Raw genomic sequence first — 72,089 nt, forward strand, 5'->3', positions numbered from 1 at the left:
GCTTTGTGGTTACTGGTCAGACTTCAATAAGTCAGAAGGCCCAGGTGCCACGGGCCATCACTGGAACTAGACTGCAACATGCATGCTCCAGGTGACTCTGACTACTCACCACGGTGCTCCAGAGAAGCCCAATTTTATTCGGGCTCCCTGCACCTGCTGCCTCCTTCACCCCGTGCCTACACCATTCTCTGAAGTCCTAGGCCTCATACACCACATTTACAAATGCATATACGGCCTTGAGAAAACAACCACCATTTACTAATCCTATGTGAAACTATGCTGAGTTACAAAACAATCAACTTCTGGAAAATAGCCTGTCTACTTTAAGTTAGATATTTCTTGCCCTCTGTTCATTATAGGATATATTTACAGCCCATTATCACTTAGTTATTAATTCTAATAAAGTTCTGAACCTCTAAAATCATTTTTCTATGTCTCATTTTCCTTTATTAGCACAATTTCATCATGCTGACCTGACAAAGGTCTTCTTGGTCATCAGTCAAAATCGAAGGCATAGTTTTGATGTTATATCTACATTGAAACACTGAACCTCTCAGTTTAAGGTATATTTATAACTTGGGGTATTCTGAGTTTCCAGGGCAAAATAAATCAGCACCAACTATTTTTGTGCTCCATTACCATCTTAATGACAATGTGGTAGAGAATCATTCATAACCTGCTCATTTCTTTTAGGAATTTAGAATTTAGATCATTAATACTCAGCAAAAAAGATTATGGGCAATACAAATAAAAAGAAATATTAATATTAGCTCAGGAATATAGGCAGCACATATCAACACAATGCCTAGTAGAGCATTTTTTGAAATACAATAATCATTTGGAAATTCTTCATCAGCTTAGAACCATTTTTTTCAACCTAGGAGTGATTATAAAGGGACTGGGTCAATACAGCCTATACTACCATTAAGATCTCATCCTGTTAAGATAATGGATGAAAATATGAACCAAAATTAAGAATATATATTTTTACATCCTGTATAATGTTGCATGCTTTCCTCCCATTCTCAGACCCACTACCCTAAGTTTAGCTTTCTTTGGTAGGTAAAGCTCTGGTACAAACTGTGGGTGAAATGGAGACAGCATGAGACCCACAGGGAATACAAGATTCAGGGCAGAAAAGGTGGCCCATCAACACCACTTAGGTCTTGAGGAGAGCTCCCTTTCCCTTTTCATGATACTAGAAATCTAGGAAGATGGAAAGAAATATAGACAGATGTAAGATAGTTAGACTTGTCCCCTTGCTCAACAATACTGCAAAAGCAGTATTTAGTGAGATAAAGTCCTGTCCAAGGCATCCTGATGATGACTGGCTATTTAGTGAGAAGAAACACTAGGACATGATCCAGATAAAGAAATGGACTTCCTGTTTGCACAGGAAAATTGAGGGTTTCATATCTTCTTCTCTGTGCACTATCTTTTGCTGTAAACCTAAATGGAGTTACTCCCAGCTTAGTGGCATTAGGATTGAGGTAGGTGACAGATACAGCTTCCAATTATTCCCAGGGGTGAAGAAAGTGAACAAGAGTTCCACTACTACTGTGTCTTCCAGGATTATTAAAACGAAAGGACTTGGGATTTAGAATTGATGCTGGGAAAGTATTATCTTTATAAGAGATATAGAAACTACGCAGTAATAAAACAAATTGTAGGCAAAATTTATCACCTCCTTGGATGCCATTCCTTAAATAATACCTACTTGGTTAATATTTAGTACCTTATATCAGTAACAATAGTGGCATATGGATTTTAATATTGCTGCTAAATTCCATACAATTGATAAATGCAAAGATGAATTAGCATTATTTCCTTTTCTCAACAGAACAAAGTTGGTGTGAAGTTGGACCACCCTGTACAACAGAACCAGAAATTTTTCCCTTTCAAGGTCATGGAGAAAGAAACTGAGCAAAGAAATTGAATTTAAATCTGAAAGAGATGGGTCTAATATTTATCAAGCATGTCTACCTAGGCTGAAATATTTAATCCTTTCAAAGCCTTCTGAGGCATGTGTGTGTGTGAGAGTGTGTGTGTGTGTGTGTGTGTGTGTGTGTGTGTATGCACGCTAAGCCACTTCAGTTGTGTCTGACTCTTTGTGACCCTATGGACTGTAGCCCGCCAGGCTCTCTGTCCATGGGATTCTCCAGGTAAGAATACAGGAGTGGGTTGTCATGCCCTCCTCCAGAGGATCTTCCCAATCCAGGGATCAAACCCATGTCTCTTATGTCTCTTGCATTGGCAAACGGGTGCTTTACTATTAGCACCATGTGGGAAGCCCATCTGAGGCATAGGTGTTATTTTATACTTTATAGGTAAAGAAACCAAGGCTTAGGAATTTAAGTAGCTAACTGGAGGTGGCACAGCCAGAGAGTGGCAGGAGCTGGATGCAAACATAGGTATATTTTATACGTACATTTCTTATTCCAAATTCTGGGCTCCTTCCTCAAGCATTTCAGTTAACACTGGAGCTATTTTACAGATAAGAAAACCAATAATTAGCTTTTTCTGTCCTTTGGCAGGTAAGAAAACTGCAGCTCAGAGTAAAGCTTTTTCCCAAAGTTACCTAATTATTTAATGCCACAGAATTCAAACCTACTTTTTCACAACAGATTTGCTGCCAGGACATAAGTATCACAACTAAATCTAAGCCAAAATGGGAAAGAAAAAGACTCATATCAATATTGTTCTCCGTAGACATAGATTATAACAAGTCTACACCACAAGGTCTACAAACATGGTGGTATCAACAAAAGAACCATAGAAAAAATTTGAGAAGGGGGTGACTGATACAGGTTAGGATGTCTTCAAGTATGCCTGGATCTTGGACAAAGTGAAAGCTGCACGTGGGCATGGTATCATCATTGATATTTCCCTGTAGAAATTCAAGGCCAGCCCTGGAACACAGAGACTCTCAAAAGCATGAATACAGGCACACCTTAGGCTAACTGTGCTGTCCTGACTGTTGCTGCTGGTGTTGGTGAAGTTGAAGCAGGTATCTCCAAGAATGGGCAAACCCATGAGGGTGTTCTCTTCTGGCTTATAGACTGAGAGTAAAAGAACTGATTATTGGTATTAAAATGGATTCCACTGAGACACCCGGCAGCCAAAAGAGATATGAGGAAATCGTTAAGAAGTCAGCACCTACATTAAGAAAACTGGCAATAGCTCCAACACAGTATCATTTGCACCAGTTTCTGTTTGGAATAGAGACAGCATGCTGCAGCCAAGTGCAAACACGTTTTGGCTCAAGTAATGGAAAGTCACTCATAAAGACGACAATGCCAGTGGAACCATGCTGCTTGAACCTCTGGATCCTGCCACCAACTCTTCCATCTGACAAACCCTTGCATCCACCCCTCCAGAGTGTCTACAAAATTGGTGGTATTGGTACTTTCCCTGTGGAGACTGGTGTCCTTGAACCCAGCATAATAGTCACATTTACTCTAATCAACATTACAACTGAAGTCAGATCTTTTGAAATGCATTGTAAAGCTTTGAGTGAACCACACAAATTGGGGAAAATTCTTAAAGATATGAGAATACCAGACAACCTTACCTGCCTCCTGAAAAACCTGTATACATGTCAAGAAACAACAGTTAGAATTGGACATAGAACAATGAATGGGTACAAAAGTGGGAAATAAGCACACCAAAGCTGTATATTGTCACCTTGCTTATTTAACTTCTATGCAGAGTACATCATGCAAAATGCCTGGCTGGATGAATCACAAGCTGGAATCAAGACTGCCAGGAGAAATATCAATAATCTCAGATAAGCAGATGAGGCAGATACCACCCTTATGGCAGAAAGTCAAAAAGAACTAAAGAGCCTCTTGATGATGGTAAAAGAGAAGAGTGAAAAAGCTGACTTCAAAATTAACATTCAAAATAAAGATCGTGGCATCCGGTCCCATCACATCATGGCAAATAGATGGAGAAACAGTGGAAATAGTGACAGATTTTTGGGTTCCAAATCACTGCATATGGAGACTGCAGCCTTGAAATTAAAAGACACTTGCTCTTTGAAAGAAAAGCTACGATAAATCCAGACAGCATATTGAAAAGCAGAGACATTACTTTGCCAACAAAGGTCTGTATAGTCAAGCTATGGTTTTCCCAGTAGTCATATATGTATGTGATAGGTGGGCCATAAAGAAGGCTGAGTGCCAAAAATTCATATTTTTGAACTGTGGTGCTGGAGAAGACTCTTGAGAGTCCCTTGAATAGCAAGGAGATCAAATCAGTCAATCTGAAAGGAAGTCAACCCTGAATATTCATTACAAGGACTGATGTTGAAGCTGAGGCTCCAATATTTTGGCCATCTGATGTGAAGAGCCGACTCACTGGAAAAGACCCTGATGCTGGGAAAGATTGAGGGCAGAAGGAGAAGGGGATGACAGAGGATGAGACAGGTAGATGGCATCATTGACTCAATGGACACAAGTCTGAGCAAACTCCAGGAGACAGTGAAGGACAGGAAAGCCTGGAGTGCTGCAGTCTATGATGTCACAAAGAGTCAGACATGACTGAACAACGACAACTGTCTAGGGACAAGATGGGCTTCAATGTCAAGAACATGTCTTTCGAAGATGTTGGTTGTGGCAGTGTGACTGGTGAAAGCATAAATGACCCACCAGTGGAAGCAGCTGGCTTCACAGCTCAGGAAATTATCCTATGGCATATAGTCCAAATCACTGCCGGCTCTGCCCTTGTGCAGGATTGTCACATAGCTCGTGTTGCTTCCAAGTTTGCTGCACTGAAGAAGGTTGTTTATTATTCTGGGAAGAAGCTGGAAAGTGGCTCCAAATTCTGTAAAGCTGGTGACGCTAGCATGGTTCATATGGTTCCTAGAAAGTTCATGCATTTTGAGAGCTTTTCTGACAGTCCTCCTTATGATTTTGCTGCTTGCGACATAAGACAGCTGTCTTGAGTGTCATCAAGCAGTGGATGCGAAGACAGCTGGAGCTGGAAAGTCACTAAGTCAACCCAGAAAGTTCACAAAACTAAGTGAATAATATGCCTAATACCTGCCACCCTAATCTTAATCAGTCCTTAAGTGTGGAAGAATAGTCTCAGAACTGTTTGCTTCTGTTGGCCATTTAAGTTTAAAGGTAAAAGACTGGTTAATGATTATGCATCGTAAAACTTTCAGAAGGAAAGGCAAACGTGTTGTAGATTGCTTCTGTTTTTGTGTGTATGGCAAGTTTAAGTTGTCAGTTTTTTAAATCAGCAATTTTTTTGCCTTTTTTGAAAAATTTTTATTGGAGTATAGTTGATTTACAATTTCTGTTGGTTTCTGATGTACAGTAAATATAATAGCTTTGAAACATATACATTACCATATGTAAAATAGATAGCCAGTACGAGTTTGATGTATGGTGCAAGGAACAAAAAGCCAGTGCACTGTGATAACCTAGAGGGGTGGAATGGGGAGGGAGGTAGGGGGGAGGTTCAAGAAGAAGGGGCCATATGCGTACCTAATGCTGATTCAGATTGATGTATGGCAAAAAAAACCACCATAGTCTTGTAAAGTAATAATCCTCTAATTTAAAAAATACAATATAAAAATAAATAAAATCAGTAATATCTAATGGAAACAAGTTGACCAAAAAGCTGTTATAGAAGTTGCTGCTGCTACTGCTGCTAAGTCACTTCAATCATGTCCGACTCTGTGCGACCCCATAGAGAGCAGCCCACCAGGCTCTGCCATCCCTGGATTCTCCAGGCAAGAATACTGGAGCGGGTTGCCATTTCCTTCTCCAATGCAGGAAAGTGAAAAGTGAAAGTGAAGTCGCTCAGTCGTGTCTGACTCTTAGCGACCCCATGGACTGCAGCCCACCAGGCTCCTCCATCCATGGGCTTTTCCAAACAAGAGTACTGGAGTGGGGTGCCATTGCCTTCTCCGGTTATAGAAGTTGGAGACACATTAAAACAGAGTTTAATGAGAAACCTATATCCTCTTTTGGTCAAGACTGTAAATCTCTATAGTACTGCGGCTGCTAAGTCGCTTCAGTCCTGTCTGACTCTCAGCGGCCCCATGGACTACAGCCCACCAGGCTCCTCCATCCATGGGGTTTAAAAGATTTAAGTAAGAGTTTCCTATAATCTATTTTTGGTGTTTTATCTGCTGAAACCAAAATTTGATAATTCTGGGTTAACATTTTTTTCTAGGTAGGAATTTTGCTATTTTCTCCTTGTCTAAGGGGAAGAATCAGTTATATATTTTAAGGATATAGTGAAAAGCTGTGGGAGGGGGTCTGTTGGTTGCAAATTTTCATAGGTTAGGACAGATAAGCAAAAAAAAAAATTTATAGATAAGAGCTTATAAAAAGACCACATTCATATATCTGGTAAAGATGAATATTCTAACTTGAAAAGATACATGCGCCACCATGTAAATATTTACAATATTTACAGCAGCAAATATTTACAATAACCAAGACATGTAAGCAACCTAAATGCCCATTGACAAATGTGTCAATGGGCATTTAGGTTGCTTCCATATGGTGGAATATTACTCAGGCATGAAAAACAATGAAACATTGCCATTTGTAGCAACATGGATGTACCTAGAAGTTATCATACTAAGTGAGGTCAGTTAGACAAAGACAAATACCATGTGATATCACTTATCTGTGGAATCTTAAAAAAAAAATGATTAAAATGACCTTATTTACAAAACAAAAATAGACTCACACACATAGAAAACAAACTTATGACTACCAAAGGTGAAAGGGGAGGAGGAGGGATAAATTAGGAGTTTGAAATTAACAGACACACACTACAATGTATAAAATAAATAAACAACAAGGATTTACTGTATAGGAGAGCAAAAGCTATATTCAATATTTTGTAATAGCCTATTTACAATGGAAAAGAATCTGAAAAAGTTATACACACACATATCACTGAAGCACTTTTTTGTATGCCTGAAATTAACATTATAAATCAACTATACTTCAATTTTTTTTAAAAAATTCTGCAATATGAAAGTCCACGTGCTGCATACAAAATTTTGTGTAGTTACATTAATATTGAGTAAATTTTTCAGTATTTAGATATGATAGAATGTGAATTCTCATATTTACAAATATTGAACTAATTCAAAGAATCTTAAGTTTAAGGCTTAAATAGTGGTAACTGTTCTGCTAGAGTTCATCGTATCTAGATTCTAGGAAAAGTGAAGATGCTGGGAGTCAAAGAAAAGAAAAAATAAAATAATAAAAAAAAAGAAAAAAGAAAAGAAAAAATTCACACCCAGAACCTCTAATTTCTTCTCCAGGACCCTTTCCATTTTATAGATAATTATAACATTCTACTAAGTCCAATGTTTATCATTTTTTAATGTCATCTGTAACCTTTGTTGAGCATTTACTACTTAATCTACATAATATTCATGGTCATCTTGCCTCCTAAAATCTAGATAAGACTGGTCTCCAACACACCTCGTGTTGAAAGCCTAAATCCCTGTCCAAGATTTCTGTGCATTTCTGGGGGACTTTCATTTTCATGAACACCTTCTGCTTCAGCTGACTTCTTGTTCTCCACTTGGCATTGAGAGGGTACCAGGCAGGAAGGCTAGGGGTCTCCAAATGGAGGAAATAGGCTTCAAGTGTCAGACGTTTTTTATCTCTCTCTTAAGCGGCAGGAGGAAACAAACCACAAGTGTCAGATTTTATTCCCCCTTCTCTATACAAAATTAAAAGGAGGTTTCTCCTAAAATTCTGTGTTGCCAGATGACACCTGGCTCCACCTGAACTTAACTTTTCTCAAACGTTGAGCTAACCAATGTGTTTTTCTTGTGGAAATGTTTTTCTTAAGCTATGTTAATGAACTATCTATTTACCCTGGACTCTGTCTTTCTTCAAGTCAGTTCCCCTTAAGACTCAGAACCAAAAAGATCTCAAGAAACCTGTATGTTTTACTCATACATTTTTCTCCTAATCCATGTTAATGAAACTTGGAAAACCGCCTTTCTTCAAGATTCATGCCAATCGTTTTATGGCCCGGGATGACTCACCTGTTGTCAATGTTATCTCAAAATGCATGTTGTGGATGAGGGACCTTGTGCCACTCTGAGTTTTGAGACATCTCCTTTCTCTAATTAACAGCTTGCTGATAGGTATATAACATACTGCTACAGGCTAGCAGGGGGGCACTCTTTCTGCCCCCTTCAGATGTCTATGTCAGAAGCTTTCTCTGTCTCTTTTATACTTTAATAAAACTTTACTACACAAAAGCTCTGAGTGATCAAGCCTCGTCACTAGCCCCTGCTTGATTTCTTCTCCTCTGGAGGCCAAGAATCCTGGCATCTTTCACAGCTCAGTAACAACCTTTAGCATCTTGCAACTTGTTCTTTATTGGGTGGGTTTTTCAGCTACCTTTCTTAGTTTTACAGACACACACACACAATTATGCACACAAAGCCTCTGTGTAGCAGATTTTACAAAAAGTTTAGAAAAATTAAGTAATAGATGGGGATTGCACTACTGATCCATCACAATTACTATTAATAGTCATTCTGTTCTAGAAAGTCTTTTTGGCTGATTGTCCACATTGCTCAGCCATTCTCTTTCTGTCCCCTCCAATGACTACCAGTTTTGGGGGTTTTTTGGTTGGTTTTCTTAATACAAACTAGTTCTACCCTCCATTTAGTCTGCCCTCACCCTCTGCATTCTATGATGGGCCTATTTTTTAATATCCAATTGCTCCAAGGTATTTTCTTCTTTTAAGACCACTTATTCCCAAAGGAAACTGTACTATCAACTATTAAAAAAACATTAGAATTTTTTAAACCATCCACGATCTATACTACATGATCTAAGGAGCAGACAAGGAAGAAACTCTGCTCTTAACAAGTAGCTAATCTAATAGGAAAATAGATGCATATGACTCAGAGTTCTCTTGGGCCTCACTAGCCAGTGAAAACAATGAGGTAACATAATATTTAACAGCTCTATCTCTACAACATGCCCACCTCCCCCACTGGAATCCCTGGACCCATGTCCTGACTGATATGAGGAAGGCCAATACAATAGAAATTCACCTACTACAACTGTGAAGACTAAATAATTTATGATTAGAGCAGGAAAAGATATCTAAAGGCTGAAGAGAGTTATAAAGATGACCATGGTTGAAATGGCCCACCTGAGGTTTAAATCAGCTATTTCCTTTTCCAAGCTTGAGTCAACAGGGTTCAACGATAACAGCTTCTAAAGGTCTGTTTGTTCAATCTATTTTAGTTTTATTCTCCCCCAACAAAAAAATCTAGGGTTATCTGGGGTTTCCATTTTGACAAAATGGAAAGTATTAACACACAGAAAGCAACCAACAATGGAAATGCATTTAACTTCATGTTACAATGTTTCTGTTATAAGCAATGAGAAAAACCAGTAAAGTCAATGAAAAGGCAGTCTTGCAAAACAATTTTTAAATAATACCACTACCACAGGTCTTCTTGCTCTCTGGGCCTAACTAAAGGTTTTTATTCACAAAGTTCTAGCGAAGTTATTTGGTGGCAAAACTTGAAGTGAACAGACATGAGACTGTTTGCAGTCATTATTCATCCTATTTCTTGGGAGTAGCCCCATGTTTCCTGAAGAAACAGGCAAGTGCTTGATTACAGGATACTGCTTCACCACACTAAGAGAAGTCCATGAGACATGGAATGCAGAATCTACCTTTCCAAAGCCTAAGACGTGCTGAATTTCAGGACACATGCAGCCCCAAGGTTTGCAGATAAAAGCTTGTGTACCTGTACTGGCATCTGCTAGAGGAGATGAGAACATGTGATCTGTCAAAGGCAGCGGGTACTAGATACAGAACTGGTGTAGACATCTAGAGTCGTGCAGAGGCTGGGTGAGTGAGAATATTTGAGAACCCCTACCAGGTTTTTCCAGTGGTCATGTACAGGTGTGAGAATTGGACTGTGAAGAAAGCTGAGCACCGAAGAATTGATGCTTTTGAACTGTGATGTTGGAGAAGACTCTTGAGAGTCCCTTGGACTGCAAGGAGATCCAACCAGTCCATTCTGAAGGAGACTAGTCCTGGGTGTTCATTGGAAGGACTGATGCTGAAGCTGAAACTCCAATACTTTGGCCACCTGATATGAAGAGTTGACTCATTGGAAAAGACTCTGATGCTAGGAGGGATTGGGGGCAAGAGGAGAAGGGGACGATAGAGGATAAGGTGGCTGGATGGCATCACCAACTCGATGGACATGAGTTTGAGTGAACTCTGGGAGTTGGTGATGGACAGGGAAGCCTGGCGTGCTGCAATTCATGGGGTCGCAAAGAGTCGGACACAACTGAGCGACTGAACTGAACTGAACTGAACTGAGCCAGGTTCTCCAGCCAAAGCCAGACTTGCCTATCAGGACCTGTGGCCCAGCTACTTATCACCGTGTACAAGGCAGGCTGTTGAGGACAGAACAGTAAGACAATAAACATTCTACTGGAAGTTTCCAAGTTTCTCCTTTTTATTTTAAGATATCTGCTCATTTAAGTTTGGGGTTGGTTTTATCAATGTTTACTTAATTTTCAGAAAATGGATTCTTTTTAAAAATAAAAAGAGATAGACAATACATAAAGGCTTACTAAAATAGATCTTAAACTTGGACACACATAGGAATCAATTGGGAAGATTTTTAAAACTGATCCCTACACCCATCCCAGACAAACTGATAAGGAGGTCTTAAAGTGCTTCAAAGGCACATGGAGCCTTCAAAGTGACCCAAGGTAAAGTTGATGTATAGGCAAGGTTGAGAATTATTACCTTAGGAATTTTTTTTAATTTTTAAAAAGAAAAAGAGAAAGACTTTCCCCCTATTTTTGTGCAAGGAATGAAAGTGCCAAAGATCCAGAAAAGTCCAAACAGGGTGGTGAGTACACTTTGCAGTTTCTGTTTTAATCACATGTACTAACCACACAAAGGAAGCTTCATTTCTGCAAAGACTATCAGTTTCTCTTTCATACTTATTGTTTGCAATCTGAGATGTAGAAAACAATTTTCAGCCAATGATTTCATCTTCCCCGGACTTGAGGCTTGGATGTACCCTACATTTATGTACCATTAGGGATTAAGGGAATGTCTGCTATATGTCAGAAGGGAAAACATCTTCCCAGAAATTCCCTGGTATGTTGGCTGGAATGTAGCAAGAATCAGTGTCTCAACAGGAACCTAACTTCTTTCCTTCCTTCTGCTGGAGTATCTGCATATTACTCTCCACATTCTTAAGCAATTTGGCTTTTTATTCTTTTTTCCTGAATTACCTCAAAAAAAAAAAAAAAATGTTGCAAGCTAGTCCCTGTCTTATCTGCTTTCTAATATGGCTCCAGAATGCTTTGTCTTTGATCGTATCATGTTTACCCCCATGACTGCTTAGTTTATTTGTGATAGCGGACAATTCTTCCTCTTCATCTGTTGCTTGGCGGAAATGATTAGCCAAACAGGATTCATATTCTTCATGTGTTGTTCAAGCAAACATGTTTTCCGAGCTCTTATTTATTTTTCTCTCTCCATTTGGACTTTTTCTCCCTTCTCCTCCTTCAGATCTCTTCTTCAGAGGTTCTGCCTTTATCCTTGATTCAAACTGGGTTCCTTGTTATCATTTCTCAGAACATCATGTGCTTCACTTTTCTTTTTCCTTTGTTTTCAGTTTTATTTATTTATTTATTTATTTTACTTTACAATATTGTATTGGTTTTGCCATACATTGACATGACTCCGCCACAGGTGTACACGTGTTCCCCATCCTGAACCCCCCCTCCCACCTCCCTCCCCATCCCATCCCTCTGGGTCATCCCAGTGCACCAGCCCCGAGCACCCTGTCTCATGCACCACACTCATCACAACTTAATTAAATGCTTATCTCTGTGCTTATTTATTTAACTTTCCTACAAGAATTGAATATTTGAGGTCAGGAGACAAGTCTGTTTCACAGTTTAGTTTTTTGCTGTTTAGTTGTTTAGTTTGTCATTGTTTGGCTTGGTTTCTGTTTTTATCTTTGTTTCCTGTGTGTGTGTGTGTGTGTGTGCATGCACACACACACATGTGCATGTACTTGGGGATTTTCTTGGTGGTTTTGCTTTGTTTATTTGATTGGTTTTGGGAGGGAAGGGGCCTTTCCTTTTTTTATTACCACGCGTCAAATCAGTGCCTAACAGTAACACAGCGTGGGGGATACATAAATAGTAATTCAATCAACAGATTAAATAGATTCAAGTAAGCTGGGACCGCTGGATATGTTCATCAGAAGAAGGTGACTGGAGACTCTATGAAAAGGTGTCAGTTAAAGTAGAGATAACTGGAAACCCGAAAGCAGTAGACTGCAGATGGGCTGGGTGGCCAGAGAAAGGAGAGGCAGTACACTCACCTTTGCATAGCAGGACTTGCAATTATCACGTAAAAATACGTGTCCAAAATGTAAGACTTCAACCAAGGAGTCACACCTAATATGAACATACATTTCAGAGTTGCACTTTCCACTTCTATATAATTATGATTCAGAACAAATACCTTGATGATGTTTTATTTGCTATGGCAAATGCTTAATTGCACCTTGTTTTATTGGCATTTATTTAAATGTCAGTAAGACTCTCTCCCACCAATATTAAACTCTATAATTAATCATTCATGAAGCCTTCTTTAATCAACTTTTCCTTAAGTATTTCACATTCCTGTCAGACCCATTCATTTCCCCGGTGATGACCTAAGAATTGGTTTTAGGTGATAAATTGACTATGTTCTTCCAGAGCACATTTTTCTTAAGAGTTGAAGACATTCATCTTCACTCATCTGAGTTATCATGCTCAGTATGACAGCCTGAGCTACAATAAACACAACATAATGAGCAGCATCTGTCAACCCAGTGGCAAGTGATGTCAAGCATTTTCAAGTTTCTTGCATTTTTATATAGTCAGTGAGTGAGTCAGTCAACTAACATATGCAACTGCCAACCATGAGTAGTATCCAGAAATAGAATTGTATACACACTATGATATGTAATATGATGTGACATATAAAACTACGCCTTCCCTCATGGAGTTTATAGTCCAAATGGAAAGATAGACATTCAGCAAGCAGTAGAGTTAAGTAGCTATAATGGAGGCAAATATAAGTAATAGAGGAAAAGATTGAAGTTTGGGGTGATAGGGGGATCAGAATAGCTTCCTGACTTAAGCTGTATTTTAAAAACTGAGTAAATAAGGGGATTTTAGTGAAAGGAATAATGGGGGGAAAGAACAGTCCAGATATGAAGAAGTGGTTCAAAGACCCAGGACTGTGAAACAGTATGACCCCTTGGACATGCCAATCATTAGGCATCTTGCAGGTCATTGGGCACAGAGCTAGTGAGAAATGAGATGAGAGAAGCAAGCAGAGTCCAGGTTGTGGGGTATCTTGTACGCTGTATTGAGCACTTTGGATTATCTTCTCTTGCCAATGGCCAATGTGGCAGTTTTGGAGTGTTTCAAGTAGCAAATGACTTGGTGAGACAGGTGTTTTCAGGAGCTCACTCTGGCAGCTGTTTAGAGATTGAATTAGGAAGTTTGATGTCTGGAGACATTTTATTCATTCATTCAAGCATTTTAAAAATATTCTTTTAACTGCCAGATACTGTCTAAGCTCTAGGAATACAAGAATGAACCAAAGAGACAAGATCTCTAGGCTCACAGTGTTTTAGCAGAGGCAAACAGATAATAACCAGACAAGGGAAGAGATAAACAAGAAAAGTAGAAGATAACGTTAAGCACTGTGTAAAAATGAAAAATAGGCTGACATAAGACAGACTGTCTGATGGCTACTTTAAATTGCATAGAAAGAAAGACCTCTCTGAGCAGAATCTGAAAGCCAGTCAGTCAATCTATGATTGGGAGGTAAGCATTTCAAGCTAAGGAAACACTGATGCTAAGAAGACAAAAGTTTAGCCAGTTCAAGAAATGGAAACAAAGTCAGTGAACAGGATCAAGAAGGTGAAGGGTAAGCAATTAAGTTTAAATAGGTAGACCCAAACCAGAATTTAAAGGCCATGTGGCCTGAGGCAACAGATTTGGATTTTATTTTAAGGTCCATAGGAAGTCACGGCATTGCTGTTGCTTAGTCACTAAGTCATGTCCAACTCTTTGTGACCCCATGGACTTGCCTGGAGAATTTCATGAACAGAGGAGTCTGGTGGGCTACAGTACACTGAATTGCAAAGATCTGGACACAACTGAGTCACTGCATGCTTTTAGGCAAACAAGTGACATGGTCTAGCATGTATTTTTATGTGGTCACAGGCTGCTTTGTGGAAAGTAGACCAGAGCAGAAGTAGAAGGAAATTGGAAAGCTATAGTAGTCATCCCCATGGGAGGGATCAGGGTGGACTAGGTTGATGGCAGTAGAGATGGAGAGAAGCAGAGGGAACTGGGACATGCTTGTAGAGTTAAAAAGGTCTTTTAAAAGTGAACGTGAAGTTGCTCAGTCATGTAAGACTCTTTGTGAGCCCCTGGACTGTAGCCTACCAGGCTCCACCATCCATGGGATTTTCCAGGCAAGAGTACTGGCGTGGGCTGCCATTTCCTTCTCCAGAGGATCTTCCCTGACCCAGGGATTGAACCCAGGTCTCCCACATTGCAAGCAGACACTTTACCATCTGAGCCACCAAATGTAAGTTTCCAAAAAAGGTCTTGATGGGTGAACTAAACTGGGGACGGGAGGAAAAGTGTTATCAAAGAACACTGATGAACATTCAGCATGTGCAGTGGATGGATGTTGGAAATGTTTATTGAGAAAGGAGCAGGTCAGAGAGAGAAAACTGGGAATTTCTATGGGACCATGTTAAATGTGAAAGAACCATTACATCCAAGTGGAGATGACAGTTTGGCAAATGTATGTACATGGCTGAAGTTCCAAGGAGAGGTCAGAGCTGTAGATAAAGATTTAAAGTCACCCCCATGCAGTGTTTCTAAAGCTCTGGAACTGGCTGGGAAAACAAGGAGATGGTGTAACTGGAGGAGAGGATGTTACCCAAGAACCAGCTCTAGGTGTTGAGAAGGAGATGCAACTATAGTTTGAAAAAGATATTGTGGCTTCACAGAAGCCAAGAAAAGAATGAATGGTTTTACAATATAATTTTTTTAAGTAAGATATCATTATAATACGTGAAGCTTCTTTTGCAGCAGCAGCAACAACTTGTCCCTGTCTTTTTCAGCTCTGAAAATTTAGTGCTATAAGAGATCCTGATGCAGAGTAACAATAAAATGAGTCTTGCTAAGCCTAAAGCTCAGGCAAGAGGCCAGGGATGGAGGTTTGTACAGATGTGGGAAACTTCAAAATTGAAGTCATTGCAGCGGGTGAGTGAGATTATCCGAAATGGGTGTAGAAAGCCAAGGGCAGAAAGAATGCAACAAATAACATTTAGAGAGTGTTTAGCAATGAAACATTTAGCAACACTTAGCAGTGGTTTAAAGAAGGAACGTTCAGTAGGGCAGGAGTGGAGCCAGGAGAACATTATTATTATGGCAGGCGTGGAGTGTGAAATGCTACCAAAAGGAAGTCCCTTAGCAGACCTCAGAGAAGTAAACAAAAAGGATCTTGGTGGTAATGGGTGGGGAAGAGGTAAGAAAGCCAGGAAAGTAAGTTTGAACTATTCCCTCGGGAAATGAGGAGTTGTTTAATGAGTATAAAATTTCAGTTTTACAAGATGAAGAAAGACTTCTGTGAATATACTTAACACTATAGAGCTGTACGTTCAAAACTAGTCAAGATGGAAGTTTTACATTATATGTATTTTACCACAACGTAAAAAAAATTTTTTTTTTCAAAAAGAGACCTTTCCTCTGAAGCTGGAGAAAAAGAGATGAAACTGATGTTGATGAGGAGTTAGTTGACATCAGCACAGAAACAAAGAGAAAAGCGTACATTGACATGACTTCTCTAAAATATTACGTGTGGTCGTCAATGCTAACAGGAGGGCAGGCAGGAGTGACTCCAACATCAGTTATCTTTGACGTTTGGGAAGTAGCTTAGTAAGATCATTTCACAGAGGAGTCAAACCTTGTTTTTGCCTGTTCCTCTCCTGCTAGACAGTTTTTCCCTGAAGAGTATAACTCATTGTTATAGTCAGTCTGTGAGAATAATACACAGATGAACACAAACTCCTGTATTTGAGTTTTGATTTACATCAAACTTAGTATTCACATTATTTCTTTTGTTCTGATCACACAGAAGAAATAAGATCATGACTTTCGCAGACAAGTAGTTTTGAAGGTGTATTTATTTGTTGACAGCTCACCTTGCAATCTCAGGATGGTCTAAAATTAAATCTAGCGGATTAAGAGAGGAATAGAGGTAATTTTTCTGGAAAATTACCACTGTGGAGAATTCTGAAAGAGATGGGAATACCAGACCACCTGACCTGCCTCTTGAGAAATCTGTATGCAGATCAGGAAGCAAGAGTTAGAACTGTTCATGGAAAAACAGACTGGTTGCAAATACGGAAAGGAGTCAGTCAAGGCTGTATAATGTCACCCTGCTTATTTAACTTATATGCAGAGTACATCATGAGAAACGCTGGGCTGGATGAGGCACAAGCTGGAAGCAGGATTGCCAGGAGAAATATCAACAACCTCAGATATGCAGATGATACCACCCTTATGGCAGAAAGTGAAGAGGAACTAAAAAGCTTCTTGATGAAAGTGAAAGAGGAGAGTAAAAAAGTTGGCTTAAAGCTCAACATTCAGAAAACTAAAATCATGGCATCCAGTCCCATCACTTCATGGCAAATAGATGGGGAAACAGTGGCTGATTTTACTTTTCTGGGCTCCAAAATCACTGCAGATGGTGACTGCGGCCATGAAATTAAAAGACGCTTGCTCCTTGGAAGAAAAGCTATGACCAACCTAGACAGCATATTAAAAAGCAGAGACATTACTTTGTCAACAAAGGTCCATCTAGTCAAGGCTATGGTTTTTCCAGTGGTCATGTATGGATGTGAGAGTTGGACTGTGAAGAAAGCTGAGCGCCGAAGAATTGATGCTTTTGAACTGTGGTATTGGAGAAGACTTTTGAGAGTCCTTTGGACTCCAGGGAGATCCAACCAGTCCATTCTAAAGGAGATCAGTCCTGAATGTTCATTGGAAGGACTGATGCTCAAGCTCCAATACTTTGGCCACCTGTTTCGAAGAACCGACTCATTAGAAAAGACCCTGATGTTGGGAAAGATTGAAGGTAGGAGAAGAAGGGGATGACAGAGAATGAGATGGTTGGATGGTATCACCAACTCAATGGGTATGAGTTTGAGTGAACTCCGGGAGTTGGTGATGGACAGAGAAGCCTGACGTGCTGCAGTCCATGGGGTCGCAAAGAGTCGGATGTGACTGAGTGACTGAACTGAAATGAACTGAGTGGTAATTTTTATTTCAAATATGAATTATAATATCTAAAATTGAATGCATTTATTTCATAATGTCAGAAAAGAAGCACTCATAATATACAAAAAGCACCAAAAATATGTACAGCAAAACATCACAACACAATGTTACTTCTTCCCAGTTAACTATTAGTGCCAGTGAGAGTAGAAACAGAGCAAATGTGTCTGAACTTTGCCTGGCATTTAATTTACCCCAGTGCATATGTGTAGGAATATTTTATTTGCTTGCAAAATTTTATTTGCATCTATATATACAGGCTTGAATTAAAAAAAAAAAGCAGTGTATAGGTACAGCTCTTTATCATGGAAATGTTTATAAACAATTTTTGTTTTATTCATAAATATTTCAATGTGTATCTCTAAAAGCTAGTAACTTATTTTTATGAAACATGGATATACCATTATCACATCTTAAAAAATCAATAACTCCTTAATATCATTGAATGTCCACTCAGCATTTAAACTTTCCAATGTATTTTCTAGTAGTTCAAATGGGGACCCCAATAAACTCCGTATATTACAATTAGTTGACATGTACTCTAAATCTTCTTTCAGTCTGTAGGCTCCCTTTTTGTCTTTCTTTAATTTCCCCCCAGCCTCTTCCTTTTATGCCGAAATTAAACAATAAATGGGCCAGAAACTATGCTAGACACTTTATGGATATTGTCATACTTATTTATCACCAGAAGTCCTCACACATAGATATTATACTACCTAGATACAGGGACTTCCCTGGTGGCTCAGCTGGTAAAGAATCCACCTACTAATGCAGAACATGCGTGAGAGGTGGGTTCCATCCTTCATTCAGGAAGAGCCCTGGAGAGGAAAATGGCAACCAACTCCAGTATTCTTGCCTGGAAAACTCCATGGACAGGGAAGCCTGGTGGACTAGAGTCCATGGGGTCACAAAGAGAGGCAACTGAGTGCACACACACACACACCCCTAGATACAAGATCAGGAAATCAAAGCTTAGACAATGAATACTAACAGTAGCAGAACTGAGTTTATGTTGGCAGACCTCTTTGACGCCAAAGCCCATGTTCTTTCTACTAGTGATGGCCTCCCAAGTCACACTGTACTTGGGTATCCAAAGCTCAAGACTATCTCTGATTCCTTTTAAAATGCTATCCAAGCAAATTTGAGCCCAGGCATCCCATGTACCTGAGTTTCTGTAACAAAAGCAAGGAATATGTGTCAAACCTTCTAACCATTTAGATATTTCCAGTTAATTCTCCCAAAACAACAGAAATTACTGAAATATCAGCTGAATGATCCTCCCACCCCCAGCTCCTGGTATCAGCTTTCAGCCTTCAAGGGGTGAGAAGGAGATGAAAATTTGTTGAGAGTGACCAGAGAGTGCTATAAGGAAACAGATTCAAAATAGTTCTTTGCATACTTGCCTCAGATTTTGCAGAGATGGAAACCCCTGAATGATGACTCTAAACATAATGAAAGTCAGGCAGACTCCTTTTTATAAAAAAACAATAGCAACAACAACAACAAAAAAACCTTGTGACGAAGCAAGAAAGTTTAAATCAGTTGCAGTCTCTCAGACAGATAATACTATGATTAGGGTTTGCATTCTTGATCCAAAAGCCATCTAAAAAAAAAAAAAAACTACTATTTTTGAAATTACATAAAATAACAAATTAATATTTCAAGTGCTATAAATGAGCATAAATTTACCTTGTATGCTGATGTTTAAATCAGTCCCAATTTACTATAATTGCATGTAGAGTTTACAAAATGATATAATCCTATTAAATCTCCATATTTATAACTGTTACACTTATATTCAGTCTCCCAGATTTGGGTCTATCATTTTCATCTTACTTTTTCAGATATATGGTGAATGCCAACTTTATGCCCAAGTAAAAGTTTTTTATTTCTGAAGCCATTCAGTATACACTTAATGAGCCAATCTTAGGTGACAAGTCCAGTGTTGTTCAGTCGGTCAGCCGTGTCTGACTCTTTGTGACCCCATGGACTGCAACACACCAGGCTTCCCTGTCCATCACCATTTCCCAGAGCTTACTCAAACTCACGTCCATCGAGTCGGTGATGCCATCCAACCCTTTCATCCTCTGTCATCCCCTTCTCCTCCTGCCTTCAATATTTCCTAGCATCAGGGTCTTTTCCAATGAGTCAACTCTTCACATCAGGTGGCCAAAGTATTGGAGCTTCAGCTTCAGCATCAGTCCTTCCAATGAATATTCATTGTTGATTTCCTTTAGGATCAACTGGTTTGATCTCCTTGCTGTCCAAGGGACTCTCAAATGTCTTCTCCAGCATCACAGTTCAAAAATATCAATTCTTTGGTGCTCAGCCTTCTTTATGGTCCAGCTCTCACAACCATACATGACTACAGGAAGAACCATAGCTTTGACTATACAGATCTTTGTTGGCAAAGTAATGTCTCTGATTTTTAATATGTTTTCTAGGTTGGTCAATAGCTTTTCTTCCAAGGAGCAAACATCTTTTAATTCCATGGCTGCAGTCACCATCTGCAGTGATTTTGGAGCCCAAGAAAATAAAGTCTGTCACTGTTTCCACTGTTTCCCCATATGTTTGCCATGATGTTATGGGACCGGGTGCCGTGATCTTCATTTTTTGAATGTTGAGTTTGAAGCCAGTTTTTTCACTCTCCTCTTTCACCTTCATCTAGAGGCTCTTCAGTTCCTCTTCACTTTCTGCCATAAAGGTGGTGTTATCTGTATATCTGAGGTTACTGATATTTCTCCCAGTAATCCTGATTCCAGCTTGTGCTTAATCCAGCCCTGCATGTCGCATGGTATACATTGCATATAAGTTAAATGAGCAGAGTGACAATATACAGTCTTGACATACTCTTTCCCCAATTTAGAACCAGTCTGTTGTTCCATGTCCAGTTCTAACTGTTGCTTCTTAATCTGCATATGGGTTTCTCAGGAGGCAGGTCAGGTGGTCTGGTATTCCCATCTCTAAGAATTTTCCAGAGTTTGTTGTGATCCACATAGTCAAAGGTTTTAGTATAGTCAATGAAGCAGAAGTAGATGTTTTTCTGGAATTCTCTTGCTTTTTCTGTGATCCAACAGATGTTGGCAATTTGATCTCTGGCTCCTCTGCCTTTTCTCAATCCAGCTTGAAATCTGGAAGTTCTTGGTTCATATACTGTTGAAGCCTGGCTTGAAGAATTTTGAGCATTGCTTTGCTAGCGTGTGAGATGAATGCGATTGTGTGGTAGTTTGAACATTCTTTGGCATGTTAGATGCTAGATACTAGAGAACTAGTGATTAATAAGACCAAGTTACCATCTATAAGTGGCTCAGCCCCATAGAGAACTGACATGAAAAGGAACAAAGACAATATAATGCAATGAGTGCTGGGTGTATAAAATGCCTAAAGGATACATGAAAGGGAGTATCTAATGCTGCCTAGAGTCAAGGAGGCCTTCACAGAGGACAGCATCCATGAGCTGATGGTTGAAAGATGAGGATGCCAATGATGGTGGCGGTGGTGGTGACAGCAGCTATTTTATCTCTGCCGTGTTTATATAATATCTCACTAAATCTTCACACTAGTCCATCAAGATCAGTTTTACCCACATTTTACAAAACAAATTGTTGAGATCCAGGAAGTTAAGAATTTTATCTAATCATACAAGAAATTGGTGAAATGAAAACTACCTACCAAAAACTAAAAATAAATAAGCCTACCTATGAAAACATCTGATTAAACCAAAATTCTGGTTCCAACAATAGCTTCTTATGCTAACTATTAATAATACTCTCAGCCTCTCTGCCCAGGGCAAGCAGACAGCAAGCACAGGGGACCTGTATGACAGCATCCTAATTTCCCTCCATTGATCCTTGGTTAGTGCTACGTCCCTCAGTGGCTTCAGCCTTATACACAAAATATACTGCGCTTTGAATTTAGAAGCTGCTAAATTAAGAATTAGACCCACAAGGAGATTGAATAATCAGAATAACAGCAGAGAAGAGCCAGTGGGAAATAATTTTTCAGAGTCAATATTCTTTCTTTTTCATAAAGCCTCAGACAATTGCACTATCATGCCACAGTTGGAATATTTCAACTTCATGTCCACCAGGAATCTACTTTTTCATGATATTACAGAAAATACTGAAAAAGAAATGTTTGCTTTGGGAAAAAAAAAGAAAAACAGAATTAGGTTTTGTAATTACTTGTGTTTAAAGATTTCCATTTTTTAATTTTCTTAAGCTAAAAGCTAAGCTGGCAGGGTCTTGATTTCTAAATGGAATAACTAGAGGATTAAACAATTGCTAACAATGTAGTATTTAAAGTAGATAAATAGATAATCTGACAGAAAAAAAAAAAAAAACAGAAAATGCATAAGCATCAAGGGTACTAAAAGGCAGATGCCTACAGTGAAGATCAAGGGACAGCTGGCCAAAGGCTCCATAGTGATGCTTTAAATGGAAGATAGAAACTGTAGTCCCTCCCAGTGAAACATTGGTGCATTTTCAGGGACAAGATAAATGTGTATGAAGGTAGAGGACATGAGCAATGTGCTGTGAGAAATGGAACCAAATATTCTCTAGGTCTTAAAATCCAGTGCTGTCCCCTCCTACCCACTTCCTCATGCCTAGAGTCATGGTAAGTGGCATTCTCAGACTGCATACTGTGAAGTTTCAAGTATAAATGTGTCTGCATTGATGTAAACTTAAGACTAAGAGTGGAGGTTCCTCTGCACAGTGGTTCACAAGGACACATGACTTTTACTAAGATGTGGCAATGAAGATCTAGCAGGGGGAAAACAGAAGCAAAAGAGTGGGGAATTAGAGTGAATCTCTGTGGCTATGAGCTTATGCTTTAATTGACATTTGTAATTAAACTGCCTTTGGCCTATTCAGACACATCACTCTGGGAATGTTCCCTCCTCTGTCCTGTATCATCAATTTTTCCTTGTCTATTGGTTGGATCATTTCCAACACATATACATAGTTTTATCCTTATCATCTTATAAAAATGCCCTCTCTGGACTGTACTTCCCCCTTCAGCTACTGCTCATTTCTCTGTTCTCCTTTTCAGCAAGACTTCTTGAGATACTTGACTATTCACTATTTCTTTGTTTAATTTTGTTACTATACTCTAATTAGGCTTTTGCCACCACCACTCCCCAAACTGCTTTCCAGGCTCATCAATGATCTCCATTTTGCTGAGTCCAATGGTCAGTGCTCAGTCCTCATCCCACTTGGCATATCAGCAACATTTCACAGAGCTGATAACATTCAATTTCTTGGAAATATTTTCTTAACTTAGAATTCATGGCTATGCACTGGTCACCTCTCTTGCTGCTTTATCCTCTTCTCCAAGCCCAATGCTTGGTTCTTGGACCTCTTATTTCTCCACACTCTCTCTTGAGACCTCATGGTGTTATATACCCTCTCTATATTAATGACTACCCGAGTGGTACTTCCATGCTGGATCTCTCCTCTGAAATCTTCTCTCATCCATTAAACCATCTACTCTATTTGACTGTCTAAAAAGCATCTCAGAATTAATATTCCCCAAACAGAACTCATGGTCTCTTTGGCACTATCAGATTTGGATCACCCATAATGTTTCCCATGTCAGTCAGAAACATCCATCCATTTGGGACTTGCTCAAGCCCCCAAATCTCAGATTTTACATCTAATTTCTGTAAAGTAAGAGTTTTTCTTTCTTTTCCTGAGAGGTCTTAGTGAAATGTCATAGATCCCTTTAAGAAAGGACTGAGTGCCCCAAGTACCACAAATCTTCCTTCTAGTCTTCCCCAAAGGGAAGGTGGTAACTTACTTATCAGTGTGACTGTGCACTATGGAAATGGAAATACCCAAACTTTTCTGGGGTTACTGAAGACTGGCTCTAAGGTGAGACCCATTCCTAAGAACCCAAAATGCCACTGTGGTGTACCACACCCCACACTGTGGGGACCCCTGGAAGTCAGGTGATAAATGTAATTTTGGCCTAAATCTTTCATGGACCCAGCAGATGAAGAGATTCACACTGTCATGATTTCCCTAGTGCCTCAAGGTTTACTTGGAATTGACATTCTCAGGAATTGTCACAATTCCCACAAGAAGGGCCAAGTAATGATGGTTAAGATCATAGACTCTGGAGCTTGCTTGTTCAAATCCTAGTATGACACTATCTGTGTGGCCTTGGGCAAATTACTTGAGTTAAGGTCTCTGTGCTTCAGTTTACTAATCTTATAAATGAGATAATTACAGCCCTTAAGGATGGTAAGAGAATTAAATGAGTTAGTATTTGTCAAATGCCTAGGCATAGTAAGTGCTATATAAATGTTATTTAAATAACATCCTTAATCCCTTTCTTTATCTCTCAAATCAATCCAGAAATCTTTTTGGCTTTACCTCCAAATCATATCTAAAATCTGAGTGCTTTATATTACACTCCCCTCCACAACCCCCAGTGCTACCACCACAGAGCCAGCCATCACCAACTCTTATTGGATTATTGTAGTAACCTCAGGCCCTCCATTACCTCTCTAACCTGATCTCTTCATAGGCTCCTCTGTATTCACCCCACTACCACTACACTCCATCCATACCAGCTGCTCCCTAAGTGCTCCAGACTTGCTCTCACTTTAGTGCCTTTGCACTGGCTGTTCCCCTAGGATGCTCTTGCTTCACTTATTCTCCTGCATAAACACTCATTGATGTTCTTCACAAATGTTACCTTCCTAACAAAGTCCACTCTGATCATCTCTATTTAAGTGCACTTATGCCCCCATACGTATTTCTAATATATTCACACATACTCCTTATCCTGCTCTGTTTTAGTAGGCTTTCTAAAATGTATGCAATTTACTATAATTACTAGATCCTGCAGAAGATCATGGAAAAGTACCAAATGATTAAAGGCCTATTAAATAGAAGGTACCTGAATGCCTGAGTCACGGCCTGGAGCAGAGCAGTCCAGGAGAACCTCCGTGAGCAAGGACTGACTGACTGCTTTCCAGGAGGTCCATCGCCAGGTCCATATAACACAGATTACTGCCTTCACCTGGCTTTACCATCTTTCAAGAGCCTCCTCAACTTATTGCTAATATCTCAGGGGTGAATGGAGCCACTCATAGGAGAAAGAAAATAACAGTAGCACCTACAGGACCCAGCAACCAGAGAGAAACAGCAGAATGCCTAAAACTGGCAGCCCCTCATAAACCAGAACTGCTAGAGAATAAGGATGCTTTAATTTCTGAGATTTAAAACAGAACAATAACAATGGTACTCAAAAATTCGGTTCTAATATATGAAGAGAAAAAAAAAGAGACTCTGGAATTCAAAGAGTTGTGTTTTTTTGTTTGTTTGTTTTTGTTTTTTTATAACTTTACAAATCCTACAGAGGAACTAAAGGAGCTATTATTTTCTGCTGGGGACTGAATTCAGGCCTATATGATTAAGCAATACATTTCTCAACATAGAAAGTAAAAACACAAAGAAATGGAAACCATAAGAGAAATTTTTAAAAAGGGCTTGCAGGACAGATGCAGAGACTCAACATGTGAATAATGAAAGTTCCAAGGGAGGGAAAGGGAACAGATGTAGGAGTGCATTAATTAGGGAAATAATAGAAGAAATTTCCCCTTGTTTGAGGAAAGGCTCAAGTCTACAAATTTAAAGTGCTCATTGAGTTCCAGACATAATTAATGAGGAAAAAAAATTTTTTTAAACCCAGCTGGGCATATCCAGGCAGAATTCCTAAATTCAAGCATAAAGAAAATGTATAGGCTGTCACACATAAAAACTGCATCACATACAAAGGAAAGGGCCAACACGAATAGGACTGAGGCACTGGACAGAAGAAAACAGAATTACCCCCATAGAGCACTGAGGGAAGAGGACGCCAACCCCAAAACCTACTCTCCATTGAGACAGCCCCCTGCCAGGGTGAGAGAGGGTGTGGGCAAATATGTGACATCATGTACATCTTCCACTACAGCAATGCTTTAGGAAGGACCCTAAGGCAACGGGACGATCACAACAGAGTTCCCTGTAGGGCACAAGAAGGGGAGGAAATAGCATGAGAATGCATCTCTGTCTCTCTGCAGGTGCATTTGTATACAATTTTCCACTTCAGTTCAGTTCAGTTCAGTCGCTCAGTCATGTCCGACTCTTTGCGACCCCATGAATCACAGCAGGCCAGGCCTCCCTGTCCATCACCAACTCCTGGAGTTCACTCAGACTCATGTCCATCGAGTCAGTGATGCTATCCAGCCATCTCATCCTCTGTCGTCCCCTTCTCCTCCTGCCCCCAATCCCTCCCAGCATCAGAGTCTTTTCCAATGAGTCAGCTCTTCGCATGAGGTGGCCAAAGTACTGGAGTTTCAGCTTTAGCATCATTCCCTCCAAAGAAATCCCAGGGCTGATCGCCTTCAGAATGGACTGGTTGGATCTCCTTGCAGTCCAAGGGACTCTCAAGAGTCTTCTCCAACACCACAGTTCAAAAGCATCAATTCTTCGGCACTCAGCTTTCTTCACAGTCCAAATCTCACATCCATACATGACCACTGGAAAAACCATAGCCTTGACTAGATGGACCTTTGTTGGCAAAGTAATGTCTCAGCTTTTAAATTTTCCACTTAGATATACATATAGTGAAGTGAAAGTCTCTCAGTCATATCTGACTCTTTGTGACCCCATAGACTGTATAGTCCATGGGGATTCTCCAAGCCAGAATACTGGAGAGGCTAGCCGTTCCCTCCTCCAGGGAATCTTCCCAACCCAGGGATCTAACCCAGGTCTCCCGCATTGCATGTGGATTCTTTACCAGCTGAGCCACCAGGGAATCCCAAGAATACTGGAGTGGGTAGCCTATCCCTCCTCCAAGGGATCTTCCCAACCCAGGAATTGAACTGGGGTCTCCTGCATCACAGGTGGATTCTTTACCAGCTGAGCCACCAGGGAAGCAGACATACATATACTTAAATATAAATTGAAAATGATAGAATGCCAGGGAATCTGTAACATTAGTGCCAAACAATGATCATATAAAGAGAACATCCTACAGGGGAAAACCTAAAAATGTCTAAGAATACTAAATGATCTCAAGTCCTCGGAAAGGGAGGAAGGAACAAGTAGAGAAGGGAAGTGGAAGTTTTCTTAAGGTTTCAACTGAGTAGGGAAGTAAAAGTTTTACAAAGGTGAAAGAGGACAGCAAGGAAATGAACATGTCTATGGAGAGATATGGTCGGTATCTTATTTTCATATTGACAGCAGAGAAAGAAGTGGTTCAATAGAAGTAAACGAAATGGGAGAGTAATGCCTAGAAGAGTGGGGAAATGTGATAGAAACTCTAAATTCAGTAAGGAAAATGTAGACAACTAATTGTACTTGGATCAACCCACCAAAATTAAGGGCGGGGGGGACAGCATAATATAAATAATATGCATGAGGTAAAATGAAAGAAAGAAAATCAAAGATATCTGTTTTCAATTAAATGTAAATAGATTGGATGCATCTTTCAAAGACAAAGATTGTCAGATTGAATTTTTTTTTTTTTTTTAAGTGGATGTCTCTCAGACGGTAAAGCATCTGCCTACAATGCAGGAGACCCGGGTTCGATCCCTGGGTCGGGAAGATCCTCTGGAGAAGGAAATGGCAACCCACTCCAGTATTCTTGCCTGGACAATCCTACAGATGGAGAAGCCTGGTGGGCTACAGTCCATGGGGTCGCAAAGAGTCGGGCACGACTGAGCGTCTTCACTTCACTTCTCATTTTCTTTCTTTTTTTTTTAATTTTATTTTTAAACTTTACAATATTGTATTGGTTCTGCTATATATTGAAATGAATCCGCCACAGGCATATTTGTTTTAATGTAGGAAATAAATAAATAGGCAAACAGGTATCAGGAAAATACTTTTTTTTTTTTTTTTTAAGAAAAGTTAAGCAGAAAAAGCAGCATACAATTATAACTAGCAAAGCAGCAGTTAAGATTAAAAGCATTAATCAGAGACTTCCCTGGTGGTCTAGTGGTTAAGAAGACACCTGTTAATGCAGGGGACATGGGTTTGATTCCCTGGTCCATCCGGGAAGATTCTACACGCCACACAGCAGCTAAGCCCTAGAACTGCAAGTACTGAAGCCGGCGTTCTAGATCCTGTGCTGCAACGGAAGAGTAACCCCCTCTCACTGCAACTACAGAAAAGCCCATGAGCAGCAACAAAGACCCAGCGCAGCCAAAAATTAATGAATTAACTAAAAGCATTAATCAGGACAAGAGGAAGTTTACCAAACGTAGACTCCATTTACGAAAAGGATAGAACAGTCACGAATCTCTGTGTACCAAATATCTAAAAAGCTAGATATGTGAAACAAACATCATTAGGATGTTTCTTCTTAAGAAACATCTTCTTAAGATCATCTTCTTAAGAAATTATACATAAACCTTAACTCTATAGTGGGTTGTTTTAATGATTACATTTATTATATCACTTTTATATTCATATTGCTGTGTTTAGTGCAGGTGACTTTATAGTTTGAGACCCTGAGGTTCAGTTAATCATAGAAGAAGGGCTGGAGATATTAAATTTACTTATAAAGATTCCAACCAGTCTACTTGTTTTGAAAGCTGGTGGTCCCTTTACCACACTGTGCTGACTCCCTCGGGCCAAAGGGAACCCAGCCAGGACCATCACAGGGCCCACCAGAGAGAGAGCAGAACAGAGTCCCTGGGGCCCCTCCGAGGAAATGCTCTGGCCCTGCTGGTGCAGCACGAACTCAGGCCGTCCTTCCACCCTGGGCCTCCGCCAGGACCCTCTGAGTCTCACACTGCAGCCCCACTCCTAACGCTTGACCCCCGTGGGAACGTCTTAAAGGGAGATGGGGAGTTCTCTCTGTCCTCTGCCAGCCACTCCCTAGATTAACTCCCGGCACTTAGAAAGCATTCACCCCTCTTCAGTTTCCACAACAAACATGTTTTGAGCACACAGATGTACAAGGCCCTGTCCTGGATTTCTTTATTTGGTCGTTTTTCAGTCACTAAGTCATGTCCGACTATTTTTTGTGACCCCATGGACTGCAGCACACCAGGCTCCACTTTCTCCTGGAGTTTGCTCCAATTCATGTCCATTGAGTCGGTGATGCAATCTAATCATCTCATCCTCTGCCGCTCTCTTCTCCTCCTGCCTTCAATCTTTCCCAGCATCAGGATCTTTTCCAATGAGTTGGCTCTTCCCATGAGGTGGCCAAAGTATTGCAGCTTCAACTTCAGCCTCAGTCCTTCTAATGAATATTCAGGGTTGAGTTTCTTTAGGATTGGCTGGTTTGATCTCCTTGTTGTCCAAGGGACTCTCAAGAGTCTTCTCCAGCACCACAGTTTGAAAGCATCAATTCTTTGGTGCTCAGCCTTCTTTATGGTCCAACTCTCACATCCATACATGATTACTGGAGCTTTGACTATAAAGAGATTTATCAACAACGTGATGTTTCTGCTTTTTAATATAATGTCTAGGTTTATCAGAGCTTTTCTTCCAAGGAACAAGCGTCTTCTTAATTAGGGCTCTTTTTCCCCCAATACTCTTCTGAGATCTGGTGAATGTGCCAGAGCTGTAGGACTCACGTGTGGCTTCCAAATGCTCCATATTCAGGGACAATGATCCATAGGCAGTGCTGACCCATGACTTAGTTTCTAGATAGTGAGCTTTAGTAAAGCTAAATCAATTCTATTTAGACAATTGCTCTTTATTCTGAAACTATTTAATATGTCCTTCCTCTTTATAGTTTAGACTTTAACTTATGAAATGATAGCAGATGGCAGAGTTTATCATTAATAATCTTACTTGAAAAATAAATGTTGCCAACCCTATGAACGCCCCCTCAAATAATTTATGATAGATGTAAGATGTATAACTCTGTGAATTCAAATATGTGGGGACCCCTGTTTTCCATGGCTTCCTCCCTACACATTTTCAATGTGTGTGGCCATCGTGTGCCACATGCAGGATCTTAGTTCCCCAACCAGGGATCAAACCCATGCTCCCTGCAGTGGAAGATTAGAGCCTTAATCACTGGACTACCAGGGAGGTCCCCCCTTCTCTGTATTTCTAAGGACTATCCATGCTGCACAGATATATTTCTACCACTACCTCTCAATCTGCAAACACGTCTTGACCAGCAATGGAATGGTCCAGTCATTCAAGGAACCAGATTTCCCCTGGAGGGATGGGGACTACATGGTACAGAGTCCTGTCCTGGAAGACTAGAAGAACACACTGCATTGGCAAGCATTGCTAAGCCTGGTGGATCTGTTCCCACACTGTCAATTGATGTCACAAGCTTGGTCTCCCACATATGCTGCTGGGGAAACATCACAATCCAGTGTCACTCTAAAAGAAAAATTCTCAGATACTGGCGTTGTCGCTGTTCAGTCGTCAAGTCATGTCCAACTTTTCATGACCCCATGGACTACAACACACCAGGCCTCCCTATCCCTCACCATCTCCCAGAGTTTGCCCAAGATCATGTCCATCGAGTCGGCAATGCCATCCAACCACCTCATCTTCTGTCATCCCCTTCTCCTCCTGACCTCAATCTTTCCCAGTATCAGGGTTTTTTCCAATGAGTCATCTCTTCACATCAGTTGGCCAAAGTATTGGAGCTTCGGCTTCAGCATCAGTCCTTCCAATGAATGTTTAAGGTTGATTTCCTTTAGGACTAACTGGTTTGATCTTGCTGTCCAAGGGACTCTCAAGAATCTTCAACACCACAGTTTAAAAGCACCAATTCTTTGGCCCAGATACATCCATAGTAATCATCACAAATATGGCAAAGTTGCCCTGAATCTACCTTAAAATTTAAAAGAAAAAAGTTAAAATTGAAGATTAAAATTTTAACAATATCAAACCAATGATAGAGAGGTATTGTCTTCATTTACACCATGCTCTTATTTTCCTAAATTTCAAAATGATTTCTGAGGTTCTTTCCCTCATTCAGTGGTTCAAATTTTAAGAAGTTTACTTTTAACCCAGGTTGAGTTTAGAAATTCAGCTCATTTGACATGGTACTTCACTTCTTTCCTCCACTGGAGACAGCCTGCTGTTGGGAAATTTGGTCTGTCTGAGGGCAGTATCTGAGTTTGAATCTTGACTAAAAATTTTTTATGAGCTACATTGTTACTTTCAGCAAGTTTTTAATATCTCTAAGCCAGGGCTTCATCATTTGTAAAATGGGTATCGTAAGACAAACAACACAGTTGTAATGTATCTGGTATAAAGTATCTAAGAAATGCTGGTAGTATTTTTTAATCTAATTAGACTTCAAATTTTACTTTCAAATAAACTTCAAAAAGATATTATTTTTTCTGTTTGTCCTATTTTTTTTAAAAAGCAGTTGGGAGGAAGTGTTTAAATTTACTTCTCAAGTTTGTGCAGAATGACAAGATGAACCTGGAGTGAACAGGATCTCATGCCAAATGCTCTTGCCCACTTGTGATGCCACAGATCCACAAATAAGAACCACACGTAATCCTAGCTTTGATTTTACCCCACTGTCTCTTTAGCCAAGCAGTGTCCTTAGCACGGGGCTTCAGTGCTGAATCATTACTGACTCAGAGGTTTATAAATACCGCTACTTGAATCACTTGGAGTTTTCTTTAGTGGTCCCCTACTTCCCTTTCTTAAGTTTCAATTAAACCTGACCCCATAAAGGGAGTGATATCTGACTTCCCACATTAGCGGGGCTGCTGTCTCTATGACGTACATGATACATTTATAAGAAGGAACATTCTAAAAATAAGCTTAATGTATTCTCATTCAATTCACTAAATAGCTGATGTAACTTGAAGACAGTAAGTCATCCTCATCAGTGTTCTGTAACAGCTTACTAAATGTCAGAAAGAAATAGAAATGTTCTAAGCTAGGACCCCATTCTTAATTCCTTACATAATAAGCTAGAATGCATACATTTTACAGAAAAGAAAATGTTAAAATAATGTAAATATAATAGCATTCAAAATCTAAATCTCATTTGGTAGGAATAGTTAAAAAATAACATTCATAAAGACAGCCAAGGTGCTGTGTTGAAAGCATTGAAATGTGACTGCCAGTACGTGAAACCATTTCAGTAAGGAATGTACTTAAGAAATGGAGGTAGAATTATAGAATAATGCACAAGTAAATCAACATTGTTAGATCCAACTCATCATCTATGCTAGTCATGTACAGCAGCAAAGATAATCCAAAAATTTTTTATATTTGTTCTGTTTTGAGGGCTTCCCTTGTAGCTCAGTTGGTAAAGAATCTGACTGCAATTCAGGAGACCCCAGTTCAATTCCTGGGTCGGGAAGATCCCCTGCAGAAAGGATTGGCAACCCACTCCAGTATTCTTGCCTGGAGAATCCCCATGGACAGAGGAGCCTGGTGGGCTACAGTCCAGGGGGTTGCAAAGAGTCAGACGCAACTGAGTGAGTAAGCACACACACATTATTTGCAGTAGATTTATCTTCCCAATTATATTTAAGATTTGTTTCCCTTTTTGGATATTCATTACCTGATGGATAGGGAAACATACCCAATGGCATTCTCAAGGCCACAGATAAATAAAATTTTTCCAGAGATAATTAACAGAGCAAATTGTGTCTGTCAGTAGGTCATGCAGCCTGGAACCCTGAGAGTGTGGAAAGGAGTGAGATCAAGCACGTTATTGATGGCTCTGCCGTCCATCAGCCACCCTAGGCAGCCCAAGGGAAGCATGATTGCCAGCAAGCCTACTCATTGCAATCCTCCTTTCCTCTAGACATGTACCTCACCTCTTCAGGGCTGTCATGGTTAGAACATCATGGAGGATGGGGCTCATGAGAAAGGACCACCTGGGCTTCTTTGAAACCAAGTATCATCCATGTATGTTTTGAGACATGTTTTAGATGTTTCTTTTAGAAACCCTGCAACTACTCTAAAAATTGATTGTACTTTAGAACAGACTTACAGCCAGTGATGGCAGAGTCTACCTAGAACTCTGCTTCATGACCTGCTGGAAAAAACCTTTCAAGTTGTTGGCTATACTGTTCAGTATGACTGTGTAGCTTATTGTGTTGTTGAACACGTTGATGGTATTGTCATGAGTTCTAGACCATCAGTGGATTCTACAATTCAAAATTCAAATATTAAAATATTTGCAAATTTGCAGAGACTCTTAACATTTTTATGACATCCAAAAAGGTGACATTGTGATTGCAAAAAGCTCAAATGATCCAAAATCAAATATTTGTAAAAGAGTGACTGCTTTGGAAGAAGAGAAGAGAAGCGAAAAGCAAAGGAGAAAAGGAAAGATATAAACATCTGAATGCAGAGTTCCAAAGAATAGCAAGAAGAGATAAGAAAGCCTTCTTCAGCGATCAATGCAAAGAAATAGAGGAAAACAACAGAATGGGAAAGACTAGGGATCTCTTCAAGAAAATCAGAGATACCAAAGGAACATTTCATGCAAAGATGAGCTCGATAAAGGACAGAAATGGTATGGACCTAACAGAAGCAGAAGATATTAAGAAGAGATGGCAAGAATACACAGAAGAACTGTACAAAAAAGATCTTCACAACCCAGATAATGACGATGGTGTGATCACTGACCTAGAGCCAGACATCCTGGAATGTGAAGTCAAGTGGCTCTTAGAAAGCATCACTACGAACAAAGCTAGTGGAGGTGATGGAATGCCAGTTGAGCTATTCCAAATCCTGAAAGATGATGCTGTGAAAGTGCTGCACTCAATATGCCAGCAAATTTGGAAAACTCAGCAGTGGCCACAGGACTGGAAAAGGTCAGTTTTCATTCCAATCCCAAAGAAAGGCAATGCCAAAGAAGGCTCAAACTACCACACAATTGCACTCATCTCACACGCTAGTAAAGTAATGCTTAAAATTCTCCAAGCCAGGCTTCAGCAATATGTGAACCGTGAACTTCCAGATGTTCAAGCTGGTTTTAGAAAAGGCAGAGGAACCAGAGATCAAATTGCCAACATCTGCTGGATCATGGGAAAAGCAAGAGAGTTCCAGAAAACATCTATTTCTGCTTTATTGACTATGCCAAAGCCTTGGACTGTATGGATCACAATAAACTGGAAAATTCTGAAAGAGATGGGAATACCAGAACACCTGATCTGCCTCTTGAGAAATGTGTATGCAGGTCAGGAAGCAACAGTTAGAACTGGACATGGAACAACAGACTGGTTCCAAATAGGAAAAGGAGTTCGTCAAGGCTTTATATTGTCACCCTGTTTATTTAACTTATATGCAGATTACATCATGAGAAATGCTGGACTGGAAGAAACACAAGCTGGAATCAAGATTGCTGGGAGAAATATCAATAACCTCAGATATGCAGATGACATCACCTTTATGGTAGAAAGTGAAGAGGAACTAAAAAGCCTCTTGATGAAAGTGAAAGTGGAGAATGAAAAAGTTGGCTTAAAGCTCAACATTCGGAAAACGAAGATCATGGCATCCGGTCCCACCACTTCATGGGAAATAGATGGGGAAACAGTGAAAACAGTGTCAGACTTTATTTTTCTGGGCTCCAAAATCACTACAGATGGTGACTGCAGCCATGAAATTAAAAGATGCTTACTCCTTGGAAGGAAAGTTATGACCAACCTAGATAGCATATTCAAAAGCAGAGACATTACTTTGCCAACAAAGGTTCGTCTGGTCAAGGCTATGGTTTTTCCTGTGGTCATGTATGGATGTGAGATTTGGACTGTGAAGAAGGCTGAGTGCCAAAGAATTGATGCTTTTGAACTGTGGTGTTGGAGAAGACTCTTGAGAGTCCCTTGGACTGCAAGGAGATCCAACCAGTCCATTCTGAAGGAGATCAGCCCTGGGTGTTCTTTGGAAGGAATGATACTAAAGCTGAAAGTCCTCAGCTTTGGCCACCTCATGGGAAGAGTTGACTCATTGGAAAAGACTCTGATGCTGGGAGGGATTTGGGGCAGGAGGAGAAGGGGACGGTAGAGGATGAGATGGCTGGATGGCATCTCTGACTCGATGGACGTGAGTCAGAGTGAACTCTGGGAGTTGGTGATGGACAGGGAGGCCTGGCATGCTTCGATTCATGGGGTCACAAAGAGTCGGACACGACTGAGCGACTGATCTGATCTGATCTGATCTCACTGCTTTGGAAGGAGACAAAATCCTCAGCAATAATCCATCAGGTTTCTTTCAAAGCTATAGCTGGGGCTTCCCTGGTAGTCCAGTGGTTAAGAATCCACCTTTCAATGCAGGGGACACGGGTTTGATCCCTGATCAGGGACCTAAGATCCCACCTGCCGTAGGGCAACTGAGCTCCTGTGCCACAGCTACTGAGCCTGCTATCTAGAGTCTGTGATCTGTGACAAGAAGCCACTGCAATGCAAAGCCTGCACACCACAACCAGAGAATAGTCCTCACTCACTGCAACTAGAGAAATCTCACTCACAGAATTGAAGAATCCAGCAACAAAGACCCAGCACAGCCATATAAATAAATAAATAATTTTTTAAAGCTATAGTTATGTGCCAATAAATCATATTTGGTCAGAAGGTGAAAATCTACAGAATTCTACAGACTGCAGGTACTGTTGGACCTATTTTATGCAAACTAATATGAGAATGTGTCTTGTTTAAGATTTGACCTCTGAGTGATTTGGATTTCTACGTGAATGTCTTAAAGGCCACAGATTTTACAATGATTAGTAAGCATTTATTCTTTGACTTGCCTATTGTCTCCTGTTCAAGTGAATGTATTGTTGCCACTGAAATCATATACTTACCACTAAAATTGTTACTATTAAAAATAAAATACTTCCAAATTGTGGGGGGTGGGGGGGCAAGTATAAAGAAAGCTAATATAAATCTATTGAAAATGAATGAAACTTTGCTATATTTAAAATGGATAACCAACAAGGACCTACTGTATAGCACATGGAATTCTGCTAAATGTCATGTGGCAGCCTGGATGGGAGAGGAGTTTGGGGGAGAATGGATACATGTATATGTATGGCTGAGTTCCTTTGCTGTCCACCTGAAGCTATTACAACATTGCTAATTGATTATACTTCAATACAAAATTTAAAAAAAAAATTTTTTTAATCTTTTTAAAAAATGAAGAGATCTAGCTATCTCTTTATAGGTTGGCTATCCAGAAAAAAGAAAAAATGAATGAGCTAAGCTACATGCTGAGAAGAATTTGCAAAGAAATCTTTCTGATTCTTAAGGAGATAAACCACAATTTATGCAAAAATTCTTCTTAATCTTTTAAATCCTAGGTAAGGTAACAGTGGAACAACTAGCTTCAAATCTCTTCTCAGACACAGACAAAATCATAAAAGTTATAGGAAACAATTCCTCAGTACTGAAAGTAAGGTATGTTGTCAACAAACAAGGAAGATTATCTGACCTATAAAGTAAGGGATAAACAGGATCAGAAGATGTCACTAAAAATCAATTCAGCTTTCCCACCTGTAAATGCAGGGTTACAGGAAGAGAGTAAAGCAAATCTTGACAAGTTTCACCAGCAATCTCTAATAATGAGTGATGAAGGCAAGAGGAGAGAGTGACAACGGATGGACCACAGATTCAGAGGCTGGGGCAGGCAGGGAAGGCAAGCCCTGAAGACAGAAGAAAATCTGCAGCAACTCAGCTTGCCGCCACCCAGATGCTTCACAGCAGATGTGTTTTGACCTGAAGAAGTACTTTCCGAAATGGGGAAGGAGGCAGGACCCTTGATCCCGCTCTGACAGGGTAGGAAAGACCGTGAGAGAGATGGAGACCACTCCTCGTGGAGGCACGTTTGTGCTGGCCCTCACTCCAGCATCTGTTGAACCAGTGGCCCATGGTACTGGCTCCAAGCTTTCTCTCATCCAAAATTTTATCTCCCTAGCCATTTCCTCCTGATACATCAAAACACATTACCAAATTAGAAGTAATTGGGAACATTGTAGAGGGACAGTCCTGCATGATGACAAGTCACTCTCTCAATTCGGAGGGCAAAATCCCTTAGGAAGATCCCAGAGAAAGTTGTACCCACCCTGTATCCTTGGAGTTAGAAGGATGAACAAAATACCAAATGTAAAAATCTGGCCTCTGGTACAACAATTTCAGCAAAAAAGTGGAAGCATAACTTCAGAGACAAATGTATAGATTTCCCTCATTTCTGATCCACATGTGACTCCCATTCCCTCGCTACCCTATTCAGACTTCTGAATGATTGAACTGAAAACATTATCCAACAAATCCAGCATTCCAGGTTTTCCATAAAAGAATAGGAAAAATTCTTTTAAAAAACAGACTGGAGTCAGATAGCTTCTTTGTAACATTAAAGGCCAAAAGAAGAAGAATCATTACTTTTTTAGGGAAATAGCTATAACTTTGAGTCAAATAATGATAATATGAAATAGAACACAATACTGAGTCCTATAACTCAGTAAAATGTCCTTTTCATATGGGGATAATAGGAAAATCAAATTTGCAGATCTTCAGGAAGTGTACAACCAATATACTCTACTCAGAAAAGACAAGATTGTGTACCAGTGGTCAAAAAGAGATGCAAATAAAGAAGTAACATTCCTTTAGGAGATGGGTCAAAGAGGACCTTGCTGTGATGTATGTTAGAGTGTACACTCCCTATATTTTCCTCTAAGAGCTTTATAGCTTCTGGCCTTCCATTTAAATCGTTAATCCATTTTGAGTTGATTTTTGTGTGTGGTATTAGAAAGTGTTCTAGTTTCATTCTTTTACTTGTAGCTGTCCAGTTTTCCCAGCATCACTTACTAAAGAGGCTGTCTTTTCTCCATTGTATATTCTTGCCCCTTTTGCCAAAAAAGGTGGCCATAGCAAGATCCTCTTTGACCCACCTCCTAGAATAATGGAAATAAAAACAAAAATAAACAAATGGAACTTAATTAAACTTAAATGTTTTTTTCACAGCAAAGGAAAATAATTGCAAATGAAACAACTGACAAAGGATTAAGCTCCAAAATATACAAGCAGCATACCAATAAAAACCTGGGAAATGGAAAGAAATGTCACCGCTGATAAATTCTTCATCTTAAAGATGACAGTCACTAGATGCTTATTTCATATTAATAACTTGAGAAAGTTTGCCTTTAAATATTTAAAATAAATCAGGTCTTCTGCATTGCAGGCAGATTCTTAACCATCTGAGCCACCAAGGAAATCCAGTGAAATTAAATGTTGACTTTAATTCACAACATGGGTTGCCATTGCCTTCTCCAATCATATACTTACTTGTATTTAAAAAATGAAAACAGAAAAACTACATATGCTATATCAAGATAGAATATAAATTAAACCAAGAAAAGGCAGAAAACATGAAATAGGAAAAGTAATAACCATATGTTATAAAAATAAATGTAAAAGAAATAATCTCATCTGTTAAAAGGAAAGATTCTTAATCAGGTCAAAACACAAAATCCAATTATACATTATCATTGAGTTATACTCAAAATGATTCAGAAAAGTTAAAAAAAAAAAACAAAGAACAAAAAAGCACAAGTTGCAGTGTAAACATCAAAGTAGAAATAAAGAGGAAAAAAACATTAAATATAACAGAGTCATTTTTGTTAAGATCTGAAAATTCACAATGAATATCATCTATCAGAAACATATGTGTCAAATAACATACCCTTTTACATACAGCTTAAAAGTTAAAAAGGAAGTGACTATAGACATGAAGAAATTAATATAATTTTGCAATCTTAAAAGATTACATACATCAAAAACAAATAATAAATGATAGCATTATTTTTTGCTTTTGAACTGTGGTGTTGGAGAAGACTCTTGAGAATCCTTGGACTGCAAGGAGATCCAACCAGTCCATCCTACAGGATATCAGTCCTGAATATTCATTGGAAGGACTGATGCTGAAACTGAAACTCGAATACTTTTGGTCACCTGATGTGAAGAACTGACTTATTGGAAAAGACCTTGATGCTGGGAAAGATTGAAGGTGGGAGGAGAAGGGGATGACAAAGGATGAGCTGGTTGGATGGCATCACTGACTTGATGGACATGAGTTTGAGGAAGCTCTGGGAGTTGGTGATAGACAGGAAAACCTGGTGTGCTGCAGTCCATGGAGTCACAGAGTCAGTCACAACTGAGCGACTGAACTGAACATTATTTTAATATGTTTACAAATGCCAAATTTAAAGAAAGTCCACCACCTTTTATGGTTGCCATGGAATTTAATGTAATGGAACATTATGAAATGTTATATGAAATGTTACATGGAACATTATGAAATGTTCCATTATAATGAAACATATGTGAACTTATGGAATATAATTATAAATTTGTTCTGAGAGAAAAACACCCCCACTCTCCTCCCCATCCGCACCAGTCTTTTCTTTTTCTTTCATTTTGGATAGATTTCGCTACATTATCAAGTTCACTAATAGTTCCTTCTGCAGTGTCTTATATGGTGCTAATTTTATTCAATGGAATTTTTATTTTAGATAGTTTATTTTTCATCTCTAGATATTCCATTGGGTTCTTTCTCAAATCGTCCATTTCTCTCCTCATATGTTTATGTTTTCTTTTCACTCTTAAGCATATTGAAATGTTTGTAATAGATGTTTTGGTGTTCTTCCCTGCTAATTTCATCATCCCTGTCACTTCTGAGTATACATCTATTAACTTCTTCTATCCTCGTTGTGAATCACATTTTCCTTGATCCTTCCTATGTTTTTTCTTTACCACTGATCTACCTGGGAAGCCCTGTGTTAAGTTACATGTAAATTAATCAAGGCTTGTTTTTAAAACTCATCAAATAAGAAAGTCTAGAGTAATCTTTCTACTATGATTAATTTTGTCTCACTACAAGGTGCGAACTTTCTGGGATCTCAACTGAATGTCCTGTGTAGTCGTCAGCATCTATTTACTCTGGCTGTTGGGACATTGAAAGATGATTCCTAGCCTATGTCAGCTCTGGAACTTGCCCTGCTTCATATCTGTCTGGCAATTTCCCTTTCCCCAGAAGTTAATTTTTCCTGGCCTTGTGGAGTTTCATCCTATGCATGTGAAGTATAGTGTTCAGTCCACAATTCAAGCAGATCCCTAGGTGGATCTCTGGTGCCCTTCCTCTGTGTATCTTCCTCCTCTCCAGTGCTCTGCCCTGTAAATTAATACCATCCTAGTCTCCCCAAACTCCATTCTTTCTCCTCTATTCAACAATACTTGTGGGCTCTGCTTGGGTTCCCTGTCCCTGTGCTGTCCTCTAGAAATTGTCTTCAGGCTAAAAGCTAAGGTAACTGTAGGGCTCACCTCATTTCTTTCCCTTATCAGAGAGACCACAGTGCTGTGCTTCCTGTTGTTCCACATCCGAAACTGCTGTTTTTTTGTTCCACTGGTGTAGTTGTTTATGGTGGGAGACTAATTTTGGAAGCTGTTACTATCTCATGACCAGAAGTGGAAGTTCCAACCAAAATCTTTTTACCAAGAAAATCTTCTTTTTTAATTTTTATTGAAGTACAGTTGATTTACAATGTTGTGTTAGTTTCAGGCATACAGCAAAGTGAATCAGTCACACATACACATAAATCCACTCTTTTTTAGATTCTTTTCCCATACAGGCCATCACAGAGTATCGAGCATTCCCTGTGTTATGGAGTAGGTACTTATTAGTTACCTATTTTATATATAGTAGTATGTATATAGGAGAAGGCAGTGGCACCCCACTCCAGTACTCTTGCCTGGAAAATCCCATGGATGGAGGAGCCTGGTAGGCTGCAGTCCATGGGGTCGCTAAGAGTCAGACACGACTGAGCAACTTCCCTTTCCCTTTTCACTTTCATGCATTGGAGAAGGAAATAGCAACCCACTCCAGTGTTCTTGCCTGGAAAATCCCAGGAACAGGGGAGCCTGGCGGGCTGCCGTGTATGGGATCCCACAGAGTCGGACACGACTGAAGTGACTTAGCAGCAGCAGCAGTATATGTATGTCAGTCCCAATCTCTTAATTTGTCCCTTCTCCCCTTCTCCCCTGGTATGTCTAATTTTGTTTTCCACATCTGTGACTCTACTTCTGGTTGGTGAGTAAATTCATTTGTACTCTTTTTTAAAATTCCAAATATCATATGTCTGATTTATTTCACTCAGTATGACAATCTCTGGATCTATCCATGTTGCTGCATATGGCATTATTTTGTTCTTTTTATGGCTGAGTAATATTCTATTGTATATATGTACCACATCTTTTTTATCTATCCATTCCTCTGTTGATGGACATTTAGATTATTTCCATTTCCTTGATATTGTAAATAGTATTGCAACAAATATTGTGTTGTATGTATCTTTTTGAATTATGGTTTTCTCTAGGTATATGTTCAGGAGGGATTGCTGGATCACATGGTAATTATATTTTTAGATTTTTTTTTTTGACTGTATTTTTTTTTAAATTTTATTTTATTTTTAAACTTTTCGTAATTGTATTAGTTTTGCCAAATATCAAAATGAATCCGCCACAGGTATACATGTGTTCCCCATCCTGAACCCTCCTCCCTCCTCCCTCCCCATACCATCCCTCTGGGTCGTCCCAGTGCACTAGCCCCAAACACAAGAAACCTCCTTACTGTTCTCCACAGTGATGGTACCAATTTACATTCCTACCAACAGTGTAGGTGAGATCTCTTCTCTCCACACCCTCTCCAGCACTTACTGCTCAAAGAGTTTTTGATGATGGCCAATCCGACCAGTGTGAGGTGATACCCCATTGTAGTTTTGATTTGAATTTCTCCAGTAAATGGTGCTGTTAAGTGTCTTTTCATGTACTTTTTGACCATCTGTACGGATTCTTTGGAGAAATGTTTGTTTATGTTTTCTGCCTATTTTTTGATTGGGTTTTTTTTATATTGAGATGCATGAGATGTATACAGACTTTGGAAATTAATCCCTTGTCAGTTGCTTCATTTGCAAGTATTTTCTCCCATTCTGAGTGTTGTCTTTTTGCTTTATTTATGGCTACCTTTGCTGTGGACTTCATTTTTTGGGGCTCTAAAATCACTGCAGATGGTGACTGCAGCCATGAAATTAAAAGACGCTTACTCCTTGGAAAGAAAGTTATGACCAACCTAGACAGCATATTGAAAAGCAGAGACATTACTTTGCCAACAAAGGTCCATATAGTCAAGTTTATGGTTTTTTCAGTGGTCATGTATGGATGTGAGAGTTGGACTGTGAAGAAAGCTGAGCGCTGAAGAATTGATGCTTTTGAACTGTGGTGTTGGAGAAGACTCTTGTGAGTCCCTTGGACTGCAAGGAGATCCAACCAGTTCATTCTGAAGGAGATCAGTCCTGGGTGTTCTTTGGAAGGAATGATGTTGAAGCTGAAACTCCAGTACTTTGGCCACCTCATGCAAAGAGTTGACTCATTGGAGCAGACTCTGATGCTGGGAGGGATTGGGGGCAGGAGGAGAAGGGGACGACAGAGGATGAGATGGCTGGATGACATCACTGACTCGATGGACGTGAGTTTGAGTGAACTCCGGGAGTGGTAATGGACAGGGAGGCCTGGAGTGCTGTGATTCGTGAGGTTGCAAAGACTCAGATGTGACTGAACTGAACTGAACTTGCTGTGGAAAAGGTTTCAAGCTTAAATTATGTTCTTTTTCTTTATTTTTGTTTTTTTTATTTACATTACTTTAGGAGGTGGATCAAAAATGATCTTGCTGCAAATTATGTTAAAGAATGATCTGCCTAAATCCATTTTGAGTTTATTTTTGTGTATGGTATTAGGGAGTGTTCTAATTTCATTCTTTTACACTTAGCTATCCAGTTTTCCCAGCACCACTATTGAAGAGACTGTCTTTTCTCCATTGTATATTCTTGCCTCCTTTGTCACAGATTAGGTGAGCACAGGTACTTATCTCTGGGCTGTCTATCCTGTTCCATTGATCTATGTTTCTGTTTTTGTGCTAGTGCCTCATTGTTTTGATGACTGTAGCTTTGTAGTATAGTCTGAAGTCAGGGAGCCTACTTCCTTCAGCTCCTATTTTCTTTCTCAAGATGGCTTTGATTAGTCAGAGTCTTTTGTGTTTCCATACAAATTATAAAACATCTAGTTCTAATTCTGTGAAAAATGCCATTGGTAATTGGATAGAGATTGCACTGACTATGTATATTTCTTTTGGGTAGTATAGTCATTTTCATAATATTGAATCTTCCAATCCAAGAATATGGTATATCTCTCCATCTGTGTCATCTTTGATTTCTTTCATCAGAATCATGTAGTTTTTTGAATACAGGTCTTTTGCCTCCTTGGGCAGATTTATTTCTAGGTATATTATTCCTTTTGATGCAGTGGTAAATGAGATGGTTTCTTTAATTTCTCTTTCTGCTCTTTCATTGTCAGCATATAGGGATGCAAGAGATTTCTGTGTACTGATTTTGTATCCTCCAGCTTTACTAAACTCATTGATGAGCTCTACTAGTCTTCTGGTAGTGTCCTTAGGATTTTTTGTGTATAGTATCACATCACCTATAAATAGTGGCAGAATTACTTTTCTTTTCCAATTTATATTTCTTTCATTTCTTTTTTGGCTCTGATTGCCATGGCTAGGACTTCCACAACTATCTTGAAAACCCTGGCAAAAGTGGACATCCTTGTCCCCTTCCTGATCTTAAAGGAAATGCTTTTAGCTTTTCACCACTGAGAATGATGTTTGCTATGAGTATGTCATCCGTTCAGTTCAGTCACTCAGTTGTCTCCTACTCTTTGCGACCGCATGGACTGCAACATGCCAGGCTTCCCTGTCCATCATCAACTCCCAGAGTTTGCTCAAACTCATGCCTATCGAGTTGGTCATGCCATCCAATCATCTCATCCACTGATTTCCCCTTCATTTCCTGCCTTCAACCTTTCTCAGCATCAGGGTCTTTTCCAATTAGTCAGTTCTTCACATCAGGTGGCCAAAGTGTTGGAGCTTTAGCTTTGGCATCAGTCCCTTGAATGAATATTCAGGACTAATTTCCTTTAGGGTTGACTAGTTTGATGTCCTTGCAGTCCAAGGGACTCCAGATAGTCTTCTCCAACACCACAGTTCAAAAGCATCAATTCTTTGGTGCTCAGCTTTCTTTACAGTCCAACTCTCACATCCATGCATGACTACTGGAAAAACCATAGCTTTGACTAGACAGACCTTTATCAGTGAAGTAATGTCTCTGCTTTTTAATATGTTTTCCAGGTTTGTTATAGCTTTTCTTCTAAGGGACAAACATCTTTTAATTTCATGGCTGCAGTCACCATCTGCAGTGATTTTGGAGCCTAAGAGAAAAGAGTCTGTCACTGTTTCCATTGTTTCCCCATCTATTTGACATGAAGTGATGGGACTGGATCCCATGGTCTTTGTTTTTTTAATGTTGAGATTTACCAGAGGGATAGTATGGGGAGGGAGGAGGGAGGAGGGTTCAGGTTGGGGAACATGTATATACCTGTGGTGGATTCATGTTGATATATGGCAAAACCAATACAATATTGTAAAGTTAAAAAATAAAATAAATTTTTAAAAATGTTGAGATTTAAGTCAGCTTTTTCACTCTCCTCTTTCACTTTCATCAAGAGGCTCTTTAGTTCATCTTGGCTTTCTGCCATAAGGGTGGTGTCATCTGCATATCTGAGGTTATTGATATTTCTCCATGCAATCTTGATTCCAGCTTATGTTTCATTCAGTCTGGCATTTTGCATGATGTACTCTGCATATAAGTTAAATAAGCAAGGTAACAATATACAGCCTTGACATACTCCTTTCTCAATTTGGAACCAGTCTCTTGTTCCATGTACAGTTCTAACTGCTGCTTCTTGACCTGCATACAGGTTTCTTAGGAGGCAGGTAAGGGGGTCTGGTAGTCCCATCTCTTAAGAATTTTCCACAGTTTGTTGTGATCCACACAGTAAAAGGCTTTCACATAGTCAAAGAGGCAGAAGTAGATGTTCTTCTGGAATTCTCTTGCTTTTTCTATGATCCAAGGGATGTTGACAATTTGATCTCTGGTTCATCTGCCTTTTCTAAATTCAGCTTGAACATCTCGAAGTTCTTGGTTCACATGCTGTTGAAGCATAGCTTGGAGAATTTTGAGCATTACCTTGCTAGCATGTGAAATGAGTGCAGTTCTCTGGTAATTTGAACATTCTTTGGCATTGCCTTTCTTTGGGATTGGAATGAAAACTGATCTTTTCCAGTTCTGTGGCCACTCCTGAGTTTTCCAAATTTGCTGGCATATTGAATGCAGCACTTTCACAGCATCATCTTTTAGGATTTGAAATAGCTCAGCCGGAATTCTATCTCCTCCACTAGCTTTGTTCGTAGTAATGGTTCCTAAGGCTCACTTGACCTTGCACTCCAAGATGTCTGGTTCTAGGTGAGTGATCACACCATCGTGGTTATCTGAGTCATGAAGACCTATTTTATATAGTTCTTCTGTGTGTTTTTGCCACCTCTTCTTGATATCTTCTGCTTCTGTTAGATCCATAGGGTTTCTGTCCTTTATTGTGCCTGTCTTTGCAAGAAATGTTCCCTTGGTATCTCTAATTTTTTAATAGATCTCTAGTATTTCCCATTCTAATGTTTTCCTCTATTTCTTTGCACTTAGGAAGGCTTTCTTATCTTTCCCTGCTATTCATATATGGTCTTTATTATGTTGAGGTAGTTTTTCCCATGCCCACTTTCTGGAGAGTTTTTATCATAAATGGGTGTTGAATTTTGTCAAAAGCTTTTTTTGCATCTGTTAAGATGATCATGCAGATTTTATTCTTTAGTTTGTTTATATGCTGTATCACATTGATGATTCATGTATATATTGAAGAATCCTTGCATCTCTGGGGTAAATCCCACTTGATTATGGTGTATGATCCTTTTAATGTGTTGGATTCTGTTTGCTTGTATTTTATTGAGGATCTCTGTCTATGTTCATCAGTGATATTGGCCTATAATTTCCTTTTTTGTGATATCTTTGTCTGGTTTAATTATCAAGGTAATGCTGTTCTCATAGAATGAACTTGGGAGTATTCTTTCTTCTGCAACTTTTTGGGAGAGTTTCAGAAGGGTAAGTGTCCTTAAATATTTCATAGAATTTGCCTGTGAAGCCATCTGGTCCTGGACTTCTGTTTGTTGGAAAATTTCAATCACAGGTTTTTTTTCTTTTTAGCACTTCTGATTGGTCTGTTCATATTTTCTATTTCTTCTTGGTTCACAAGAATCATGAGACAGTAGTATATGAATAAAATGGACCATCTAGATGAAATGAACAAATTCTTAGAAAGGTACAACCTTCCAAGACTGAACCAAAAATAATCTTAAGAATACATCATTCCTTTCATAGTGTTCTTACTCTCCTATGCCAACAAATACGCATAATCATTTCAATTACTATACTTGCAAAATTTTCTGAAAAAAGTGTATTTACCATGTGACCCACAAAGACACCACATATCTGAGGAAGAAAAGGCCAATTAGATATAATTCAAGTTGATGAGCACTGCCTGTGTTAAGATGAGTCCTCCCATCATGCTTGTGAGCTCTGAAGTCTTATTTCCAGAGGACAGATAGTCCATATCCTCTGGTTAGTGAAAATTTTTTAGGTTCTGGGGGTATGATTTCATGGTCTACACTCAGTCAGGGTTACTTTCTCTCTTCTTAAGAATAAGATACTGTGCTTTTTGTGTTTTACTACACTACAGGTCTATTTCAGTTGGATTTTGCCCCTGACAGAGTGTCAATGCTGCATATTTCTTACTGTTCCTACTATAGGAAAAGACAGCCTTGGAAGCAACCTGAAGATAGTGCCTAATTTGGATGCAATCATTCCGAGAATAGAAGATGACTCTTTTCCTAATAATAATAATAATAACCAGTAAATAAGAATAATATCGAAAGCCAAATGCAATATAAGTAACTTCTTAACAACAGAAATAATTATTAGATATAATAATGAAGGGTGTATGCTGAATGAATGTACTAACTAACAAATTTTACTACTGATATTCAGTGGATACTGCAATATAAAGGATGATACGCTCCCTTATTTAAATGTCCCCTCGCTAGTCTAGGAGGGTCCTATGTCTTGGATCCACTGCACTGTTTGACAAGATGCGTTAATACTTGACTTATTCAGTACTTGAATAGTACGTGTAGTTTCAACTTCTATTAGGAACACTCCCTCCTCATTTCTAGCTGGTAAAAACTTATAGGATGGTTGCTTTTCCCACACATAAAAAGAGATAATGGAGTTGAACGAACCAACCAAACTTGATTTCTTATTTGTTTATCAGCCCAAGATTTTTTCCCTTCTTTTTGTAATTTTGTACTATATAGTTTCAGAGGAATTTCCCCTTTGGGGGGGTAAAAAATCCCAGAAGATAAGCTTATTCACAGAGCTGAAAGACTATTTTTCTTTAAGCATTATTCAAAAGAAACCAATTATCTTTAGAGAGCTAGGAGAACTTGCATGATCCTCTACGTAGAAAACCCTAAAGACTCCACCAGAAAATTACTAGAACTAATCAATGACTATAGTAAAGTTGCAGTTTATAAATCCTCAATGGTGAAAAATTGAAAGCATTTCCTCTAAAGTCAGGAACAAGACAAGGGTGCCCACTTTCACCATTACTATTCAACATAGTTTTGGAAGTTTTGGCCACAGCAATCAGAGCAGAAAAAGAGAATTTGCAATGACCTCTCAATCTGAATTTAGAGGCTTCACAGGAAGATTTTTTCATTCTAAGTTATACTTGTCTAACTTTTAATTTTAATAATTTTCTGTAACATAATAAAATGAGATTTATTTCAAAATATCATTGCAGTTACTGCTTGGTTAGCTGCAATTGTGTATCAGAGCTGGATGTTATGATTAACATCCATTGATTGTATTTATTTGGTTTTGCAATCCATACCTGTAGAGTTAAAAAGAAAAAGTTTCTACATTTGGGCTTAGATTAAGACTCATACTCATTCTCTGTCATCGCAAATGGGAGAAATATCATTGAACATCTACTGGAAGAAAGACACTGAATTCTCTAAGTTCAAAGGAGACAATTTTAGTAAGTGAAGTAGATATATTAGAAAAATAGAAGGCACACAAGTTCTGGAACAATTAGCAATTTTCTGTTTTCCTGACATTTGGGGGATTGATCTCTTCAAATATACATATGTTAGATTGCTTGATGTTTACCCTAAAGTTGTTCAGGGTCTCTTCTCCCTTTAGACGTTCCAGGGCTATAAGGATAATTCTTCCTCTAAGTCAATAGGCAGGTTTGTTTTCTGACCAGGAGAATAAGAATGACGTCCATCACCACAGAGGAGAATGGACAGGTTCACTGGCAGTCCGTTTATCAGAGCAGGGGTTTTCTGGGCTCAGCATTACTCAGCTGTGACACACATCCACTGTGTGCCTAAGCATTCACCTGGGCCCTCCTCCGTATCACCCCCACGGTTCCTGGGGAGTAAGGAGAACCAGTGAGAACACGGTGCTCATGCTGCCTACAGTGCTGTGACTGAAAACTGTCTGAATCATCCAGGCTCGTGTCCTGTCCCTGGCTGAGTCTCTGGAGGGTGAGTCAGCCAGACCTGCACCTGCAGTAGACACTGTTGCTTAGGAACTTCTTGACTGATTGAAATGTGAAACTCTAGAAAAGACAGAGCTAATGTACAGTGATCAACGTGGCCCCATGATTGCTTGGGACTGGGGTGGGGAGGACTGACTGGGAAAGAAGGAGCCTTCTGAGGTGATGACTACATCTGTTCAAGTTCTTCCTACTATAAACTTAAAATGTATGACTCATAGAATGCAAAGAACACTTTAATAAAAAATTTTTTTTAACTTTATCCTTATCCTATGACTACTATAAGTCTGAGACAATGTGTGAGAGTTAAATAAAAATAATCCACAAGTCAAAGGCAATATTCCATCATGGAGTATTCAACTGAAATGAGATTGTCACATTGAATAAATCAAATACCTTCTCTGTATCCAAATTATTTAGAAAGATGAAGGAAAATCTGTCTTCTTAAATTTTGACTAAACTAAAACCCTGAGATTTAGCATACCCACATTAAGTTCTTTGAAAACGAATTTCATTTAAAAATTAGAATATGTAGTTATTATATATACTTTTTAATTGTGAGCTTTCTTTCAGATAAACATGTTTCTGCTAGAAATTACTTAAAAATAACTATACTGCCTTCTAAAAATCTTAAAGGAAAATTAAACTTGGGGAAAATAACTCAAAATATATGCAGTGCTCTATTCCAAACAACCAGATAACCACGATGTGTTTGGATCACATACCTAGAGCCAGACATCTTGGAGTGCAAAGTTACATGGGCCTTAGGAAACATCACTACAAACAAAGTTAGTGGAGGTAATGGAATTCCAACTGAGCTGTTTCAAATTCTAAAAGATAATGCTATGAAAGTGCTGCACTCAATATGCCAACAAATTTGGAAAACTCAGCAGTGGCCACAGGACTGGAAAAGGTCAGTTTTCATTCCAATCTTAAAGAAGGGCAATGCCAACGGATCCTCAAACTACCACACATTTGCATTCATTTCACATGCTAGCAAAGTAATGCTCAAAATTCTCCAAGCTAGGCTTCAACTGTATGTGAACCAAGAACTTCGAGATGTTCAAGCTGGATTTAGAAAAGGCAGAGGAACCAGAGATCAAATTGTCAACATCCCTTGGATCATAGAAAAAGCAAGAGAATTCCAGAAGAACATCTACTTCTGTTTCATTGACTATGTGAAAGCCTTTAACTGTGTGGATCAGAACAAACTGTGAAAAATCCTTAAAGAGATGAGAATACCAGACCACCTTACCTGCCTCCTGCAGGTCAAGAAGCAACAGTTAGAACTGGACATGGAACAATGGACTGTTTCCAAATTGGGAAAGGAGTATGTCAAGGCTGTATATTGTCACCCTGCTTATTTAACTTATATGCTGAATACATCATGTGAAATGCCAGCTGATAGAAGCAAAGAATGCATTTTAGGATGAGCCTTACTCAGGGGACAAGACATCTTGTGGTTAAGAGCACAAATTCTACCTGTGTTCAAAGTCCAACTCTTCTTCTCATCCTGGGCCAGTCATTTAACTTCAGTTGTCATGGCTGTAAAATGCGGATGTTGGTGGTACTTAAACTGAGAATTTACGTCATAGAGTAAAAATTACATTACAGTGATCAATACTGGATTACATTAATTAATACTGCAAAAGCTCTTAGAGTAACTGGGAACTCTAAGTACTAAAGTACATTTAGTGTTTGCTGAAGAAACAAAACGATCTCCTCAAGAACATTTAGGAGCCTTCCCTGGTAACTCAGATGGTGAAGAATCCATCTGCAAAGCGATAGACCTGCATCAATTCCTGGGTCTGGAAGATCCCCTGGAGAGGGAAATGGCTACCCACTCCAGTATTCTTGCCTGGAGAATTCCAGGAACAATGCAGCCTGGCAGGTTACAATCCATGGGGCTGCAAAGAGTCAGACATGACTGAGCAACTAACACACACTCAACAGTATTTGGGGACTCCTTGTAAGAAAGCTCCCTCTCCATAGTTCCTAAAAGTGGCACCCATGGTCCTGCCTCCTCCACCACCTTGACGGTTTGTAAATTCTGTTCCTTGTTCCACCTCAACAAACAAGTAAGTGGGGGGAAGCTTGACATTTAAAGCTGAGAGGCTGTAACATTATAGTTAGCCAATGGGGTCAAAGCGGGTCTCTTAAGGAAAGCTAAAACCAAATAATCTTTTAAAAAATAATAAAAATCACAAACAATGAAGGCTACACACAAGATATGAATTAAGCTCTTGATCTGAGAACTGTCACTGATGAGTCTCCCAGGTCTTCAGATGTGCTTTCAAGAAAGGTAAATGATTATCAGACAAGTAAGCTGACTCAGAGAAGGTCATCTGAATGCTCCTACAAGGCAGGTCAGTGGAAACTGGTACATAGCTGACATTCAGTGAATAAATAAATAATGGCAAATATATACTGGACAAGCATTTTGCACTTAAATACTTATAAGCAAAATACACTGGATCATGCATTTCAGTATATTAATATAATATATTAGAAGATGATTCATTAATCTACTCTATTAATATATTGTGTAATGTAACGTGTGTGCTCAGCCATGTCCAACTCTTTCCAACCCCATGAACTATAGCCCACCAGGCTTCTCTGTCCATTGGTTTCTCCAGGAAAGAATCCTGGAGTAGGTTGCCCTTTCCTTCTCCAGGGGATCTTGCTGACCCAGGGATCGAACCTGCGTCTCTTCATCTCCTGCATTAGCAGGTGGGTACTTTACCATTGCACTATCTACTATGTAAGTGCTCTATAATAATTCAATAAAGTTACCACTGATTTTATCTCTACTTTAAAGATGAGGAGTATGAGGAACAGAGAGGCTTAACATTTTTGCCAAGATCACACTGGAGCAAGCGTTGGACCTTGGATTCAGACCAACACTATCTGACTCCTGAGTCCACGTGCTGAGCAATTATGCCACAAGTGAATTTAGGACACAGTTCAGAAGAACAGTGAGATAGCCATGAGAGTGCCTACCCAGCTTCAGTTAACAAGGAGCTCAGAAGCCACAGGCTCCGGCATTTAAGGATCCATGCTTTCCCTGGGCAGTCCTCCACCAGTGATCACATGGTAAGGGCACCAGGGGCTGGCTGCTTCTGCCCAAAGCAGCCCCCGTAATAGGCAGTCTCTGCTCTGGAGCTCCCTGCTGAAACCATCAGATCTGCACAGTGGCCCAAGGCTCTCTCTGCTCAGTCTGCTCCTCATCCCATTTCTTTCACAGATATTACTCCCAATAAACTTCTTTGTTAAAAGAATTTATTTATTTTAATTGGAGGATACATTGCCGTATATCAACATGAATCAGCCATAGGCATACATGTTGAACCCCCTCCCTACTGAACCCACTTCTAACCTCCATTCCCACCCCACCCCTCCAAGTTGACACAAACAGCAACTTTGGGTTCCCTGTGTCATACATCAAACTCCCACTGTCTAACTTACATATGGTAATGTACATGTTTCAATGCTATTCTCTCAAATCATCCCACCCTCTCCCTCTCCCACTGTGTCCAAAAGTCTGTTATTTATGTCTGTGTCTCCTTTGCTGCCCTGCATGTAGGATCATTGGTACTATCTTTCTAGATTCCATATATATGTTGTGTTAATATACAGTATTTGTCTTTCTCTTTCTGACTTACTTCACTTTGTATAATAAACTCTAGGTTCATCTACCTTATTAGAACTCACTCAAATGCATTCCTTTTTATAGCTAAGTAATATGCCAGTGTGCATATGCACCAGAATTTCCTTATCTATTCATCTACTGATGGATATCTAGGTTGCTTCCATGTCCTGGCTATTGTAAACAGTGCTGCAATGAACATTAGGGTACATGTGTCTTTTTCAATTAGGGTTTCCTCAGGGTATATGCCTAGTAGTGTGATTTCTGGGTCATATGGTTTTATTCCTAGTTTTTTAAGGAATCTCCATACTGTTCTCCACAGTGATTGTATCAGTTTGCATTCCAATTGTACTTTTCACAGAACTAGGACAAATCATTTTCACAATTTGTATGCAAACCCAAAAAAAAAACAAAGAGCCAAAGCAATCTTGAGAAAGAAGAATGGAACTAGAGGAATCAACCTTCCTGATTTCAGATTATACTACAAAGCTACAGTCATCAAGACAGTATGGTACTGGCACAAATACAGAAATATAGACCAATGGAACAAGATAGAAAGCCGGGAGATAAATCCACACACCTATGGACACCTTATTTTTGACAAAGGAAACAAAAACATATAACAGAGAAAAGGCAGTCTCTTAAACAAGTGGTGCTGGGAAAATTGGTCAACTACATGTAAAAGAATGAAATTGGAACACTTCCTAACACCATACACAAAAATAAAGTCAAGATGGATTAAAGACCTAAACGTAAGACCAGAAACTATAAAACTCTTAGAGAAAAACACACTCAGAACACTCTCTGACATAAATCACAGCAAGATCCTCTATGATCCACCTCCCAGTATGATGTAAACAAAAACAAAAGTAAACAAATGGGACCTAATTAAACTTGAAAGCTTTTGCGCAATGAAAGAAACTGTAAGGAAGGTGAAAAGATAACCCTCAGGATGGGAGAAAATAATAGCAAATGGAACAACTGACAAAGAATTAATCTCCAAACTATACAAGCAGTTCATGCAGCTCAATACCAGAAAAACAAACAACCCAATCAAATAGTAGGCAGAAGACCTAAGAGACATTTCTCCAGAGAAGACATACAGGTGGCTAGTAAACAGATGAAAAGATACTCAACAGCACTCATTATTAAAGAAATGCAAATCAAAACTACACTGAGGTATCAGCTTATAATGACTATCATCAAGAAGTCCACAAACACTAAGTGCTGGAGAGGCTGTAGAGAAAAGGGAACCCTCTTACACTGTTGGTGGGAATGCAAACCAAAAAACTTCTTGAACTACTATCACCATCTCAGCATCCACCTTGTGGAGGAAATAACTGATTTACCCTATAAAATATCCAGCCAAGATCTCACCAGTAAGGAAGAAGTATGAAAGATCAGTGGGCTTCCCTGGTAGCTCAGCTGGTAAAGAATCCACCTGCAATGCAGGAGACCCCAGTTCGATTCCTGGGTGGGGAAGCTCCCCTGGAGAAAGGATAAGCTACCCACTCCAATATTCTTGGGCTTCCCTGGTAGCTCAGATAGTAAAGAATTTGCCTGCAGTGTGAAAGACCTGGGTTCGATCCCTGAGTTGGGAAGATCCCCTGGAGGAGGGCCTGGCAACCCACTTCAGTATTCTTGCCTAGAGAATCCCCATGGACAGAGGAACCTGGCGGGCTACAGACTATGAGGTCTCAAAGAGTAGAACACAACTGAGCCACTAAGCACAGCACAGCACATGAAAGTTCGGTAACAAAAGTCTGCCAGGGAGATGGTGAGCACAAAACGTCCAGCTCACCGAGTGCGGAGGGGGATCAGGGCTGCAACATCTCACTGCAGCGGTAAAGCAGTGTCCTCACGTCCCTTCGCCTCCCAGATGACAAAGCTTTCCTCTTTGCTGGAGTACTGATTTTAACATTATGCTAGTACACTTGCTTTCCTTTTGTCATTTCAACGCCAATAAGAGGAGGAAATCTGACAATTGCAGAATATGGACATTTTGGCAGATAGGAACCCTTCCTACTCCCCCAGCGTTACAACACTGGTGTCCCTTTACAACTCCACAACTGAGCTGACTTCTCCCCACTAAAAGGCAGGCATTCTGCCTTTTCAAAAGGTCCCTAATCTTTTATGTTCAGTCTAAATTAGATGTGAAAAGAAAAAAGTGAAAGTGTTAGTCGCTCAGTCCTATCTGACTCTTTGTGACCCCATGAACTGTGGCCTGCCAGGCTCCACTGTCCATAGAATTCTCCAGGCAAGAATAGTGGAGTGGATAGCCATTCCCTTCTCCAGGGATTCATCCTGACCCAGAGATCAAATCCAGGTCTCCTGCAGTACAGGCAGATTCTTTACCATCTGAACCACCAGGGAAGTCCAAATTAGATGTAATTTTAGTAAAAATTACAAAATAACACTGTGGGCTTCAACAGTATGTGAACCAAGGACTTGCAGATGTTCAAGCTGGATTAAGGCAGAGGAACCAGAGATCAAATTGCCAACCTCTGTAGGATCATTGAAAAAGCAAGAGAGTTCCAGAAAAACATATACTTCTGCTTCATTGACTATACTAAAGCCTTTGACTGTGTGGATCACAACAAACTGTGGAAAAAGCCTTAAAGAAATGGGAATGCCAGACTACCTTACCTGCCACCTGAGAAATCTGTATGCAAGTCAAGAAACAACGGCTAGAACCGGACATGGAGCAACGGACAGGTTCCAAATTGGAAAAGTGGTAGGTCAAAGTTGTATATCATCACCCTGCTTATTTAACTTCTATGCAAAGTACATCATGTAATATGAAGGGCTGGATGAAGCACAAGCTAGAATCATCGATAACCTCAATATGCAAATTACACCACCCTATGGGAGAAAGCAGAGGAACTAAAGAACCTCTTGATGAAAGTGAAAGAGAAGAGTGGAAAGCTAGCTTAAAACTCAACATTCAAAACATGAAGATCATAGTATCTGGTCCCATCACTTCATGGCAAACAGATGGGGAAACAATGGAAACAGTGAGAGACTTTATTTTTGGGGCTTCAAAATCACTGCAGATGGTGACTGCAGCCATGAAATTAAAAGACACTTGCTCCTTGGAAGAAAACCTATGACCAACCTAGAGAGCATATTGAAAAGAAAAGACATTACTTTGCTGACAAAGGTTCATCTAGTCAAAGCTATTGTTTTCCCAGTGGTCATGTATGGATGTGAGACTTGGACCATAAAGAAAGCTGAGTGCCAAAGATGTTTTTAAACTGTGGTGTTGGAGAAGACTCTTGAGAGTCCCTTGAACTGCCAGGAGATCCAACCAGTCCATCCTAAAGGAAATCAGTCCTGAATATTCATTGGAAGGACTGATGCTGAAGCTGAAGCCCCAATACTTTGGCCACCTGATGCAAAGAACTGACTCATTGGAAAAGACCCTGATTTTTGAGCATGCTCCAGGAGCTGGTAATGGACAGCGAAGCCTGGTGTGCTGCAGTCCATGGTATCGTGAAGAATCAGACACGACTGAGAGACTGAACTGAAGTGAACTAAATGCCATGGGAATGAGAGGAAGATGGAAACATGTTCAGATTTCTCTACCATGGATTCAGACTCCTGGAAATAAAGCTGGCACATTATGACAAAAATTTAAGGGCAAGGGATTACTTATAATTTTTTAAATTGTATGACTAAGAATTAAAGAAACCTTTAGGGAACGATGTTGTAGAAGTATTTGTACAGTAGATAGGCACATCACTATGTACAATGGTAATACTCATTCAGTTCAGTTCAGTCACTCAGTCATGTCCGACTCTTTGTGACCCATGAATTGTAGCACGCCAGGCCTCCCTGTCCATCACCAACTCCCAGAGTTCACTCTGACTCACGTCCATCGAGTCAGTGATGCCATCCAGCCATCTCATCCTCTGCCGTCCCCTTCTCCTCCTGCCCCGAATCCCTTCCAGCATCAGAGTCTTTTCCAATGAGTCAACTCTTGGCATGAGGTGGCCAAAGTACTGGCGTTTCAGCTTTAGCATCATTCCTTCCAAAGAAATCCTAGGGCTGATCTCCTTCAGAATGGACTGGTTGGATCTCCTTGCAGTCCAAGGGACTCTCAAGAGTCTTCTCCAACACCACAGTTCAAAAGCATCAATTCTTTGGTGCTCAGCCTTCTTCACAGTCCAACTCTCACATCCATTCATGACCACTGGAAAAACCATAGCCTTGACTAGACGGACCTTTGTTGGCAAAGTAATGTCTCTGCTTTTCAATATGCTATCTAGGTTGGTCATAACTTTCCTTCCAAGGAGTAAGTGTCTTTTAATTTCATGGCTGCAGTCACCATCTGCAGTGATTTTGGAGCACAGAAAAATAAAGTCTGACACTGTTTCCACTGTTTCCCCATCTATTTCCCATGAAGTGATGGGACCGGATGCCATGATCTTCGTTTTCTGAATGTTGAGCTTTAAGCCAACTTTTTCACTCTCCACTTTCACTTTCATCAAGAGGCTTTTTAGTTCCTCTTCACTTTCTGCCATAAGGGTGGTATCATCTGCATATCTGAGGTTATTGATATTTCTCCCGGCAATCTTGATTCCAGCTTGTACTTCTTCCAGCCCAGCGTTTCTCATGATGTACTCTGCATATAAGTTAAATAAGCTGGGTGACAATATACAGCCTTGACGAACTCCTTTTCCTATTTGGAACCAGTCTGTTGTTCCATGTCCAGTTCTAACTGTTGCTTCCTGACCTGCATATAGGTTTCTCAAGAGGCAGGTCAGGTGGTCTGGTATGCCCATGTCTTTCAGAATTTTCCCCAGTTTATTGTGATCCACACAGTCAAAGGCTTTGGCAAAGTCAATAAAGCAGAAATAGATGTTTTTCTGGAACTCTCTTGCTTTTTCCATGATCCAGCAGATGTTGGCAATTTGATCTCTGGTTGCTCTTCCTTTTCTAAAACTAGCTTGAACATCAGGAAGTTCACGGTTCACGTATTGCTGAAGCCTGGCTTTGAGAATTTTGAGCATTACTTTACTATTAGCGTCCTTTAATTGTAAGCAATAGATAGTGACTCTGCTAGCTTAAACCAAAGACAAGTACTAGGAGGTTTATAGAAAGAATGCTTCCTTGCTAAGTTTGCTAAGTTGCTTCAGTCATGTCCAACTCTGTGCGACCCCATAGACAGCAGCCCACCAGGCTCCCCCATCCCTGGGATTCTCCAGGCAAGAACACTGGAGTGGGTTGCCATTTCCTTCTCCAATATCACTTTTAGGTGGGATCTAAAAAAATGGTACTAATGAACTTATTTACAAAACAGAAACAGACTCACAGACACAGAAAACAAACTTATGGTTAACACAGGGGAAAGGGGAGGAGGGATAAATTAGGAGTTTGGGATGAACATGTCACACAAATGTATGTTCCTCGGTTCTTTGTCTCATCACAACAAAGATTTGGAGCGACAGACATTAAAGCCCTCGGCGCGTCACAGCTCTCGGGTCTTGGCCAAACCGTATTATAGCTCTTAGGCAAATCAGTGTTACAGCTCTATTTTATTAAGAAGATAGCAGGAGAGAGAGAGAGAGAGAGTGAGAGAGAGAGAGCACACACACGCGGGAGAGAGAGAGTCCGTGAGAAAGCACTTTGGCTCCTCCTTTTATATGTTTTTTCCTCCACCTGGGCCTGCCCTATGCAAATTGGGCTTAGCCAAGAGTGGTGTTTGTTCTGCCTGAAGTCTTCACTCTGGTCCTCGGACCTTCCTTTGACCTTCCTTGTCTTTTAGCCACCGCCATTTTGGACTCCTTTTCCCTATTCTACCTACCTAACATTCCCCCCTCAAGAGATGGGAGGCCTAATTCTTTGGGAATAGGGACGTTGAGGTCTTTCTGGCTACTTCCTGCTGAACTGGGATGGCGAGGGGTATTGGGCCTCCCCCTCTTGCTAGTCTCAATCCTCAGAGTCCTTATAGTGGTGTCCAAGGGTATGTGATATTTTCCGTGGTCAGCTGTAGTTTTATATCTTTGTTGAACTGGCACTGCATGTTGTAGCTGGTTGACAGGTGTATCGAGTGTCCTCTTCTGTTTTCTTCCACGGCTTGACTCGTGAGTAGTGAATCCAGGAGTCATGTCCTGGTACCTTGACTGCTTAACCGGAGGTCTTCTGGAATCTGAGACTGGGCCACGTGAGCTTTCTGCTGAGTTCATTTTTCGTTTTTTGCTGTCCCGGTTTCCAGCACAATGGGCCTTCCCCTGCGCTGGGTTTCTTCACCTTCCACTTCTTGCACGGGAGCTTCGCTGAGTTGGGCTCCTGCTGTGCTTGGCCTCTTCCAAAAGAATGGAAAGCTAGAAAGCAGGAATTACAATGAAACCACATATGAAGAATAGTATGATCAAGGAACTTGGCTACGTGAGATGGAAATCCAACTATTCATACTTTGAGAATCATTGTCCTCCTGTTTAAAATTCAATTTAAATTCAAAATTCCATGGAGAGGACCTCAGATTGGCCTAGCTTGCATCAGTATCCAGTCCTTGGGAAGAAGTAAAGAGGACTCCTGATTACAATTTCAAAAGACAACATCCATTGCTTTTTGTTTAGTGGCTGAGTCATGTCTGACACTTTGCAATCCCATGGACTACAGGATGCCAGACTGTCCTTCACTGTCTCCCAGAGTTTGCTCACATTCATGTCCACTGAGTTGGTGATGCTATTTAACCATCTCATTCTCTGTCACCCTTTCTCCTTTTGCCTTCAATCTTTCCCAAGAGATAATTCGTAAAAAGGAAATCAGGTGGGAAAGAAAGAAATGGAGGGAGGAAAAAAGGAAGAGGAAGAGAAAGAGAGAGGGAGAAAGGGAGGGAGGGAGAGAATGTTGAATAGCCAAATAACTTCAACTGTTTAATAGATTATGTCAAACTTCCAAATTAGTACTGGTGAACAAATTCAGTAAGATGAAGATGATTTCTGTCTGCCCCTCTTAAAGCTAAACAGCCTTCAGTGGAAGACATAAAACATGAATAAGGATAAGTTCTCTGAGAGAGATATAGATAAATCAGAGTATCTTTTACATGGGGATAGGATGGTGAAAGAGCTATCCTAATAAAACCAGGTAACAAAACTCATGTGAAGAAATGTTGAAGGAACTAGGAATATTAGTCAGGAGGAAAAGGTCTCAGGAAGGGTAGGTTAGCTGCCATCACATATTTGTCATGTGTTGATGATCTTAGAGTCACTATCTTCCCAAGGATTAGATTTAGAACAAATGTTGTTGTTGTAAATGTTGTTCAGTCCCTCAGTCGTGTCCAGCTCTTTGCAAACCCATAGACTGCAGCACGCCAGACTTCCCCGTCTTTTACCATTTCCTGGAGTCTGCTCCAGCTCCACTGAGTTTGAGCAAATGTCCATTGAGTCGCTGATATCATCCAACTATCTCATCTTCTGTCGTCCCCTTCTCCTCCTGCCCTCAATCCTTCCCAAGATCAGGGTCTATTCCAGTGAGTCGATTCTTCGCATAAGATGGTCAAAGTATTAGAGCTTCAGCTTCAGCATTAGTTCTTTCAGTGAATACTCAGGGTTGATTTCCTTTAGGATTGACTGGTTGGATCTCCTTGCAGTCCAAGGGACTCTTAAGAGTCTTCTCCAGCACCATAGTTCAAAGGTGTCTTCAGCGCCCAGCCTTTTTTATCACCCGGCTCTCACATTCGTACATGACTACTGGAGTAACCATAACTTTGACTCTATGGACCTTTGTAGCAAAATAACGAATCTGCTTTTTAATACTCTATCTAGGTTTGTCATAGCTTTTCTTCCAAGGAGCAAGCGTCTTTTAATTTCATGGCTGCAGACACCATCCACAGTGATAATGAAGTCCAAGAAAATAAAGTCTGTCACTGTTTGCATTGTTTCGCCATCTATTTGCCATGAAGTGATGGAACCAAAATGTTGAGTTTTAAGCCAACTTTTTCACTCTCCCCTTTCATGTTCATCAAGAGACTCTAGTTTCTCTTTGCTTTCTGCCATACAGGTGGTGTTATCTGCATATCTGAAATTATTGATATGTCTCCCAGCAGTCTTGATTCCAGCTTGTGCTTCATTCAGTCTGGCATTTTGCATGATGTACTCTGTATACAAGTAAAAGTGAAAATAAGATGTACTCTGCATATAAGTAAAAGTAAAAATAGGCAAGGTGAAAATATACAGCCTTGAAATACTCCTTTCCCAATTTTCAACCAATGCATTGTTCCATGTCCACTTCTAACTGTTGCTTCTTGACCTGCATACCGATTTCTGAGGAGGCAGATAAGGTCATCTGGTATTCCCATCTCTTTAAGAATTTTACAGTTTGTTATGACCCACAGAGTCAAAGGATTTAGCATGGTCAATGAAGCAGAAGTAGATGTTTTTCTGGAATTCTCTTGCTTTCTCTATGATCCAACAAATGTTGGCAATTTGATCTCTGGTTCCTCTGCCTTTTCTAAATTCAGCTTGAACATTTGGAAGTTCTCAGTTCACATACTGTTGAAACCTGACTTGAAAGATTTGAGCATTACCTTGCTAGCATGTGAAATGACTGCAAATGTGTGGTAGTCTGAGCATTCTTTGGCATTGCCCTTCTTTGGGATTGAAATGTAAACTGACCTTTTCCAGTCCTGAAGCCACTGCTGAGTTTTCCAAATTTGTTGGCATATGGAGTGCAGCACTTTCACAGCATCATCTTTTAGGATTTGAAACAGCTCAGCTGGAATTCCATCACCTCCACTAGTTTTGCTTGTAGTGATGCTTCCTAAGACCCACTTGACTTCGAATTCCAGGATGTCTGGATCTAGGTGAGCGATCATACCATCGTGGTTATCTGGGTCATTAAGATATTTTTTGTGTGGTTATTCTGTGTATTCTTGCCACCTCTTCTCTGTATCTTCTGCTTCAGTTAGGTCCATACCATTTTTGTCCTTTATTGTGCCTATTTTTCCATGAAATGTTCCCTTAATATTTCTGATTTTCTTGAAGAGATCTCTAGTCTTTCCAATTCTATTGTTTTCCTCTATTTCTTTGCATTGTTCACTTAAAAAGGCTTTCTTATCTCTCCTTTGAACCAGTAGGGTTTGGAATCAAGGGATGGATTCAGAATAAGTGAAAGTAAGTTGGGTCTGCTTTCACTGGGAGTGAAATCCTGAAGCAATTCCCGTTATAAAGAAATGAAACAATAAGGAAAAAGTTGGAGCTGGGATTAGAAAATTACATTAAAGAGAATTGAGCTTGATATAATATTAACAAAAATGGCTATTTTTTGGCATACACTGTATACAAGGCTATACCCCTTAAATATCACTGCATCTCAAAACTTTGAACCCCTTTTATGACAGGAAAAAAAAAGCGAATGCTTACCTCCAGACCACAGGGGGCAAAGCAAAAGGATTCATAATTGTTAGGGGTTCTCAGCTTTTCCTTAAATTCTTGGGACTCATGTTGTATGTTAAAAATAAGACATAAGTGTTAAAAAATTTTTTTTCTGAATACCAACAATTTAATTTGAAACACTGTCCTCTATTTTATGGCTTGTTTCGGGGCCTCTTGGTACATTAATGCCTAACTTCATGGGTATGCATGCTCCAGTTTCTGAAGAATGAATATTTTAAAGTAAGGTGTTTTAAAAAATATTTAGAACTGTCTGAGAATGTAATGTACTATCTAAGGAAACTTGTACCTAAGTAATCTAATCTCTAAGCTACCAAGTCAAAGTTAGTCAGTCATGTCAACTCTTTGTGATCCCATGAATTCTCCAGGTCAGACTACTGGAGTAGGTAGCCTTTTTCATCTCTAGGGGATCTTCCCAACCCAGGGATCAAATCCAGGTCTCCTGCATTGCAAGTGGATTCTTTACCAGCTGAGCCACCAAGCTACCAAGGATGAATTCAAAACCAACCTCACAAACAAAAGTAGTCCTTCAATTCACCTCTTCAGTTCATCCATCAGAGACACTCTAATCAAATCCTTCTGAATTATCCTAACACCTGAAGCTCCAAGCCCAGTGACTAGTATAGGGAAAAGCAGTCAAAAGTCAAAGATCCACAGATGTTTTCAAGAAGTTAAGTTATAGACAACCCAATATTTAGGGGGCAAAATCACTATTTTGCTACAGAATAAAATCTTCTGTAAGTACTATCTCTCCCATTCTTATGGTGAACAACATGTTTGATATATTTTTGCCAGTGAACCGGCAAAAATATTACACATTAAATAATTCAGAGAGTTTTCAAACTGGAAGATATCTTCAGATTAACTTTGTCTAGGCTTCCTACCATTAGAAAGCTGAATTTCTATGAACTGAAGTGGCTTGCCCACATAGTGTTAGAGGCAGAACTGGGCCTTTTTATTCTCAAATGAATATTCTTTTTAGAAAAACAAGGTGTGCTCTAAAAACTTTAAAATGGAACACTCGGGCACAGCCAGTTACCTAGCCTATGGCAACCTGGGCAAGTTGCTTATCTTTTCTGAGCCCATTTCCTCTCTGTAAGGTGGGAATAAAACCCACCTCAGAGGCTCTTCCAAGGATTTAAAGTGGGAATGATCTCAAAGCAATTAGCACAGTTGTCAGCACATGGAGGTTGCCTCCCAAAATACTTTTGTCCTCCAATTCCTAGCCTTTCTTATTTTGTTGTTTCCCAAGTCTTCCTGTTGGTTGTACCCCTATAAATTTAACAAGAAGAATGGAGTTTCCCCTTCTTTTTTCAAATCACATGGCTGAGAGACAAACACAGAGAGACAGAGATGGGGCCAGTGCAGCAAAATATTAGTGATGGTAGAGGTGAGAGGGAATCTCTGAGTTCTTTGTACTTGACTTGCAAGTTTTATGTTTAAGTTTGAAATCATTTCAAAATAAACTTTAATGGAAAGTTAAAACCTGTACCACCACACATTATTTTTCTTCCATTCCAAAGCTCATTTGCACAGCAACCGAACTAAGGTTAACTTCACGCACGTCTCAAACTCCACTAACGTAGGTGCTCCTTCCCAGCCCCTCTCCAGAGAAAGTTGTCTGTGATTCCCCTTTTACTTGTTGAACTTACAACACAAAGAGGAACTGTGTCAGGCCTGGGGCACAGTTTGAAACTCAAAACTACCTAGGTTGAATGATAAATGTATGATCACCCTATGTTAACCACTGATTAAGACAAGGTCATGTGCTAAACTGAAAAGTCCCAGCAGAGGGGAAAGTGATCAAGAGTTTTTTGTATCCAAAATAGCAAAAATAGTTTCCAGCTGAGAAGAAACCCAAGTTTGTTTCCCTTTCACAGTGATGCTGTAGGTTTTTTGGTTTTGTTTTTTTTTAATGATTTAGAAGACATCTCCACCACTACCTGAACAGATATACATTCTTCTTCATCTGATAAAACATCAAGATCCTGGTCAACTATAGGTTTGATAATCAGAGATGGTCTGTGCATGAATTATTTTATAACTTTATGAAAAGCCTTCCAGTATTTTGGCATTTAAATAATCTGTGGACAATTTCTACAAGGCAAAGTGGGAACAATAATGACATTATGCTAACAAGGATCTTTTCAGATGAGCATTAACATATAAAGTAGAAATGCCAGGATAAATCCAAAGCAACTTCTCCTCCCCCTTCAAACTTCAGCATATAATTCATTCATCCACTCACTTATTTAATAAGTATTTTTTGTGTTCCTCAACTACCAGTCATCATGCTAGAAGCTAGGTGTGCTGTGGCGAATAAACTAGGTGAGCTCCCGCTGTCACTGAATTCAAACCTGGTGGAAAGACAAGCATCATCGAATGATTATAATAAATGCAGTAACTTCTCTGGCAGAGTACTGTGTGAAAACACAGCACTCAGCTCAGCCTAAAGGGGACGGGGGCTTCCTAAGGGAAGTTACATCTAGGCTGAGACCTGACATTCAGACCAGAATTAACAAAGCCAGTCGACTGGGATGTTTTCCAGGCAGAAGAAACAGCAACACATGAAATTATCTGCAAGTTAGGAATTCCAAATACCAGCAGCGTAGAGCCAGGAAGGTTGGGATGAGGAAGAACCAATGAAGCTACAAGGCACACTCAAATGCCAGAGGCCACACAAGCAGAACAACACAAGCTCACCATCCTCCAAGGGCTCAGATGAAGGGGAGAAAGCCTTTTGCAACATGGTTCACAGGACTGCTTTCCTTGGCTTTTTTCTGATGCACAGTATTTCTTCTCAGGATAAGACTGCCTGGATAAAACTGGCTTTGGGCAAAGCTCTTTTGTAGGCCTGATTTTTCTTTGGGGCCTTTTTTGTCCACTAGTCAAGCCATTTTGTTGATTCTGATATAATGCCAGAAATAAATAATATTTATGAAATACTGCACATATGGCTGGCACTCTCACGAGTGCCTTACAGATATTGTTTAACCCATTCTGAAATATAACCCTAAGAGGTATTATTGTTATTATTATCCCTATTCTATAAATAAGGAAAGTTGGACTTCTATACTTTAGTTGGCTAACTTTCAAGGTCAGTACAAATAAATGCAGAGTTGGCTTTAGAACCTAGTTCTATCTAAGTCCAAAGCTAGTCATCCTGGTAGCACTCCTCCTCAAGGTGCCTGGTTGTAGCCCATTTCTTGTAGAACCTTTCTTTCAGCTATCACTCAGCCAGTGCATTGAAAGAGGACATTATGGGGGACTTCCCTGGTGGTCCAGTGGCTAGGACTCTGCACTCCTAATGCAGGTGGCCCAGTTTCGATCCCTGGTCAGGGAACTAGATCCCACATGCCATGACTAAAGATCCCGCATGCCACAAGGACCTGTGCAGCCAAAATAAATAAATATTTTTAAAAAGCAAAAAGAGGACATTATGGGCCCAGCACATAGGAGATATTCAAAGTGCTAATGGCTAACTAAAGTATTAGCTGATAAAGTTAGGTACATTAACTGTGATTTTATATAGAGAACCCTTTGACTACAAATGCCTTCAAGGCCTAATGAAGCTGTTCCTATAGAAAGATCACTGGCATTGATATATGAAGTGGTAACCACAGTACCCCCTGGAATCACACCATGGAAACAATTAACTACCTTCCTGCTTGTTGCTACACTACTTCCTCTTGGATGATGCTTCTGAGGTCTTAACAGAAACCCACAGCACCACCACCACTTTCTTCCCTTACGTCTCATGAGTCAGGGTGTTTTACAGAGGGGCAAAACTAGACCCTTTGCCAAACTGCAGCTATAATAGCAATCAAAGAGGTAGGAATTTCCAAACCCAGTCAGAAGGGAAATTTAGAATACTCTCATGACTTAAGTGTTCTGCCCACTCTGTAATCTGTGGAGCTTGTCTATTTTTGTTTTTAAACAAACATAACTAGAGATGTGATCTTGGGGCAGTGGAGGCAGAGGAAATTCTTCACTTGTTGGGACCTAATTTTCTTCTTCTATTAGAAAAAAAAAAAAATAGGCTCAACAAAAATTGTCTCTAAAGATCACTCCAGGTCAATAACTCTAAGAAATGTGCCACATTTAAGACTTTTCTTAAAAATCTGAGCATTTGTATCTAGATATAGTTTCAGATTGAAAGGAACCTGGAGGATCTTCCAATTTAACCCTTACTTGTGCTGTTCTTGCCTCTAGTATTAAAAAAAAAATACATAAATGTTCACTGCTATTGAGCCAACTTAATCTTGATTTATGAATCCTCTCTGATTTATCTCCGGCACATGGCCTTTGGCAAAGCCAAGAAGCTCCCTACTTCTGGTACCTATAACTGTTATTGGCCTGCCTTTCTACTGCACCAAAATCCACTCCACATAATTGCACGCACCAGAGAAAACACTTTAGATCACAGGAGAGGTGTTAGGCAAAAGACAAGGCAACGTGGATTTAACAAGCCATAGAATGACGGGCCACTTAAAAGTCTTCTTTGAGCTTCCTTTCTATCAGATATGTAGAAATATTCTATGTGGGGAGAGAAGACAAAAATACTGACCTAGTGAACAAAAGGAAATAGAGTGCCAGGGAAGCTGGCCTCCCTGTGAAAAGGGAGAATGTTCATGCTTCTTTATAAATAAAGGACAACAGGGGCCAAGGTCCAAACCATAAATGACCCAAGGGCTCTTTCAGTAATGAAAGAGAGAATGTGAAAAACTCCAATGAATCTCTGCCTTGACTTAGGCTACAAGGCAGCCATGACAGAGAAAAATGTGTCCCAGGAGGAAAGGTCATGCCTGTTAAGACAAGTGTAAAGTCATTCCAAACACAGCGCCCCTGTGCTCTGATGAAAGGCTTTGCTGGTCATTCACTGCCTGCTGCCCTGGCAGAAGGCGCAGAGGCCACGTCTGAAAAGACAGGCTGTAAGGAAAGCACAGTATAGCATGGCCACCTGCCAAGGGTCGAGGGGTGGACTTAGGGGCTTTATCTTATTGGCCTCTTTTTGCCCTGTGAGACCATAAAATAGCTTTCATCACACATAAGAAATACAGGTTTGTGGAAGGAAGAGAGAGCTGCTGCTTCTTCAGCTGGTTGCAAAATCAAGCAAGTCTCTAAACTTTTTAGTTTAACGTGTCTGTCTCTGACAAAAAGTGGGAGAATGCAATACAAGCATACTGCTGGGGGCTTGCGTTTATTCATATCATTTTCTCTATCATGGATGTTCTGCTCATAAAATTCTGAGAAGCAAATATGTAACCTTCCCTTTCCAAATTATTTCCCCCAGCAAATGGCCTTGGTAATGGGCAACACTAAGGATCATATGGGAATTCCACATTTCTGCAGTTCCCCCCTTAAGGTCTTTTATGGTCCTGAGCTAAAATCTGATCCAGAGCTACCAAGTTAGCAAGCTGGTTCCAGAGATTGTGAGTCACCCAGGAGACCTATTACCTGCTAGCTCTTCCAGGACGCTTGAGGCTTCTTAAACAAGTCTGAAGCCATGGCCAATTTTTTCCATATCTTGGGGTGAACTTACCCAAGGTCTACACTGAACCTGACATGACCACCTAAAATGAGTCTCCAGGGTCCCTGAAACCAAAGAATAGATCAGTGTAGTATGGGGTATAAAAACAACCACCAAACAAGTCACTTAGGTCATTGGTGTCAGAGAATGGCAGATACTTGTTTAGCTAACTATCTTAAATCTCAGATCTATTATATTTTTTGCACTTCATAAGTAAATTTTTGTCTTTATTTCTAAAATATATTTGGACTTCTTGATTTTAAAAAAAGAGTGGTAATTAAAAATTTTCAGCAATACACTAATCTTCATCTTTGATTTGAGTTGACTGCGGTAAATACAGTTAACATATGATATCCTCATGCATGTGTGCTAAGTCCCATAGACATGTCTGACTCTGTGACCCCATGGACTGTATAGCCCGCCAGGCTCCTCTGTCCGAGGAATTCTCCAGGCAGGAATACTGGAGTGGGCTGCCATTCTCTTCTCCAGGGGATCTTCCTGACCCAGGGATCAAACCTGCGTCTCCTGTGGCTCCTGAATTGCAGGTTCTTTACCACTGAGCCACGGGGGAAGCTGTATCTCCTTCACAAATAAGTGTACAATAGTGTTATTGACTGCAGATACAATGCTGTACATCACATCTCTGGAACTTGACATCCTGCTTAACTGAAACTAAGTCACATTCACTAATTAGCAAGTCCCCATTTCCCCCTCCCCTCAGCCTCTGGCAAGCACCACTCCACTCTTTCCTTTTAAGAATTTCACTGTTTGGAGCCTCATATAAGTGGGATCATGCTTATTTCACTTAGTATAATGTCCTCAACTTTTATCCACTTTGTTACGTATTACAGACTTTTCTTCATTTTATGGCCAAATAGTATTCCAACGCTTGCATGTGCCTCATTTTCTTTATCTGTTAATCTGTCAATGGACATTTAGGTTGTTGTCACACCTTGGTTATTGTGAACAGTGCCTCAATGAACAAGGGAGTGCTAGTATTTCCTGAAGATCCTGACTTCAATGTTTGGTTTTTTGTTTTGTTGGTTTGCTTTTTTTTTTTTTTGCATAAATACCTAGCTGTGGGATTGCTGGACATATGACAGAATGGATACATGGGTGTTCCTCTGTCACTAAAAATTGACTGAGTTCTTAAGTAAAGATTTTAGCTTTTATAGATCCATTTTGAGCATCATCAAATCTTACCAACTATTTTAGTTCTTATGATTTGCATTTAGAACCAGAGGAAGTGGACAAATTGTACTCATAAGATAATTTCCAACTTTTTATTCTATAAGTTTGTGAATGTGACTATATAGTAAGTGAAAATAATAGTCTCCCTGCAATGCGACAACCTAGGAAAAAAAAAAAACAACTCCATTGCTTTCTGCATTTTGTTATTCACATTTAGTTTCAGAATACTACACGGTCCATAGTTTGTATATTATTGTATATATACAATATATTATTGTATGTTATTTCATTATTAGTATAAACATGAAAACTCACTGATTACCCTGAGTGCACACATGTTAGTAAGCTATTAATTGAAGAAAAAAGTCTTCCTTGTGACCTCCAAGAATAAAACAAATTATGTATTATATAATTATTCTGATTTTCCAAATAAATTCAACCATGTGCTATACCACCAAAGTTAATTAGTAATATATTAAGTTAATTCCATCAAAGGCATTGCTATTCATCATTCCCAACCAAGTATTGCAAAGGCCATAAATTATTTCAAGGTATACCCAAAAAAGAGATATTACTTTTTCCAGTTTAGCATTTAATTTTTCCACTTATCTACACTTCACCTACTTTTTTCTAGCTACATTTACATTCATTCTCTCTTCTCTGGTAGATGTTCTGTATTGTGTTTTCTGTCCCTTTCCAACAATCTTTTCTTTGTTTCTGATGGTTTCAACTCCCCTCCATTCACCAACTCCAATCCATTCATCAATATTTTCTTATTCTTCCTTGCTTCTGCCACCATGGTTTCCTTTGTGTTCTCTGACTTCAATGCACCACTTTCTCTCCATTTTCCTCCCTCCCTCACTATCCTCTCTTCCTGCAAGCTTCTTGAGTTTCTTTATCTTTTGTGCTGTTGATCAGAGCTGCATGGGCTGTGAGGAGCTGGCATTCCGGGCAGCTGCAAATGAACTAACAGCTCTTTAAGCTGCAGGCAGCTTGCAACATTCAAGCAAGAAAGAGAAGCACAGAGAAAATATCCTGCCACAAGCTTTTGGGTAATGTCAGTGTCCTAGAAACATAAAAGTCTTAGTGTTCAAATTGGCTTGATTCATCAACAAATAGCTCTTGTGGTCAGGCTGCCAGAGAGGATGCCAAAGCCCTTTTCCCTTCTAATGGAGTTTGGTTTGGGTTTTATTTATATTGTGGTGTTTTGTTTCTATCTGTTTTCCAAGAAAGCAGTTTTACTTCTTTGTGCTTTGTTTTGCCCACCTGCCTTGCTGGGATATTTTCTGATGCTTATTTAACTTGTCATAGTGGAGGCAATGGTTTATCCCTGCCTGGGGGCATCATTCTGGAAGGAAGATGCCAGGAGACGTGGGGATCACAAACACAGCAGTGCAAACAGGCCTGATGGGGCCTTTCTCCACAACCTCCTCTCAGCATGGACTTCTGAGCAATTAAGAGTTCTCTGCTGGATTTTGAAGATGGTACAGGGATTTGCTAGGCATGTTTACTGCCCTCCAGGAGGCAGCAATGTAGGTGTGACAACAAGACTAAAGCAAACAAAAAATAAAGTAACCAAGCAAGGCCACGCTGTAAGAGCAGCTGGAGATGAGATAAAACCAAGCCAGGGTTGACTGGGAAAAACAGAGCCTCTGGCTTTGAGCTGGACTAAGAAGAAGGTAGCTTTAGATAAGGTCAGGAGAATTCTAGGCCACAGTTTGGACCTTATCCCACTACATGTTGAAATATCTGTCCTTGGACTTTTTTTCTCCTTCATCTGCATTCTTTACCCTGGCTTTAATTACCATCTGCTGCTAAGTCGCTTCAGTCGTGTCCGATTCTGTGCGACCCCATAGACAGCAGCCCACCAGGCTCCCCCGTCCCTGGGATTCTCCAGGCAAGAACGCTGGAGTGGGTTGCCATTTCCTTCTCCAATGCATGAAAGTGAAAAGTGAAAATGAAGTCGCTCAGTCATGTCCGACTCTTTGCGACCCCATGGACTGCAGCCTAGCAGGCTCCTCCGTCCATGGGATTTTCCAGGCAAGAGTGCTGGAGTGGGGTGCCATTGCTTTCTCCAAATCACCATCTAATGACTCTCAAATTTATGACTGAGATCTTCCTGTCCCAGACTTGTATTTCTGTTATTTATATGCTATCTCCAATTGGTTGTCTAATAAGCATTTCCAATTTAACACGACCACAGCAGAAATTTGGTTTTTGTTTTCCAAAATCCACTCTCCCGCTGTCTTTCCTATCTAATTACATGGCACCACCAGTCACCAGTTGTTTAAGCCAAGAATCTGGGTCACTCTTAGTTCTTCTCCTTCGCTTGCACTCATATCCAGGTAGTAAGTTCTGATATTCATCTATAAAGCCTATCACCTGTCCTTCCAGTCCCCACTATCTTTGTTGTGGAACTCTAGTACAAAACGCCTTCACCTCTCCTAAGGTAATAATTGGGACATGCGTTCTCTGGTGGAAAGTCTTCAAACGACTTTCCGTTTCAATAGAATAAAATCCATCTCCTCGCTGAAACCATGTAACTCAGATAGGGACTTGAACCCACACAGCTGGGACTCAAACCCAGCCAAAACCCTGACTGGGACTCGAACTCATCATCTTTTAATTATTATCACTCACCTGGTGTCTGGACTTGCTGAGGTTCAGGTTTTTTGTGTCTTGGTGCAGAAAGAATTCAGTGAGAGACAAAGTGGTAGGTAAGAAATGGATTTATTTAGAGAAAAACACATTCCACAAACAAAGTGTCCTCAAAATACGGCCTGGTGTCCAGAATTAGAAGATGGACATCTTCTGATGGACTGTTTTTCAACCTGCCAGAGCCTCAGGAGAAGATAGCCCTTTGGGGAGTCAGTCAAAGTGTGGTTATCCCATTCTTCATTCTTTTCCTCTCTCTTCTTAAATCTTATTAACACTCGCTCTTCTTCTATATCCAACTGGAAATGAGTCTCTCTCTCTCTTTTTCTCTCTATATGTAGACTCAAAGGTGTATGCTGGTCCTTAGTTCTGCTCTGTCCATCCAGGAGTCACCTATAAAACAATGTTCAGAATACCCATCTCCCTACAGATATTAGCAACTCAGTTTCCTCAGTCTTTTTCCTTTTACCTCTCTGCCACTTTGTTTCTCTTTGTGTTTCATAACACCTAAAAAGGATCTTTGTTCCCACCGATTCTTCCTGTCCACAAACTTCTCTCTTTTTGACTATACATATGCTATCTTCATGCTTCAACTTTATTATACTTAAGCCCTTTCCTTTTCTTTTCTACCTGGGAAATATTTGCTCTGAAGTAAATCTCAGACTGTGTCTTCTTCATAGCTGACAGTCCTCCTTGATAAAGACAGGCAATACTAGACTTCAACAGAAACAAGAATGTGATTCCCAGAAAAGATCCCATTTCATTCTAGACCTGTGCTGTTTTCTGCAGGACAGTTTAACCTTGCCTTTCTGAAACTTGCAGGGTTCATCAGATCGCAATGGATTCCACAGTCTTTTCTTCTACTTGAGATCTCAAATGACCCTATTTAACAGCAATATTTCTTTCTGTGTTCATGGCAGGTGGTAATTCATCTGTAAATGTTCATTTGGCCTTGACTGTCTTTCACAGTATTCTTGCTATGATCAAAGGAAATAGAGTGCAGTGCAGAGACACCTACCAGCAAGCCAGAAAACAATTACATCCTTATTCTGGGCATCCTTTCCAAGAAATTACACACCAGGTGTTTTTTAAAAATCCTTTGCTTTCCAATTTCCCGGAGAAGTAGCTGAGTGTCCTCACATTTTACTGGGGAGCAAGATGGAACTTGATATTAACTATAACAATCAAGGCACTAAATTACAGGAACTTTTTTTTTTAGTTCTATTCATTTATATTAACTGAACTCCTCCCTGTCATGTCAAATAAACCCTATTTTTTTATTAACTCCTTATCAAGCCAATATCAGTCCTGTGTGATTCTCTGCTGTAGACTTAAGTTATTTAGAAACTTGAAAAATAGAATAGGTAGATAATTAAATTTCCTAGCCCAGCAAAAGAAAATAATTTTTATTTCTAATATTTATTATTAAAGTTCTTTTGGAAATATGAGTCTACTTGGCAGTCTTGATAAGCATGGAACAGTGGTCAGGATTTAGTTTATTTCTACATGACTAAGGACCTTACAATATTGTGGGGTAAATGTTCTGAAGAGTAGTTATAACTATTAGCAAAGGTTCTTAATCTGGGTTTCATAATTGAGCATCACAGTTTATGAGCTGTCAGAAATTAAATACAAAATATTGCACAACTTTCCTGTCATAAAATTGGCCGTCACTTTCATTACATTT

General features: G+C 39.8%; 1 non-coding gene and 2 pseudogenes across 1 annotated transcript; all 3 read left to right on the forward strand.

Moving 5' to 3' along the window:
- Nucleotides 1-2,668: 2,668 nt before the first annotated feature.
- LOC784944 (elongation factor 1-alpha 1-like) lies at nucleotides 2,669-6,185 on the forward strand (annotated as a pseudogene).
- Nucleotides 6,186-15,311: 9,126 nt separating this feature from the next.
- On the forward strand, nucleotides 15,312-35,106 carry LOC112441600 (mitochondrial inner membrane protease subunit 1-like; annotated as a pseudogene).
- A 29,190-nt stretch (nucleotides 35,107-64,296) lies between these two features.
- Nucleotides 64,297-64,369, forward strand: TRNAR-CCU (transfer RNA arginine (anticodon CCU)). Its single transcript has one exon. It is a non-coding gene; the product is annotated as a tRNA-Arg (tRNA).
- Nucleotides 64,370-72,089: the final 7,720 nt, after the last annotated feature.

This window comes from Bos taurus, chromosome 15, assembly GCF_002263795.3.
Source record: "Bos taurus isolate L1 Dominette 01449 registration number 42190680 breed Hereford chromosome 15, ARS-UCD2.0, whole genome shotgun sequence".
Taxonomy (NCBI): Eukaryota; Metazoa; Chordata; class Mammalia; order Artiodactyla; family Bovidae; genus Bos; species Bos taurus.